Source organism: Homalodisca vitripennis, chromosome 4 (genome assembly GCF_021130785.1).
Source record: "Homalodisca vitripennis isolate AUS2020 chromosome 4, UT_GWSS_2.1, whole genome shotgun sequence".
Lineage (NCBI taxonomy): Eukaryota > Metazoa > Arthropoda > Insecta > Hemiptera > Cicadellidae > Homalodisca > Homalodisca vitripennis.
In genome coordinates, this window is record NC_060210.1 from 185,193,597 (window position 1) to 185,265,685 (window position 72,089).

A 72,089-nucleotide genomic window follows, 5' to 3' on the forward strand; every position below is an offset into this window, starting at 1 on the left:
ACATTTTTTCATGAAACAGACGGCTAGTAAATATAGAAACCATTACAAAGTTACCATCTTATTTTATCTACATCCTAGTACATATGAGATCATAATAGATTGTAATAATTGACTATATTTTTCCAAATAACATGTTTAAATCACTTGTCCTTTTATAAATATATATTTCCTTACTAATAGATAAAGAAGTAATTAGATTATTATCTGCTGTAAAGCGACTTTTATGCTAACTTAAGTGCTCGCGAATAACTGAAGGCACCACTAGATGCTTTCTTAGGTGTATGTTTAACTAGTAGTTACCCGCGGCTTTGAACGCAATTTCCAACTGAAAACAAGAACGCAATGGGTTTAGAACGTTCAATTTAAATGACGATCTAAACCCTCTAGAGATAATTTGTAGTCATTGAAGAATATTGCAATCTAATGATCCATTTTAGATTTAAGTTCAGGAGCTCTGAAATAAGAGAGTGACACTTTACTTCATTTAGGTATCTTCATTTTAAATGACATTCTAAACTATCCTGAAATAAGTTTTAGTAACTGTAAGACATTCCAATCTAATGATCCATTTTGAATTTAAGTTTAGAGAGCAGTGTTTTGGAACCCAGAGAGTGAAACATTTCTTATAAGAATTCCTACATAGATGTCCTTAGCTTTTTAGTTAACGCAATCAGGTAACAATTAATTTTGAAACTCAAGTTGACAAGTTAAGGTACTTATTATGTAACTGTTCATTGTAAAAAGCCACATTCTTGGGTTTGCGCGTATAATAGCTCCAACGACTCATATATGTACTGTATATGTATGTAAATATATGTATAACCTACTTAGGTCTGAGATGCCTACTTAGGTAAAAATAGTGTATACGTATTACTATCTTCTCTTTGGATTACATCAGTAGAGTTGCCTTGTTTCCTTGATCAAGAAATAATACACAAGCGCAGGTCTGAGAAGCATATTTCAGTAAAATATTAGGTGGGTTTTATAACAGTAATTAAATCTGTAGGAAAAGTTACTTTATATTTCATATCTGCATTACACATAGTGAAGGGGTCGTGATTCGCGTATCTTTTACTTTTTTATGTGATTCTTTACACAGTTTTCGCTGACTCTTACTGAGTGGAAGAAGGAGGTAAGAAATCGCGATGGCATAGGAGAAGGAATAGTTACACTCGCTGTCAGTAGGTGTCAGCAGCTACTGGACCGAGTAACATTCAGGAATTTTCCAGCTTAACTATACATCCTATTTATCATAATTCATTTAATAGGTGACATTATACAATTAATTTAAATTTAATATTAAACAAAAAAGATCTCTTTTGGTTACATCATATAATGAAACAGATAAAACTATCTTATCAGATTAAATTTGATGTCATGATATAATTTTTATGTAATCACGACTGCGATTTCATCGCTGTTAATCCCTAAACTAAAGTAGCAGGTAAGAAAAAAGTCACGAAAGCTGATAGGCTAGCAGTGATCGCGACCACGACTGCGACCTTTTCGCTATTACTAACTTAACGACTGAATCTAATACAATTTCTACAATAAGGTACGAAATTACAGTACTTGATGTACGAGTATTTTATCTGTAGAGTCAATAGGACATTTTAATAAAAGAAGATGTATTCATTTATATTAACAGTTGTAGTTAATTCAACTCTATAACTAATCTTGGTTGTAAACATTAATGCGTGTAAATGGAATGACTTTATACGGTTTTATGCACATTAAATGTGTTTATAGGCTTTCTAAGAATGAACTTCTTCGTAAATAATATACTTTGAAAATAGCAATATAGCTATGAAACGTATTGCTCAGAATAGTTTAATAGTGTGAATTATGATTTATAAAATAAAATCGTATTTTTAAAGTTATTAACATTAAAATAATCTTTATTCATTTTACATTTCGAAGTTCGATAGTAAATTTAACAAGTCAGGTCGCGAAATCGAGAATTAAATACGTTATCAAAAAGTATCGGTAGCACTTATACATCCTACAGAAGGTAGCTGGTAAGATTATATATGCCCTGAATATGAATATACAGGGTGATTCAAAACTAAACGGCAATCTCTCGGGAGCTTATTCTATAGCTAAAAACAAGTAAAATAGTTCATATAACCATATGCCCGGAAACGCTTCGTTAGCGAGTTACGCCTAGCGAAAGATTTCGCCCGGATTTCAGAACCCTTGGTGAAGTCAGGCCGTATAAAAATGGTAAAGGTAGTTACAAAGATACAAATACGATTGTTTTTTATGTTTTTATATCTGACAAATTTATTAAATTTCGTCCCAGAGCTGTAAATGCAATACTTTCAGAGATATCTTACGTAAAACACAAGAATTGGTGCAAAGAAATAACACATTTTTGTGTTTAACGTAAGATTACTTCCATAAATGTTAAATAAAGGTCATGTTTTTCTTAAACAGATTTGTAGAACATTTAATTCTGAAAAGATTCGTGTGAATTACTTAGGAAAAAAATTAATAATAGGTATTGAAATTTAGCTTTATTTAAAAATAAAACAGACGCACAAAAATGCATATTCTTATCTGCATAAAATATTAACTAATGTTTAGGTTGTGAGTAACAGCTGATCATTTATTCTAGACTGAACATTAACATAAAATGTATTTACCTTTATAAAACTGCAATAATCACCTATAATAGTTGCTCAAAGTGTCCTCCGTTGTTAGCAATGCACGTTTTCGCACGACGAATCCACTCTTTTCTAGCGCGTTTCATAACGTTTGGAGCATTCTTGATAGTTTCTGCCGCCTCTGTAATGCGATTACGTAACTCCTCTATGGTGTTAATCCGTTTTGAATAAACAATTGACTTCATCCGACCCCATAAGAAAAAATCTGCTGGCGTGAGGTCAGGAGAACGTGGTGGCCATTTTACTGGTCCATTTCGACCAATCCATTGTCTACCGTATGTATCATTTAAATAGTTTTTCACATCATTAGAAAAATGTGGAGGTGCTCCGTCGTGCATAAACCATGCATTTATTCTGTTTTGAACAGGAATATCTTCCAAGAGGGTAGGCAGGTTTGTTCTTAAAAAATTTAAGTACGCTACTCCATTAAGTCGATTAGGGAGGAAAAATGGACCAATCAAATTATCACCCAGAACACCAAGCCATACATTGACTGAAAATGTATGTTTAAAATGCCTCGTCGCAGTTTCATGTGGGTTGTCGTACGCCCAAGTATGGGTATTACGAAAATTTACAATTTCATTTCTAGTAAAACAGGATTCATCAGTAACGAGAATACGCCGAAGAAAATACTGATGTCGTAAACAATTTCTTCTTAACCAGCGGCAGAACATCTTCCGTTTATTAAGATCTTGCGGTAATACGTCTTGAACACGTGTTATATGGAATGGGTACAACTGTGCTTCATGAAGTGTCCGCCATACGCTTGACTGGCAAATATTTAACTGACGTGATAATCGTCTGGTGCTTGTGGTTGGTGATAATTCTACAGCATTTATTATTGCTTGTTCATTATTATAGTTCCTTGCGCTACGTTGACGACCAGTATCTATTCGCTTCGGTTTAAAGCTACCAGTTTCTCTAAGTCGTCTCTCCACAGCTTCAAATGTTTTGCGATCAGGTGTTCTTCGATGTGGAAAAGTATCACGATATTCCTGAACTGCAGCTAAACCATTCTTGTTAACTTTGCCGTAAATCAGTATCATGTCCGTATACTCTTCAAACGAATACATACCATTTACATTATCTGCCATTATTTACTAAGATAATTACATACACTTTTATAAAAATATTTAATAAAATATTTTAAAAATAAATATTTAATAAAATATTTTATACACTTGTATAAAATATTTCCAAATAATCACAGGATCTCACAAAATACAATCTTCACACGCCACAATACAAAAACCTCCATAAAGGTTATTCAAATATTACTTCATGAACTTAATTGTTGATCAGCTGATATTGCCAACCTTTGCAAAGAAAATATGACGATAAAAAGTGTTGAATAAATGATCAGCTGTTACTCACAACCTAAACATTAGTTAATATTTTATGCAGATAAGAATATGCATTTTTGTGCGTCTGTTTTATTTTTAAATAAAGCTAAATTTCAATACCTATTATTAATTTTTTTCCTAAGTAATTCACATGAATCTTTTCAGAATTAAATTTTCTACAAATCTGTTTAAGAAAAATTTTTGAAATTCAATATAAAGACATATAATTATATTTATCACAGTCCTTTATTTTTAGTTTGAATCAAAATAATCAATAAATTAATGAAAATAAAACAACAACAACCCTGCACCTAGCGGATTGTGTCAAAACTAACTTCACCTGCAACCTGGTGGCCTAGAACTGAACTATTAATACAGATCTCCTCTTATCTACAAGAGAAACTGTTACAAATTTATTAAAACTGAGATTAGATCCAAGAGTGCAATACATACATTTCTTATGAACTGAATCCAGTTTACTGGCTGAACCTTTAACCAAACATCAGTCGAATTATTATTAATATTAGTATGTTTAACTATATCAGGCTTATTAATAATATATATTACTTCATTATTTCTATAGAGTTTTATAACTATGGAACTTTATCGTGGACATATTCTAGACTGATTAAGAGGAACCTGATTGACCAAATTTTCCTTATTATAGTCTTGAATACATTTACTAAGTTGACAAGTAATAGAATTCCCTATTTCAACTTTTAAATCTTTGTTGAGCTCACAGGCTATCCAGGCAATAACATTGTAAGTTCTGGTACAATTACAATTTCACCAAACTAAAACGGAGATTGATTAGCGGTGAAATGGATATATGAAATACAAAGTAACTTTTACTATAGATTTAATGACTGTTATATAACCCACCTAATGTTTTTACAGAAATACACTTCTCAGACCTGCGCTTGTGTATTATTTCGTAATGAAGGAAATAAGGCAACCCAACTGATTTAGTGAATAAGAAAGGCTAGTAATAAGTATACACTGTTTTACCTAAATAGGCGTATCAGAACTATGTAGGCTGTATAACAATTTTTCTGACTAGGTGCAAAAAGCAAACTCAACCATTACGTCACAAATTTTATTTGTTTGAACTTCAGGTACTGGTCCTTGTGGAACCCACAGAATGAAGCTTTTAACAATGGACAGTTAAATTATAAATACCTACCCTTGTTAGCTTGTGTTTTAAAAATAAAAATTACTTCATAAGTGCGTTAACTGAAAAGCTAAGGACTTCGATATAGGAATTCTTTTACACTCGCCTGAAATAGTTCAATAACTGAAACCGTTGCAGCTATTCATTAAAATATCATGGAATATTGTTATGAGTTATTTCCCTTGTACTTATAAGCAATTTTTTACTCTCTGACTTCAGGGTTCCTAAAAACCGCTCTCTAAGCTTAAATAAAAAAAAAACGTTAGATTGAAGTGGCTTTCAATGACTATAACTAATCTTAAAAAGGTTTAGAAAGTGATTTAAAATGAGGATACCCATTGCATTCTTGATTTAAGATGGAAATTGTGTGTAAAGGGACGGGTAACTGCTAGTTAAAAATACACCTAAGAACACATCTAGTGGTGTCGTCCGTTATTTGCAAGCAGAATGAAGCGTTTAACTATGAACAGTTAAATAATAAGTACCTAAACTTGTCAACTTGTCTTTCAAAATTAATTATTACCTGATAATTGCGTTTACTGAAAAGCTAAGGACATCGATGAAGGAATTCGCCTGAAATAGTTCAATAACTAAAACCGTTGTATCTATTCATTCAAATTTTTAGAAATATTGTTAGCCTAGGAGTTATTTCACACGTACTTATAAGAAATGTTTCACTCTCTGGTTTCAGGGTTCAAAACACTGCTGTCTAAGCTTAAATCCAAAATAGATCATTAGATTGGAAGGTCTTTCAATTACTAAAACTTATCTCAGGATGGTTTAGAACCGTATTAAAAATGGAAATACCCATTGCGTTCTTGTTTTCAGCTGGAAATTGCGTTCAAAGCCGCGGATAACTGCTAGTTAAACATATAAGAAAACATATAGTGGTGCCTTCAGTTATTCGCGAGCAATTAAGTTAGCATAATTGTCCTGTTACGGCAGATGTAATTGTGAAGGCATCGGGCCTACGAAATTATTCTAATTAGTTCTTTATTTAATAATTTATAATGAAGCATATGTTTATAAAATGCAAGTGATTTAAACATGTTATTGGAACAAATATAATCCAATTATTACAATCTATTATGATATCATACGTACTATGATGTATACAAGGTAGGTTGATAACATTGTAATGGTTTCTGTATTTACTGACCGTCTATTTCGTGATACGGGAATGTCAATTTTCAAGAAATTAAAAAAATCGTACTTTATTTCCACTGTAAACCATGAGTTCATAATATTATTCACCAATGAAATGTACTGACCTGGACCGACTTTTTATAATTATGTTTTACTGGTACATACTTTTTTTCTTATTGTGGGTTTCGTCCGTGTCAACTTATCTTTTCTATGATTGTCTGTCAGTCTATTAATAAGAGAGCTGTGACAGTTTGAAAATGTTTGACCAAAACCAGTGCTTTGACCACATTAGTTTGTAGGTTTTGTTATTACACACAACTCTGTCCATTTAATCTATGCTTTAATATTAAAACAAAATGTATATTTGGAAATCCAGTATTCACCCAAGGACAACGTAGCCTTTACTAGAGTAAGAACACAAATATCCGAGTAGGAAACACAAGGAAAAATAAAATAAACAAATACGACACAAAATATACAGTGTTAACAGTAATATTTACAAAACATATTTTACATTTCTCATGAATTCAAATATCCCCATAATGTGCATAAAATTTGGAACAACTCTATACAAATATTTTTAAAGGTTCAAACTTAAGTTTTATTTATAGTTAATACAAAGAATACGACTAGTAAAGAAATTTAATTCCGACGAAGAAAACTTACATATTTTGTTTACGTTGATACTAATTTTATTCTTAGTAGTAACACTGTTTGGCATTTTGTTTTTGCCAGAAATTATTGCATTAAGTGTAAACTAATGACTTTTAAACAAAGCTTTCACAATAATTGTTAGTCTTAATCCATTTACTCGATTTATTAAACGATACGTTGTTGTATTTCTACTAAGATTTGCTAAACAAATTTATTTAAGTTTAACTATTCGTAAATTGCTTGTATTTATTAGTTATTTATTTTATATAACACTTTATAAATTCCCATCATACTGAAATGGGTGCAGTGGCGCACACAGAAGTGTTCTCTGGGGGCTGTCCGAAACACAGGAAAGTCGGAGATATGGTAAACAAGAGTTTCTCTTGTTGGATAACAGGTGATCCATAGTAATAGTTCAGTTCTTGGCCACCAGGTTGCAGGTAGAGTTAGTTACGACCTAATCCGCTAGATGCAGTGTTGTTGATGTCTTATTTTCATGAATTGATTGATTATTTTGATTTAAATTACAAAGAAAAAAAATATGATAAATACAATTATATTTGTGTGTATTGGATTTAAGATACTCATAAGGATATGTTGTGCGTTGTAAAATATAAATAGAAACACAAGTAAAGTCTTCAGCTTTTTTCAATACCCTCTCGCTTGCAAATTTAATCGTAGTTTCTTTAAGTATTAGTACTCGCGTTCTTTACTTGAATTAAATCTTATATTCAGAGAACATTTCACGTTAGAATGTGATGAGAGATAATATTCTCTCATCTATTATTTGGAGGCTGCACTCGGTTATGTCTTGCATGCTGAGTTGCAGCTCGTCTTGGACACATATACTATTATTCACATATATAATACATTACATATACACTTGTCACACTCGTGATGAGCTTATCAGCTAACTAGCTTCCAATAGCAGGTACAAGTGCAATTGATTCTTTTTAATACCTGGGATTTTATCCGCAATTTCGCGATTTGACTTGGATCTATTATAAACCATTTAAGTGTAAAATGAATAGAGGTTCTTGCTTCTGCATATATTATTTGTATATGTAAGTCGTATAAAGTTTGAAAAGTGATTCATAAAAAATGCGAACTTTTAAAATATTTGAAATAAATAGTAGTAGTAGAGAGAAAAATTGCAATTCTGTATGCAATGTTTCAAGAGGAAAACTTAGATAATTGTCGTCTGGATAGAATAAATAAGGAGTCTGTTCTTGGTATCAAATGTACATTTAAAAACCTCAAAGCAGTAAAGTCTCATCAATGTAGCTGAAAAGGTGTGGAAACAACGATCGTATAGTTTTAGAAAATCCTTGATTCTTTAGTGTGGCGATTTTACAGAATTATATTAATCGGTGAAACTTATTCTTACAAAGACTAACTGTAAAGGGTAAAAATAATTACTTTAACTCAGACAAAAAATTAATTTTACATTTACAACATAATATCCACTTATTCCTTATAAATATATTACCTTTCCATCAATAATCATGTTAGTGTCAGGGAGGCCCTCAAGCTCTTGGTTGATAAGGTCTGAAATTTGATTACTCAAACGGAGAAAAATACGCCAGTAAGCTTGTAAAAACTCCTAATGTACTCTAACACTACATATAAAAATAGAAACCAACATACAATTTTCAACGCAATGGGTATTGTATTATTTCTGCACAATTATCAATGCGAGTCAGTCAGGATTGTAGATTTTAAAATATGGTCTAATTTAAGTAATTATAAATATACGGTTACAACCCTTATATGATATGGTATTATAACGTTTTTTAGTACTCCTAATATTACTAGAAACAATCTGAGCCATGTGCATGTTGAGTCTTGATCCATTTTCATCTTCCACTTACTTCAGCGTCTTCAGACCTGACATTATAACAATCTTTACAACAAAACTGTGGAATCTACATAATTTATTCATAGAATTAAATTATTTTTAAATATAGTGGTGTCTATAAGTATAACCCAATTTAGTAGACTAGGTTGTCTCAGAGTATTGTGAATAAACACTAAAATTCCTGTGAATTCCCAGGCACACGACGTACACAACCCATTAAGTTCAGTGCAAGTTTATTTTAAAATCTTTTTTCTCAACCTACAATGTTTATAGTGTAAATGTTTTGTTTCTACGAAAAACGTTAATTTAATAGACAGATATTGCTGCTTTGTCTTATTTATCGTATGTGTTGATTTCATTATGCATTGATATTTTAATTTTGTGTTTATTTATTATTAGCCTATTTTCCATTATTCTTTTCAGAAGCAATAAATTCTCTAAAAGGTTTGGTTAGAAAGTTTGACTATTTAATAAAGTTAATGTACTTCATATCTAACCAAACAAAGCATGTTTTTCGAGACTGAGTTTTGCATATAATGTCTGACTAGATGTTACCCGCGGTTTCGCACGCAATTTTTAGAACCGAAGTCCTTATAAAAAGCAATTATTGTGTAATATGATGTGAGTCCTACAAACATTTTAAAACGTAAGTAGGCGTACATCAGATAGATATTATTAAGTTCATGGTAAATAGTATCAGAGTTTAACTTAATTATTATATCATGTTTGGCAAGTGTAGGAGCATTTCTGGTTCTTATTAATCATATACATAACGTCACAGCTGAATCTGCCTTGTAATCCCGATCAAGAAAACACAAATCTCGGATCACACAGGTCTAGGAAACTTACTTTGGTCAAAAGGCGTATATTTCCAGTCCTTGTCATATATTTCAGTCTATGACATTTCCAGTACCATAGTAGAGTTTGCCATTGGTGTTCTGACGAAGAAAAAATATATATACTTACATAGGACCGAGATACCTACTTCGGTTTAAAGGTGCCTACTTATGACCGTTTAAATTCACTTATGTCACAGGTTAGCTTGCCAAATTGCCTCGACTAAAATACTATATACGTTCGATTATTTAGTTCTCGGAAATCTATTTTGGTCCAATCGTGTTGGCATAGTTGAGTTTGCTGGGACTGAAAACCCTATTACGATCTAGGGGGAAGTCCTACCTACTTCTTATGTACTTCCGGTATAAGGGGAAAATCCTTATTAAGGTTATGCAGCATTCCAAAATAATCGTTATTAAAGTTTTGCGTTACACTTGTTTTTTTGGACTGTAGCCAGGGAAAGAATGAATCGTTAAGGTATGTTAAATTCATTTCTCTGTTTTTCCGTAAGCCATAGTTAAAATGTAATATTATAATGTCAAGGAAGCCCACCAGTTTAAAGTAACTTATGTGAAAACATTCATAACTTTTTTCATTAAGGTTAGTTTTATAACAATATTTAATGCATTAGATGATTTTAATTCGTCACTGGCGCAAGCTGGAGTAAAATTGATGTATTAATGTTTTATTTACTATCTGCATTACACTACCGATCAAGACTGTTTACTTATTATTGATCAAATTTAAATGTAAACAGATGTTTCAGAAATTTGTCGAATTATAGCTGTCAACAGCTGTTTAGTGCAAGTTTAATTTGAATTATGAAACGACATCACATTAAATACCTAAAAAAACAGTGTTCCTACACTATTTAATGGATGTTACAATACATTATAATCCTTCCTTTTGAATCACTCTATCTATAAAAAACCGCATCAAAATCCGTTGCGTAGTTTTAAAGATTTAAGCATACAAAGGACAGAGAAAGCGACTTTGTTTTATACTATGTAGTGATACCTCAGAAATGGGTGGTCTTACAGGCCTGGGACGTATTTTATTCAATATTTCAGTTAGTTTGACATAAAATACAATAAATTTAACAATTATCTTTAGGCCATCAAAACATGTTTCGTTTCATTTCTGTTCTTTCCTAGAAAATCGGGCGAAATCTTTCGTTAGCCGTATATCGCTAACAAACGATATTTTTTGTGTGAATATTACTATTTTGTGTTGGAATTGATTATTTTTCTTTTTGTTCTCTATTTCCATACTTACATTTTCTTGCTCTACTAAAAGCTACGTTGTTCATAGCTGAATACTGGTTTACCCAAATATACAGAGTGTTCCAAATTTTATTGACACTGGAGGGATCTTGGAACCTATAAGATATATGGCAAAGATTAAATGGACAAGGTTGCGCGTAATAACGAAACGAGAAACTTAATGTGGTCAAATTGATTATGTGTTGCGTCTTTCACTCGCTGCGCTCAAAAACAGCACAAGATCAGTCTAATATGACTATTACTGATATTTAGGTAATTTAAGAGCCAAGCAGCATGTTAGTTTAAAATTAATCATAATTTATAATGTTATAAAACACAAGAAAAAAATTATCATGTACAAATAATAAAAAAAACTAATGAAATTTTAACAGAGCTCATTTTACTCTAACTAAAAAAGTCCACTGGCCTCTACATCCACAAGACTTTGTATAATTATTTTTTAATAATGATTTTTATTTTTCATAAAATTATAAATTACGATACAATTTGAAAATAAAATGCTATTTTGCTAATACAAAAATATAAAGACTTCAGTAATAGCCATTTTTAGACTGATCTTTTTAGATAATTTTTGTATTTTACAGCTGGTTCTAACACTTTGTGCAGTGAAATATGAGTACTAATTTTACTACATATTCAAATAGTAAAATAAAAATTATCCTCACAAACCCATAAAAACAGATTTTTATGAATTATTTGATGAAAACCATGAGTAAACTACGGATAACTTATACGGTATTGTTCACACAGTTGGTACTACTGCTGACGGTGCAGAGTTATTACATTAATGAAAGTGTACAGCACTACCATTACACACTTCCCAGAGTGTAGTACCAGTTATTGGACTGACCAGGCTGTGGCACAATGTATTATGTACGGTATAGAGTGTTTATATTTTTGAAAACGTTCAGCATTACCGTTAAAGTCTTCTCAGGGTATAGTACCAGTCATTGGAGTAGTAATATGGCAGAAGACTTTAAAACTCTACACATATGTCACCCTATTATACAACGTTAGAATATAAGACAAATAACATACAATTTTATTGATGGAATCATTGATTATACGGAAAGCTTTATATTGTATAAAATTAAGGATGGAACCTAATTCACTACCTGTGATGTACTGTGTTCGCTACTAATCTGTGGCTGTTCTCTGTCTAATCACAGGTCAACTTGTGACCACGGTTCAGTTTGGGAACAACTCTTTACAATGATTCGTCTGGCGCCGCTCTTCGGCCGGCCGTGTTACTGGACCTGATTTCGTATATACGAAAACCAATCTATTAGTAAATTTGCGACATGAATTAATTCGAATTTTGTAGCTAAAAAAAGTTAACCCCCAAATGGTATTCTTTTGAAGTTTTCGAGAGCCCTTGTATTACCAGGAGCTATGATTCGGGTAAACTCATAATAAAGCACGGCGCCCATAGCGACTGGTACGGTCCAGCCCTTTTTGTAAAGTCGAAATACACGCAATTAAAAGGACACCCGCTCACTGCGACCGGCCCGGCCCGGAATTTTATACTCTGTCAAAATGCATACGATAAAATGGACATCCGCCCACTGCGGACTCGGCCAATACGGAACCGGCACAGTCACTCCTACAGCCGACCGAGGCCGGTCGCAGTGGGCGCCGTGCTTAATTACTAATTATTAGATGAACGGATATCATAAAGCAAACCCACAAGTATAAGCTGCATATCGTCATCTAGTAAAAATGACTAATTGCAGTTTCCAAGATAACGTCGAGGTATTGATATTAACACCAATATTAATATTATTCAACAACATTTATTATAAAGGTAATGTAAATAAATCTGGAGACGGGAGCGTTTTGAATTAATAAGGTTATAGTTTAATTGTATTTGTATTGATATTGACCAAAAATACAATATTCTTGTTCATTCTAGTTTGATTAAATATAGTAACGTCTTAAAAAGTTTATCAAACTTTTATATTTTTATTTAAAATACCATTAATTTTTAAATATTGAGAAGAGAGTACAATAAAAGCGCTTTCTAACGGCTTTATTCCAAACTAATTTAGCCAATAACCTGGTGGAAAAGAACTGAACTAGTAATACCGTTTGCCTTGTGACTATTGGCAGAGGATATTCTTTTATACATATATAATATTAGAATCAGGATCACAATGCTTTACTACAGCCTGACGATCATAAGAAGTATGTAACTTTTATCGTCGACATCCAACAAGTGTAACTTTTCTTAGTAAAGTAGTAACTGAAGCATTTTGGCTGCCAGTTTTTTTTTCGGATTGGATGGATTGGCATGAAATTTGGACTGTAGCTAGGTAGTTGCGTAAGAAACAAAAGTGATATAGTGCTGACGTGTGCTTTTACCCTACGGTTGGATGCCATCCTTTTTAAGCGTTGGAAATACTCGTATTTGTATAAAAAAACATCACCCTTCGACAGAATAATACATTCTAAACAAAAAAATGTTACATAAGAAGCCTTTGTACAGTCAAGAGATATTGTGATATTGGCGCCTAAAGGTGGTTGTTGTTAGCCCAAAAATGCATGCTTTTTAGCAATGTTTTACAAATATCTCAAAACCTACAACTTGTTTCTTGAAAACAAGAAATTGTGACTGTCTACCAAGTACTTCAATAACGCTCAGCTAATTTCCACGGTTCATCATGCACCATCATAAAACTCATTCCTGTCTATTTAGAAATGACGTTCCATGAAAAATTTAAAATCAGAAGAACTATTCCTCAAGATGTATCGCCTCATGATACGTGAACATGTTTGTCTGATAACTTAAGTTTCATAGCAATGTTCAGGCAGTTGAGTTATGGGGGTTCTGCTTATCACTGACTTTAACATTGTCTTTCCTCTCTAATAATTGTACTTAATATACTCTAGGATAAAAGATTTCATATAAAAAAATTCATATAATTACGCCCAGTTTGTTTCCAAACATAATTATGCTTCTACTTTCTCATTGACATAATGTTTACTCATAGAACGACATAAACGTGTTTGCTAACGCTCAGCCAAACCCCATAGAGTGCCATGCACCATCACTGATATCAGTGTAGCCTATAATTATAGCAATAAAGCTTCACGCAACATTTTAAAATTTATCACAGGATATCGTGCGGACAGACAGACAGAAATGAATCTATTACAGTCTTCCGAGTGATAGACATGGTCACCGCTCAGTCAATAATAGAGAATATTTCCTAACCACTAAAATGTCATAAACATATTAGTATTTGTAATTTGGAAGGATAAAACAATACTTTACATAGTTGGTAGTCGACTCTTTTTAATAACTGGAATTCTTCTGCTACTTCGTAAATTGACTTGTTGGATACGTTATGAACCATTGAAATGAAAAATGAATAGAGATTGTTGTTGCTGCATATAATATTTGTATATGTATATAAAATCTGAAAAAATATATAATATATAGATATAATATAAATTATAATATAATAATGTCTATATATATATATAATTTCAATAAACATTGAATCGCAAAAAGTACTTGCTCCGCCGGGAGCAATAGTAGGCACATAACATACTAAGGCGTATAACTGAGTGTGTTATGTGCCTACAATTTTTGTGTATTTACTTTACATTTTAATTACAACAATTTTACAAGTACGATTTTATTTTATTAATCGTAATTCACACTCTTAAAATAAACTGAGCAATTTCATACGTAGCTAGAATGCTATTTTTAGAGTATGTTACTAAAGACGAAGTTCAGTCTTAGAAAACCTATAAACACATTTTATGTGTACAAACACTATAAGTTCATTTCATTTACACGCATTAATTTTACAATCAGGATCACTTTCACAGTTTATTTAACCACGACTGTTAACATAAGTTAATACGTCTTCATTTATTAAAATGTCTTATCGACTCTAAGAACAGATAAAATAATGAAACATCAATTAATTTCTTACTTGATATGTCGTTCAGTTAGTAATAGCGTTATATCGGCGCAGTCGCGTTTCAGGATTGCTAGCCTAATAGATCTAGCAATATAGAATATTACCTAACCATACAGATTTTTAGAAAATATTTTTATTTGTAATTTGGATGGAAAGAAACCATACTTAACTTCGTTGGAAGTAGTAGAGGAAAGGTGCAACCTAAGTACAACATTGTAATACTGTAAACAGATATCGGAAAGTTACTACGATGTTCAGCCTGTAAATAACCACTGGAATTCGGTTTATAAGAAATGTATATATTAGGATCTTGTCCCAATCTCAGTGTTAATCAATTTGTACCAGAGTTTCTCTTGTTGGATAACAGGTGATCTATAGTAATAGCTCAGTTCTTGGCCACCAGAGTGCAGGTAGATTTAGTTTTTACTCAATCCGCTAGGTGCAGGGTTGTTGTTGTTTTATTTTCATGAAATGAAAGATTATTTTGAATCAAATTAAAAAACAAAGAACTATGATAAATACAATTATATTTGTGTGTATTGGATGTAAGTAACTCATAAGGATGTGTTGCGTATTGTACAACATAAATGGAAACATAAGAAAAGTATGGACCTTATTTCATTACCCTCCCGCTTGCAGATTTAACTCTAGTTTCTTTAAGTATTAGTACTCCTAAGCTTTACATGAATTAAATCTTAATATTTTTGTCATTTTTGATGAGAGATGAACTTCACTCATCTATTATTTGGAGGCTGCACTCGGTTATGTCTTGCATGTGAGTTGCAGCTCGTCTATGACACATATACTATTACATTTGTCACACTCGTGATGAGCTTACCAGCTAGCTACCTTCCAGTAGCAGGTACAAGTGCGACTGATTCTTTTTAAAATCTGGGATTTTGTCCGCAATTTACTTGGATCTATTATGAACCATTGCAATGTAAATTGAATAGAGATTCTTGCTTCTGCATGTATTATTTGTATATTTAAGTTGTATAAAGTTTGAAAATTGATTCATAAAAATGTCGTACTTGTAAAATTATTGAAATTGAAATAAATATTACATCATAAATATAAATATTCAAGTAATAAAAAGTGAAATCTATCAGAGTTATTTTTGAAGCCATAATGACTGTTCGATGGTGATACTAATTACCATCGGTGATCAATAGGTGCTTCACGTTTATAAAGAGGAAATAAGTAAACGCTAACGATATTGTTCACGTTAATTTCGTTTGTCATTTTCTATTCCCACTGTTAAGTTTAACGTACACGAATATTTTAAACTACGTTGAAAGCATTACAATAATGAATTTGATCTTTAACTAACAAGGTAGAAGTACGCCACACCACTGCTTACATCGTTACAAATAATTACCTCATTTCATTATCTACATGTCACACAGACATGTCATTCTAGATAGAGAATCACACATAAAAGAGGTTGACGTGAAAATGAGGCATCATAAACTCATTATTGTGGAGATTAATCTTTATGCTAAAGTTAAAGCCTCCATATGAAAATCGTTCGCTAAGTGTCTTGCCACATGATACATTCAAATATTAGATCAATAAATTGGGTTTCATATCAGTGTTTCAATCATTTACATTTACACCAAGTTACATTAAAATGACGTAAAATGTGTTGGGATAGGTATGCTATATGTTAATATGTCCCATGTTAGTATCTCTTATGGGTATGTTGAGTTTCTTAACAAATACATTTACTATGGTATTTTCTGGTTGCCATTAAGGTTACCCATAAGACCAATGTAGAAATATTTGCTAACGCTCACCCAAATCCCATGGAGTGATATGTATCATCTTTGAACTCTATGTTACTTATATATAAACGAAGCTCTATTCACAATTGAAGTCTATGAATCCGTTTGTTTTCGAAATATTGTGCGGACTGACAGATAGAACAAAAATTTCCAATCTCATAAGTGATAGGCTTTGCTAAATCTCAGCAAATAACTAAAGACTCGTAGCAGCATTCCTTTTTTAATGTAATAAAATTAACTTAAATGTAAACAAAACTGTTACTGTATACTTCAATTTAATTAACATTAATACATGCATTAGGTTAGAATCACAATAGTACTTCATGGTAAACATGTTTTTTTGTGTGAATATTGCTATTAACAATGTTTTTTCTGTGCCATCATTGTTACTTTTACCTTGTCTTTTCTATTCACACATTTGTGTTCTTGCTCTAGCAAAAGTCACGTTGGTCTTAGCTGAATACTGGACTTCAAAATAATCATATAAAATCAGCCCATGTCCGGTATTCCTCCGGTGATTGCGTCAAAATGTGCTGTTATAAACAGCTACGAGATCGATTTTTGTGAAATCTGCAATAAAATCAGTTTAAACTTATAGAAAACACATACAAATGAAATTCGATTTTTAGTCCAAAACTAATTTTATGGCTCCTCTCATCATGTCAGAAATAGATTCCTTATATAACAGGGATTCTTAGATAACAGGTAACAACAGTAATATATTATAGCTCGTAACAGTGTTACTTATAACGCGCATCTCATGTTACTTGAAAGGTGACGTACACACACGTGGCTATTAGGTTAATATGAACCTGAAGTTCTCACCCACACTGAACATGCAACAAGACAAGAGTTGTAATGTAGCAAAAAGATATAGAAGAAGGGTATGGTGGTACATGTTTTATTATACACAACACAATTTCATATTTGAAAATATTCCATTTTTAATATTAGAATCACTAAAAACAGCAGTAATTAACATAACGAAAACGAAAGTACTCAAGTATTACGTTAGATAATTTAAATATATTAATTAAGGTTCTCATTGAGATTATATATAACTTACCTTAGACTGTTAGCTTATTGTTTAAAATTATTGTATTTAGTTAGTAGCATTGTTTTAGCAATAGTAGGTACATTTCATTGGTGAATATTGTAAACTCAAGGTTTACCTACTCAAGGTTTACAGTGGAAATAAAGTACAATTTTTTTAAATTTGTTGAAAATAGACATTTTTTCATGAAACAGACGGCTAGTAAATATAGAAACCATTACAAAGTTACCATCTTATCTTATCTACATCCTAGTACATATGAGATCATAATAGATTGTAATAATTGACTATATTTTTCCAAATAACATGTTTAAATCACTTGTCCTTTTATAAATATATATTTCCTTACTAATAGATAAAGAAGTAATTAGATTATTATCTGCTGTAAAGCGACTTTTATGCTAACTTAAGTGCTCGCGAATAACTGAAGGCACCACTAGATGCTTTCTTAGGTGTATGTTTAACTAGTAGTTACCCGCGGCTTTGAACGCAATTTCCAACTGAAAACAAGAACGCAATGGGTTTAGAACGTTCAATTTAAATGACGATCTAAACCCTCCAGAGATAATTTGTAGTCATTGAAGAATATTGCAATCTAATGATCCATTTTAGATTTAATTTCAGGAGCTCTGAAATAAGAGAGTGACACTTTACTTCATTTAGGTATCTTCATTTTAAATGACATTCTAAACTATCCTGAAATAAGTTTTAGTAACTGTAAGGCATTCCAATCTAATGATCCATTTTGAATTTAAGTTTAGAGAGCAGTGTTTTGGAACCCAGAGAGTGAAACATTTCTTATAAGAATTCCTACATAGATGTCCTTAGCTTTTTAGTTAACGCAATCAGGTAACAATTAATTTTGAAACTCAAGTTGACAAGTTAAGGTACTTACTATGTAACTGTTCATTGTAAAAAGCCACATTCTTGGATTTTCACGTATAATAGCTCCAACGACTCATATGTATATGTATGTAAATATATGTATAACCTACTTAGGTCTGAGATGCCTACTTAGGTAGAAATAGTGTATACGTGTTACTATCTTCTCTTTGCATTACATCAGTAGAGTTGCCTTGTTTCCTTGATCAAGAAATAATACACAAGCGCAGGTCTGAGAAGCATATTTCAGTAAAATATTAGGTGGGTTTTATAACAGTAATTAAATCTGTAGGAAAAGTTACTTTATATTTCATATCTGCATTACACATAGTGAAGGGGTCGTGATTCGCGTATCTGCTACTTTGTTATGTGATTTTTTACACAGTTTTCGCTGACTTACTGAGCGGATAAAGGAGGTAAGAAATCGCGATGGCATAGGAAAAGGATAGTTACACTTGCTGTCAATAGGCGTCAGCAGCTACTGGACCGCGTAACACTCAGGGTATATCTAGCTTCACTAAACATCCTACTTACGCTTAAGTTCGATCAAACTTATAGAAAAGGTTGTTCGTCACATTAATAATTTATTTTTTATAATTAATATACGAAACTATGTATTCCTTTAGTTATAATATGTAATTACATTGATTTAAAAGGAATTTTATAATAATTCATTTAACAGGTGTCATTATATAAGTAATTTAAATTTAATGTTAAACGAAAAGTATCTCTTTTGGTTATATCATATAATAAAACAGAAAAAAATATTTTATCATATTTAATTTGATATTTATCATGATATAAATTTTATGTAATCACGACTGCGATTTCATCGCTGTTAATCCCTAAACTAAAGTAGCAGGTGAGAAATAAATCGCGAAAGCTGATAGGCTAGCAGTGATTGCGACCACGACTACGACCTTTTCGCTATTACTAACTTAACGACTGAATCTAATACAATTTCTATAATAAGGTACAAAATTACAGAACTTGATGTACGAGTATTTTATCTGTTGTCTGACTCAATAGGACATTTTAATAAAAGAAGATGTATTCATTTATATTAACAGTTGTGGTTAATTCAACTCTATAACTAATCTTGATTGTAAAATTAATGCGTGTAAATGGAATGACTTTATACGGTTTTATGCACATTAAATGTGTTTATAGGCTTTCTAAGAATGAACTTCTTCGTTTATAATATACTTTGAAAATAGCATTATAGCTACGAAACGAATTGTTCAGAATAGTTTAATAGTGTGAATTATGAGTTATAAAATAAAATCGTATTTTTAAAGTTATTAAAATTAAAATAATCTTTATTCATTTTACATTTCGAAGTTCGATAGTAAATTTAACAAGTCAAGTCGCGAAATCGAGAATTAAATACGTTATCAAAAAGTATCAGTAGCACTTATACATCCTACAGAAGGTAGCTGGTAAGATTATATATGCCCTGAATATGAATATATATTTATATGTCCAAGACGAGCTGCAACTCAGCACGCAAAACATAACTGGTGCAGCTTCCAAATAACAGATGAGAAAAATACATCTCTCACCAAACCTCCTCAAACACTAATACTTATATGTTGCTCATGATTATAATTGAATAATATGTATGAGTACTGATACTTAAGAAAGTACAGTTAAATCTGTAGGCGGGAGGGTCTTAAAACAATGTAAGTACTTTTCCTGCGTTTGTGTTTATATTGTACATTATACAACATTTTTTCTTATACATTTTTGAAATTCAATTTACACACATATAACTATATTTATCATATTCCTTTATTTTTAATTTTAATGAAAATAATCAACAAATTTATAAAAATAAGACAACAACCCTGCACCTAGCGGACTGTGTCATAACCAACTCTACCTGCAGCCTGGTGGCCAAGAACCGAACTATTAATATAGATCACCTGTTATTTAATGACAAGAGAAACTCTGTTACAATTCGTTTATCTTTACATAAACATTTAATAAAAGAAGATGTATTCATTTATATTAACAGTTGTGGTTGATTCAACTCTATAACTAATCTTGATTGTAAAAATTAATGCGTGTAAAAGAAATTAATTTATACGGTTTTATGCACATTAAATGTGTTTATAGACTTTCTAAGAATGAACTTTTCGTTAATAATATATTTTTAAAATAGCATTATAGCTACGAAACGTATTGCTCAGAATATTTTATTAGTGTAAATTATGATTTATAAAATAAAATCGTATTTGTAAAATTATTCAAATTAAAATAAAAAGTTTAATACGCAAAAATAGTAAGCTTACACAGATCGGCCTATACACACATACAGTATATATATGTTGTCTATCATTGACTTTTCACGTTTTATATCCATATATAAATAATATATGCAGAAGCAAGAATCTTTATTCATTTTACATTTCAATGTTTGATAATAAATTTAACAATTCGTAAAATCGAGAATTAAATACCAGTTATAAAAAAGTATCAGTAGCACTTATACCTCCTACTGAAAAGTAACTCATAAGATAATATACTCGTATTGTGTCCTGAATATGAATGTATAAGTACAAGACGAGCTGCAACTCAGCATGCAAAACATGACTGAGTGCAACTTTCAAATATTAGATGAGAGAATAATATCTCTCACTAAACTTATTCAATCATGAGTTAACATATGCCTAAAGAATAAAATTCAAATAGTTGTGAAGAGTACTGATTCTTAAAGAAAGTACAGTTAAATCTGCAGGCGGGAGGGTAATAAAACAATGTAAGTACTTTTCATGCGTTTGTGTTTATATTGTACAATATACAACATGTTCTTATAAATGTTTGAAATTCAATATAAAAACATATAATCATATTTATCACAGTCCTTTATTTTTAGTTTGAATCAAAATAATCAATAAATTAATAAAAATAAACCAACAACAACACTGCACCTAGCGGATTGTGTCAAAACTAACTTCACCTGCAACCTGGCGGCCAAGAACTGAACTATTAATACAGATAACGTCTTATCTACAAGAGAAACTGTTACAAATTTATTAAAACCGAGATTAGATCCAAGAGTGCAATACATACATTTCTTATGAACTGAATCCAGTTTACTGGCTGAACCTTTAACCAAACATCAGTCGAATTATTATTAATATTAGTATGTTTAACTATATCAGGCTTATTAATAATATATATTACTTCATTATTTCTATAGAGTTTTATAACTATGGAACTTTATCGTGGACATATTCTAGACTGATTAAGAGGAACCTGATTGACCAAATTTTCCTTATTATAGTCTTGAATACATTTACTAAGTTGACAAGTAATAGAATTCCCTATTTCAACTTTTAAATCTTTGTTGAGCTCACAGGCTATCCAGGCAATAACATTGTAAGTTCTGGTACAATTACAATTTCACCAAACTAAAACGGAGATTGATTAGCGGTGAAATGGATATATGAAATACAAAGTAACTTTTACTATAGATTTAATGACTGTTATATAACCCACCTAATGTTTTTACAGAAATACACTTCTCAGATCTGCGCTTGTGTATTATTTCTTAACGAAGGAAACAAGGCAACCCAACAGATTTAATGCCTAAGACAGGAAAGTAATAAATACACACCTTTTTACCTAAATATGCATATCAGAACTATGTAGGCTGTATACATATTTTTCTTAGAAGGTAAAGAAAGCACACTCTACCAATACGTCAGGAATTTGATTTGTTTGAACTACAGTTACTGGTCCTTGTGGATCCCCCAGAATGAAGCTTTTAACAATGGTCAGTTAAATTATAAATACCTACCCTTGTTAGCTTGTGTTTTAAAAATAATTATTGCTTCATAAGTGCGTTAACTGAAAAGCTAAGGACTTCGATATAGGAATTCTTTTACACTCGCCTGAAACATTTCAATAACTGAAACCGTTGCAACTATTCATTAAAATATCATGGAATATTGTTATGAGATATTTCCCTTGTACTTATAAGCAATTTTTTACTCTCTGACTTCAGGGTTCCTAAAAACCGCTATCTAACCTTAAATAAAAAAAAACCATTAGATTGAAGTGGCTTTCAATGACTATAACTAATCTTAAAAAGGTTTAGAAAGTGATTTAAAATGAGGATACCCATTGCATTCTTGATTTAAGATGGAAATTGTGTGTAAAGGGACGGGTAACTGCTAGTTAAAAATACACCTAAGAACACATCTAGTGGTGTCGTCCGTTATTTGCAAGCAGAATGAAGCGTTTAACTATGAACAGTTAAATAATAAGTACCTAAACTTGTCAACTTGTGTTTCAAAATTAATTATTACCTGATAATTGCGTTTACTGAAAAGCTAAGGACATCGATGAAGGAATTCTTTTACACTCGCCTGAAATAGTTCAATAACTAAAACCGTTGTATCTATTTATTCAAATTTTAAGAAATATTGTTAGCCTATGAGTTATTTCACACGTACTTATAAGAAATGTTTCACTCTCTGGTTTCAGGGCTCTAAAACACTGCTGTCTAAGCTTAAATCCAAAATGGATCATTAGATTGGAAGATCTTTCAATTACTAAAACTTATCTCAGGAGGGTTTAGAACCTCATTAAAAATGGAAATACCCATTGCGTTCTTGTTTTCAGCTGGAAATTGCGTTCAAAGCCGCGGGTAACTGCTAGTTAAACATACACATAAGAACACATCTAGTGGTGCCTTCAGTTATTCTTGAGCAATTTATTAAGCATAATTGTCCTGTTACGACAGATGTAGTTGTGAAGGCATCGGGCCTACGAAATTATTCTAATTAGTTCTTTATTTATTAATAAGGAAGCATATGTTTATAAAATACAAGTGATTTAAACATGTTATTTGGAAAAATATAATCCAGTTATTACAATCTATTATGATCTCATACGCACTAGGATGTATATAAGGTAGTTTGGTAACATTGTAATGGTTTCTGTATTTACTGACCGTCTATTTCGTGATACGGGAATGTCAATATTCAAGAAATTTAAAAAATCGTACTTTATTTCCACTGTAAACCATGAGTTCATAATATTATTCACCAATGAAATGTACTGACCTGGACCGACTTTTTATAATTATGTTTTACTCGTACATACTTTTTTTCTTATTGTGGGTTTCGTCCGTGTCAACTTATCTTTTCTATGATTGTCTGTCAGTCTATTAATAAGAGAGCTGTGACAGTTTGAAAATGTTTGACCAAAACCAGTGCTTTGACCACATTAGTTTGTAGGTTTTGTTATTACACACAACTCTGTCCATTTAATCTATGCTTTAATATCGAAACAAAATGTATATTTGGAAATCCAGTATTCACCCAAGGACAACGGAGCTTTTACTAGAGTAAGAACACAAATATCCGAGTAGGAAACACAAGGAAAAATAAAATAAACAAATACGACACAAAATATACAGTGTTAATAGTAATATTTACAAAACATATTTTACATTTCTCATGAATTCAAATATCCCCTTAATGTGCATAAAATTTGGAACAACTGTATACAATTATTTTTAAAGGTTCAAACTTAAGTTTTATTTATAGTTAATACAAAGAATACGTCTAGTAAAGAAATTGAATTGCGACGAAGAAAACTTGCACATTTTGCTTACGATGATGATAATTTTATTCTTAGTAGTAACACTGTTTGGCATTTTGTTTTTGCCAGAAATTATTGCATTAAGTGTAAACTGATGAATTTTAAACAAAGCTTTCACAATAATTGTTAGTCTTACTCCATTTACTCGATTTATTAAACGATACGTTGTTGTATTTCTACTAAGATTTGCTAAACAAATTTATTTAAGTTTAAGTATTCGTAAATTGCTTGTATTTATTAGTTATTTATTTTATATAACACTTTTTACATTTTATAATTCCCATCATACTGAATTGGGTGCAAGGGCGCACACAGAAGTGTTCTCTGGGGGCTGTCCGAAACACAGCAAAGTCGGAGATATGGAAAACAAGAGTTTCTCTTGTTGGATAACAGGTGATCTATAGTAATAGTTCAGTTCTTGGCCACCAGGTTGCAGGTAGAGTTAGTTGCGACAAAATCCGCTAGAAGCAGGGTTGTTGTTTTCTTATTTTCACGAAATGATTGATTACTTTGATTTAAATTAAAAAGAAAAAAATATGATAAATACAATTATATTTGTGTGTAATGGATGTAAGTTACTCATAAGGATATGTTGTGTGTTGTAAAATATAAATGGAAACACAAGTAAAGTCTTGTGCTTTTTTCATTACCCTCCCGCTTGCAAATTTAATCGTAGTTTCTTTAAGTATCAGTACTCGCATTTTTTACATGAATTAAATTTTAACCTTTTGTTAGCACTCCACGTTCGTTTATAATGAGAGATAATCTTCTCTCATCTATTATTTGGAGGCTGCACTCGGTTATGTTTTGCACTTTTGCATGCTGACTTGCAGCTCGAACTTGGAAACATATACTATTACACTAGTCACACTCGTGATGAGCTTAACAGCTAACTACCTTCCAGTAGCAGGTGCAAGTGCAATTGAATCTTTTTAATACCTGGGATTTTATCCGCAATTTGACTTGGATCTATTATAACCCATTGAAGTGTAAAATGAATAGAGATTCTTGCTTCTGCATATATTATTTGTATATGTAAGTCGTATAAAGTTTGAAAAGTGATTCATAAAAAATAATTGATAAAATAAAAATTCATAAAAAATAAAAAAAATTCATAAAAAATAAACTTGTAAAATAATTGAAATAAATAGTAGTAGTAGAGAGAAAAATTGCAATTCTGTATGCAATGTTTCAAGAGGAAAACTTAGATCTTTGTCGTCTGGATAGAATAAATAAGGAGTTTGTTCTTGGTATCAAATGGACATTTAAAAACCTCAAAGCAGTAAAGTCTCATCAATGTAGCTAAAAATGTGTGGAAACAACGATCGTATAGTTTTAGCAAGTCCTTGATTCTTTAGTGTGGCGATTTTACAGAATTATATTAATCGGTGAAACTTATTCTTACAAAGACTAACTGTATAGGGTAAAAATAATTACTTTAACTCTGAAAAAAAAAAAAAATTAATTTTACATTTACAACATAATATCCACTTATTCCTTATAAATATATTACCTTTCCATCAATAATCATGTTAGTGTCAGGGAGGCCCTCACGCTCTTGGTTGATAAGGTCTGAAATTTGATTACTCAAACGGAGAAAAATACGCCAGTAAGCTTGTAAAAACTCCTAATGTACTCTAACACTACATATAAAAATAGAAACCAACATACAATTTTCAACGCAATGGGTATTGTTATTTCTGCACAATTATCAATGCGAGTCAGTCAGGATTGTAGATTTTAAAATATGGTCTAATTGAAGTAATAAAATATACGGTTACAACCCTTATATGATATGGTATTATAACGTTTTTTAGTACTCCTAATATTACTAGAAACAATCTGAGCCATGTGCATGTTGAGTCTTGATCCATTTTCATTTTCCACTTACTTCAGCGTCTTCAGACCTGACATTATAACAATCTTTACAACAAAACTGTGGAATCTACATAATTTATTCAACCAATTAAAGTATTTTTAAATATAGTAGTGTCTATAAGTATAACCCAATTTAGTAGACTAGTTTATCTCAGAGTATTGTGAGTAAAAACTAAAATTCCTGTGATTTCCCAGGCACACGACGTACACAACCCATTAAGTTCAGTGCAAGTTTATTTTAAAATCTTTTTTCTCAACCTACAATGTTATAGTGTAAATGTTTTGTAACTACTTACTTGACTGAAAAAAAAATTAAATGTTTTGTTTCTACGAAAAACGTTAATTTAATAGACAGATATTGCTGCTCTGTCTTATTTATCGTATGTGTTGATTTCATTATGCATTGATATTTTAATTTTGTGTTTATTTATTATTAGCCTATTTTCCATTATTCTCTTCAGAAGGAATAAATTCTCTAAAAGGTTTGGTTAGAAAGTTTGCCTATTTAATAAAGTTAATGTACTTCATATCTAACCAAACAAAGCATGTTTTTCGAGACTGAGTTTTGCATATAATATCTGACTAGATGTTACCCGCGGTTTCGCACGCAATTTTTAGAACCGAAGTCCTTATAAAAAGCAATTATTGTGTAATATGACGTGAGTCCTACAAACATTTTAAAACGTAAGTAGGCATACATCAGGTAGATATTATTAAGTTCATGGTAAATAGTATCAGAATTTAACTTAATTATTATATCATGTTTGGCAAGTGTAGGAGCATTTCTGGTTCTTATTAATCATATACATAACGTCACAGCTGAATCTGCCTTGTAATCCCGATTAAGAAAACACAAATCTCGGATCACACAGGTCTAGGAAACTTACTTTGGTCAAAAGGCGTATATTTCCAGTCCTTGTCATATATTTCAGGTCTAAGACATTTCCAGTACCATAGTAGAGTTTGCCTTTGGTGTTCTGACGAAGAAAAAATGTATATACTTACATATTACCGAGATACCTACTTCGGTTTAAAGGTGCCTACTTATGACCGTTTAAATTCACTTATGTCACAGGTTAGCTTGCCAAATTGCCTCGATTAAAATACTATATACCTTCGATTATAAAGTTCTCGGAAATCTATTTTGATCCAATCGTGTTGGCATAGTTGAGTTTGCTGGGACTGAAAACCCTATTACGACCTAGGGGGAAGTCCTACCTACTTCTTATGTACTTCCGGTATAAGGGGAAAATCCTTATTAAGGTTATGCAGCATTCCAAAATAATCGTTATTAAAGTTTTGCGTTACACTTGTTTTTTGGACTGTAGCCAGGGAAAGAATGAATCGTTAAGGTATGTTAAATTAATTTCTCTGTTTTTCCGTAAGCCATAGTTAAAATGTAATATTATAATGTCAAGGAAGCCCACCAGTTTAAAGTAACTTATGTGAAAACTTTCATAACTTTTTTCATTAAGGTTAGTTTTATAACAGTATTTAATGCATTAGATGATTTTAATTCGTCACTGGCGCAATCTGGAGTAAAATTGATATATTAATGTTTTATTTACTATCTGCATTACACTACCGATCAAGCACTGTTTACTTATTATTGATACAATTTAAATGTAATCAGATGTTTCAGAAATTTGTCGAATTATAGCTGTCAACAGCGGTTTAGTGCCAGATTAATTTGAATTATGAAACGACATCACATTAAAAACCTAAAAAAAGTGTTCCTCCACTATTTAATGGATGTTATCATACATATAAACCTTCCTCTTAAATCACTCTATCTATAAACAAAACGCATCAAAATCCGTTGCTTAGTTTTAAAGATTTAAGCATACAAAAGGACAGAGAAAGCGACTTTGTTTTATACTACTATGTAGTGATACCTCAGAAATGGGTGGTCTTACAGGCCTGGGACGTATTTTGTTCAATATTTCAGTTAGTTTGACATAAAAAACAATAAATTTAACAATTATCTTTACGCCATCAAAACATGTTTCGTTTCATTTCCGTTCTTTCCTATCAGGCTAAATCTATCGTTATGATATATCGCTAACGAAGCGTTTCCAAGCACATGTTTGCATGCACATTTTTCATTATTGTGTTGAGAGGAAAGCACCTGAGAAGTATGTGGTGATACTCCTGGGACACCCTGAATACTTATTAATGCCAAAAAGGTTTTTTTTAGTGTCCTTTTTAAAATTACGTATTTATACATATATCGTCCACTAAGCCATTTTCTCTATCAGTGTCAACATCACGTAAATAAAGCTACTATAAACAACTCATCAAGGTAAAGTTCGCATGCCACAATACCAATAACGTAGTGTAAAACCTCGGAAGTATCTTCGTGACGCGCTATTGTCATAAAAATACCTATTGCGCAATATTACAGCAGAATACAGAAACAATATAACGATGCTTAGTATTACGTCAACAGCACACCTTTACGCAATCGCTATGAACGTAATATTACGTCATAAACCGTGAAGGGTTTAATACTTGACCACGTTAAATACGACACTAAATTAAAGGAAATTTAATGTAACTATTATATACAATATGTTCAGTACTTAAAATTTCTTTTATGGCACTGCCACGCAAAATTAATGATTCAAAAGTGATATTAGTGCAATTTTTTTCTCAGTTTTGATTTTTTTGTAACTATTACATAACATTTTTGAGATTCCACAACATTTCTAACACTTTCTACATAGACACTACCACTAACTTTTTGTGTTTGAGGTTTAGTAAATCCCATTGCCTTTAAGGTCATTTAGTAATCAGCAGATGAATACCTTGAACTTGTATTGTGCTTTCAGTAATCTAACACACGAAGAATATGTAGCTGTTATTCATCCTGCGCTGTCAAACGTGACTGTTCCAGTAGTAGTAAATCAGTTACGTGCCTCCACTCTGATTGGCACCAGGAGTTCATCTAGCTTTATAAGCGATTCATTAGTAAAAAATTAAATTAAAAACTTATTATTCTACTATTAGAGAAGTTACTATAATGTCTAACTCTCTCACTTCTCAGACACTAGGTACCTGTTTAGTTATTCTTTCAAGTTTATGTACAGATTTATAATTGGGCATGACTTACTTGCTCGGCACTCAAAACTAATGATGTACCTAGATGAATCTGATAATCCTCTTGTTGTTAGTTGTCTGGCTGCAGCCAAGGCTAAACCTGCTTCGCTGTTTGTACATATTACCTCAGATTGTAGGCCGTTATCCATTAAATCCAGTTCTTACTCTGAATTAGACAATAAATTCATCTCCACAGAAATATCTAATCTATGAAAGGAGGGAGTAATTGAACCTAGAATAACACCATGGCGAGCACAAGCTCTCATCACATCGTCCAATAATCATAAATGTCGAATGGTCTCTACTCTAACACAAACTTACATTTTAAAAGCTACTCGTTATGAATTACAAATATGCAAAGTTACCAGTTCTAATTTATTATTTCATATAATTTTGAATACCGTATTGTGTGAAACTACCAAATACTACAATAAATAGGTTATAAGTAACATGCACAAATAACTTGTATCACTTAATTTTTAATGTATTTATATTAAATTAACAAACGTTGCCATTCATAACATTCACATAAAACGTTTGATCTAGTAAAGCAAATACAAAGTACAAAGGGGTACAATTAAAAGATGTAGGTTGAATGGAATAATTCAGATTTAAATCAACTCAAGACTAATTATTCTACAAATCTTCTGAATATAATTATCACTTACATTAAGTTATCTCTGGAATATAAGTTGTGTCTGGAGCATCAACCCATTACAAAGGAGTTGTATTCAAGACCATCATTTCCAGTTTTTCAAAGCAAGCAATTTCTTTCTTAATATTTAAGAGGACAATTCTTAGATCGACCACGTCATGTTTAATTTTGTCTTGCTCCTTTATTAAATCATTCTTTTCAACTGTTAACTCTGATACCCTAGCAAACAATTCCTTTAATTCCATTTCAAATGTCTTCTCAGTTTCTTTCGCGCGTTCTTCATCTTGTATGTTTCTCTCAAGTAACTGTGATAAATTATCAATTTTAAGTTTGTAATATGGAGTCAACTGATCCAGTTTCATTTGTAGTTCTTTCTGCACAGACTGTAAGTAGTTCAACGTTGTCCTAGTTTGATTCAATTCGTTCTGAAGCATAAGGGCCATGTCTTTATCTCTGTCGGACCTCCCAAGCAGCAATGGTACGTGGTCTTGGAACTCAAAGCACTTCTCAGCAGAACCGTTGTGTATTCTTTCAATATTCAATTTTCTGTCTTGATTGATAAACATGATGCCCAGTGTTCTCACTTCTATCCAGTGTTGGAGCTCTGCAATTTCTCTCTCTAGAAGCATTTTCTTTTCTTCGATATTCGTCAGATTTATGTACAGTTCTTTGATTTTCGCTGTCTTCTTTAGAACTTCCTCTGAAACATTTGCATTTTGAGCCTCTAATTCTGCTACGTTTCTCTTGAATTCCAGTTCAATATTTGAAATTAGATGTTCAAGGTATATATTTTCCTGTTTAACCTCATCAATTGCTGCCTTAGTTTCATTAAGTTCCCTTTCTAATTCTTCAATAACTGGGCTTTTAGCAGACGCACAGTATGCATAAAAACCGCACAGTAAAAACATAGCGACAGTCTGAGAAAACATCATGGACCCTCTTCTAGAATCCATCCGCTCTATAAGAGAACTACCAGTAGGAGCTCTTTAATTACTGAACGGTATTTACGTAGCGATCATTTTACGATCTTTTCTAGTCACTAATCGCGTTAATTGGCATTTCTCAAGTCATAAAAAGTGAAATCTATCAGAGTTATCATTTTTGAAGCCATAATGACTGTTCGATGGTGATACTAATTACCATCGGTGATCAATAGGTGCTTCGCTTCACGTTTATAAAGTGGAAATAAGTAAACGCTAACAATGTTGTTCACGTTAATTTTCGTTTGTCATTTTCTATTCCCACTGTTAAGTTTACCGTACATGAATAAGTTAAACTACGTTGAAAGCATTACAGTAATGAATTTGGTTTTAACTAACAAGGTCGAAGCACGCCACATCACTGCGTACATCATTACAAATATATAGCTCATATCATTCTCTACATGTCCCGCGGCTAGACAGACAGTCACACATAAAAGAGGTTGACGTGAAAATGAGGCATCATAAACTCATTCTTGTAGATATTAAGTTTTATGCTAAATATAAAGCCTGTATATGAAAATCGGTCTCAAAGTGTCTTGCCACATGATACATTCAAATATTAGATCAATAAATTGGGTTTCATATCAGTGTTTCAATCATTTAAATTTACACCAAGTATTAAAATGACATAAAATGTGTTGGGATAGATATGCTATATGTTAATATGTCCCATGTTAGTATCTCTTATGGGTATGTTGAGTTTCTTAACAAAAATATTTACTATGGTATTTTCTGGTTGCCATTATGGTTATCCATAAGACCAATGTAGAAATATTTGCTAACACTCAGCCAAATCCAATGGAGTGATATGTATCATCTTTGAACTCTATGTTCCGTATATATAAACGAGGCTGTATTCAAAATTGAAGTCCATGAATCAGTTCGTTTTCGAAATATTGTGCGGACTGACAGATAGAACGAAAATTTCCAATCTCATAAGTGATAGGCTTTGCTAAATCTCAGCAAATAACTAAAGACTCGCAGCAGCATTGCTGTTTTTATTGTTATAAAATTAACTTAAATGTAAACACAACTGTTACTGTATAATTCTAGTTAATTAACATTAAAACATGCATTAGGTTAGAATCACAATAGTACTTCATGGTAAACTATGTTTTTTGTGTAAATATTGCTATTAACAATGTTTTTTTGTGCCATCATTGTTAATTTTACCTTGTATTTTCTATTCGCACATTTGTGTTCTTGCTCTAGCAAAAGTCACGTTGGTCTTAGCTGAATACTGGACTTCAAAATAATCATATAAAATCAGCCCATGTCCGGTATTCCTCCGGTGATTGCGTCAAAATGTGCTGTTATAAACAGCTACGAGATCGATTTTTGTGAAATCTGCAATAAAATCATTTTAAACTTATAGAAAACACATACAAATGAAATTTGATTTTTAGTCCAAAACTAATTTTATGGCTCCTCTCATCATGTCAGAAATAGATTCCTTATACAACAGGGATTCTTAGATAACAGGTAACAACAGTAATATATTATAGCTCGTAACAGTGTTACTTATAACGCGCATCTCATGTTACTTGAAAGGTGACGTACACACACGTGGCTATTAGGTTAATATGAACCTGGAGTTCTCACCCACACTGAACATGCAACAAGACAAGAGTTGTAATGTAGCAAAAAGATATAGAAGAAGGGTATGGTGGTATATGTTTTATTATACACAACACAATTTCATATTTGAAAATATTCCATTTTTATTATTAGAATCACTAAAAACAGCAGTAATTAACATAACGAAAAAGAAAGTGCTCAAGTATTACATTAGATAATTTAAATATATTAATTAATGTTCTCATTGAGATTACATATAACTTACCTTAGACTGTTAGCTTATTGTTTAAAATTATTGTATTTAGTTAGTAGCATTGTTTTAGCAATAAAAGTTTCCAACTTACGAATTAAATAATGGAGTTGGTGTGCTGAGAGCTTTGCTCCGATACTCATTTGTGGTGTTGGAAATTATGGGTGTTATTGCGTTGAAGTACAACTTGTATCAATGGTAAACAGGTTAGTTCATTTGCGATTTTGAAGTGACGGACAAATACCCACAGTAAGAAAAAAGGTATGTAAAATATAGCAATAAAAAGTCGGTCCAGGTTAGTAGGTACATTTCATTGGTGAATATTGTAAACTCAAGGTTTACAGTGGAAATAAAGTACAATTTTTTTAAATTTGTTGAAAATAGACATTTTTTTCATGAAACAGACGGCTAGTAAATATAGAAACCATTACAAAGTTACCATCTTATCTTATCTACATCCTAGTACATATGATATCATAATAGATTGTAATAATTGACTATATTTTTCCAATTAAATTTTTAATTTGCTTGTCCTTTTATAAATATATATTTCCTTACTAATAGATAAAGAAGTAATTAGATTATTATCTGCTGTAAAGCGACTTTTATGCTAACTTAAGTGCTCGCGAATAACTGAAGGCACCACTAGATGCTTTCTTAGGTGTACGTTTAACTAGTAGTTACCCGCGGCTTTGAACGCAATTTCCAACTGAAAACAAGAACGCAATGGGTTTAGAAAGTTCAATTTAAATGACGATCTAAACCCTCTAGAGATAATTTGTAGTCATTGAAGGATATTGCAATCTAATGATCCATTTTAGATTTAGGTTCAGGAGCTCTGAAATAAGAGAGTAACACTTTACTTCATTTAGGTATCTTCATTTTAAATGACATTCTAAACTATCCTGAAATAAGTTTTAGTAACTGTAAGACATTCCAATCTAATGATCCATTTTGAATTTAAATTTAGAGAGCAGTGTTTTGGAACCCAGAGAGTGAAACATTTCTTATAAGAATTCCTACATAGATGTCCTTAACTTTTTAGTTAACGCAATTATCAGGTAACAATTAATTTTGAAACTCAAATTGACAAGTTAACATACTTATTATGTAACTGTTCGTTGTAAAAAAGCCACATTCTAGGATTTGCACGTATAATAGCTCCAGCGACTCATGTGTATGTATGTAAATATATGTATAACCTACTTAGGTCTGAGATGCCTACTTAGGTAAAAATAGTGTATACGTATTACTATCTTCTCTTTGGATTACATCAGTAGAGTTGCCTTGTTTCCTTGATCAAGAAATAATACACAAGCGCAGGTCTGAGAAGCATATTTCAGTAAAATATTAGGTGGGTTTTATAACAGTAATTAAATCTGTAGGAAAAGTTACTTTATATTTCATATCTGCATTACACGTAGTGACGGGGTAGTGATTCGCGTATCTTTTACTTTTTTATGTGATTCTTTACACAGTTTTCGCTGACTCTTACTGAGTGGAAGAAGGAGGTAAGAAATCGCGATGGCATAGGAGAAGGAATAGTTACACTCGCTGTCAGTAGGTGTCAGCAGCTACTGGACCGAGTAACATTCAGGAATTTTCCAGCTTAACTATACATCCTACTTACGCTTAAGTTTGATCAAACTAATAGAAAAGGTTGTTCATCATATAAATAATTTATTGTTTACAATTAATATAAGAAACTATGTATTCCTTTAGTTACAATATGTAATTAGATTGATTTAAAAAGGAATTTTATCATAATTAATTTAATAGGTGTCATTATATAAGTAATTTAAATTTAATATTAAACAAAAAAGATCTTTTTTGGTTACATCATATAATGAAACAGAAAAAACTATCTTATCATATTTAATTTGATATTTATCATGATATAATTTTTATGTAATCACGACTGCGAATTCATCGCTGTTAATCCCTAAACTGAAGTAGCAGGTAAGAAAAAAATCGCGAAAGCTGATAAGCTAGCAGTGATTGCGACCACGACTGCGACTTTTTTGCTATTACTAACTTAACGACTGAATCTATATACAATTTCTATAATAAGGTACAAAATTACAGAACTTGATTTACGAGTATTTTATCTGTTCTCTTACTCAATAGGACATTTTAATAAAAGAAGATGTATTCATTTATATTAACAGTTGTGGTTAATTCAACTCTATAACTGATCTTGATTGTAAAAATTAATGCGTGTAAATGAAATGCATTTATACGGTTTTATGCACATTAAATATGTTTATAGGCTTTCTAAGAAAGAACTTCGTTAATAATATACTTTGAAAATAGCATTGTAGCTACGTAACGTATTGCTCAGAATAGTTTAATAGTGTGAATTATGATTTATAAAATAAAATCATAATTTGTCATAATCATAATAAAATGTTGTCTATCATTGACAAAAATAGTAATCATACACATATAGGCCTATACACACACACACAAACACACACATATATATATATATATATATATATATATATATATATATATGTATATATATGTTGTCTACCATTCACTTTTCACATTGTATATACATATATAAATAATATATGCAGAAGCAAGAATTTTTATTCATTTTACATTTCAATGTTTGATAATACATTTAACAAGTCAATTTGTAAAATCGAGAATTATATATGAGTTATCAAAAAGTATCAGTAGCACTTGTACCTGCTACTGAAAGGTAGCTGTTAATATTATGCATGGCCTGAATATAAATAATTATGTATGTCCAAGACGAGCTGCAACTCAGCATGCAAAACATACCTGAGTGCAGCTTCCAAATAATACATGAGAGAAAAATATCTTTCACCAAACTTCCTCAAACACCATACTTCGCGCAATTCAACGATTAAATTCGAATAAAAGTTATGACTACTAATACTTAAGGAAACTACAGTTAAATCTGCAGGCGGGAGGGTAATAAAAGTATGTAAGTACTTTTCCTGTGTTTGCATTTATATTGTACTATATAGAACATATTCTTATACATTTTTTAAATTTAATTCACACACATGAAATTATATTTATCTTAGTCTTTTATTTTTTATTTTAATCAAAATAATCAATCCATTCATGAAAATAAGACAACAACATCCCTGCACCTAGCGGATTGTGTCAAAACTAACTTTACGTGCAACCTGGTGGCCAAGAACTGAACTTATAATACAGACCATCTAATATCTACAAGAGAAACTTTTACAATTTAATTAACACTAATTAATTGAGATTGAAACTAAGATCCCAATACATACATTTCTTATGAACTGAATTCCAGATTACTGGCTGAACCTTTAACCAAACATCAGTCGAACTATTATTAATATTAGTATGTTTAACTATATAAGGCTTATTAATAATATATAACACTTCATTATTTCTATAGAGTTTTATAACTATAGATCTTTATCCTGAACATATTCTAGACCGATTGAGGAACCTGATTGACCAAATTTTCCTTATTATAGTCTTGAATGCATGTACTAAGTTTACAAGTAATAGAATTCCCTATATCAACTTTTTAATATTTGTTAAGGCTTACCAGACAATAAAATTGTAAGTTTTGGTACAATTACAATTTTACCAAAGTAAAAAGAATTGATTAGCGTTGAAATGGATATGAAATACAAAGTAAATTTTACTTCTGATTTAGTGACTGTTATAGAAGCCACCTAATTTCTTACAGAAATAAACTTCTCAGACCTGCTCTTGTGTATTATTTCTTAATGAAGGAAACAAGACAACCCAACTGATTTAATGCCTAAGAGAGGATAGTAATAAATATACACCTTTTTACCTAAATAGGCATATCAGAACTATGTAGTCTATATATATATATATATATATTTTTCTACGTAGGTAAAGAAAGCAAACTTAACCAATACGTCAGAAATTTGATTTGTTTGAACCACAGGTTCTTGTGGAACCCACAGAATGAAGATTTTAACTATGGACAGTTAAATTATAAATACCCACACTTGTTAGCTTGTGTTTTAAAAATATTTATTACCTGTTAATGCGTTAGCTGAAAAGCAAAGGACTTCGATATAGGAATTCTTTCACACTCGCCTGAAATAGTTTAATAACTGAAACCGTTGCAGCTATTCATTAAAATATAATGGAATATTGTTATAAGTTACTTCACACGTACTTATAAGAAGTGTTTTACTCTCTGGCTTCAGGGTTCCTAAAAACAGCTCTCTAAAATTAAATAATTAATGGATTATTAGATTGTAGTGGCTTTTAATGACTATAACTTATCTCAGGAGGGTTTAGAATGTCATTTAAAATAAAGATACCCATTTCGTTCTCGTTTTCAGCTGAACATTACGTGTAAAGCTGCGGGTAACTGCTAATTAAACGTACACCTAAGAAAACATTTAGTGGTGCCTTCAGTTATTCGCAAGCAATTAAGTTAGCACAACTGTCACGTTACAGCAGATGTAATTTTGAAGGCGTGAAGTAATACCTATTTATATTTTGGCTATATTTGAGATTAAAATATACTATTTTATCTTTGTGATCCAGAAAATTAATAAACTTGTCCACCAAAATCTAAAGAGACTACTCATAAAATTGCTTTAAATGATCCAAATTCAGAACCTAATAATAAATAAAAAGAATCTTGAAACCACACATCAGCTGATATAATGAAAACACAACTATTCAGACAATCAAATTATAAACTGAATAAACAATTCAGCTTTTTTAATATTATTTACTTTTTAACTTTATATTTTTAACCTTTTTTACTTTTATGAAGCCAATGTTAATCAGCAGGAAACTGAGTACCACACTGTGGATAAGCGACAGTTACATAAAAGTTTTAATAGTTTGAGCAGGCAAATTTTTTTTAAGATGTATTCAAGACCACTCATATGTTCTTTTACTACTTACTAATAGCAAGTCTCACACTATTCTACCATACTAATGTAGAAGTTCATAATAGATTCAACAAGTCAATTCTTGATTTCGCGGATAAAATCCCAGATATTAAAAAATATCAGTAACACTTGTATCAATTACTAGTAGGTAGTTGGTTAACTCACCAGTCACCACTGAGTGGGACAAATGTAATATTATGTTCCAATACGAGCCGCAACTCAGCATGCAAGACAAACCCGAGTGCAGCCTCCAAAGTAATAAATGAGAGCAGAATATCTCTCATCATGAGTAACTGTATCAGGTAAAGTAAATTAATTAAATTCCATATATAGACATGAGTACTGATATTTAAAGAAACTACTGTTAAATCTGTAAGCGGGAGTGTAATAAAATAAGGTCAATACTTTTCTGCGTTTGTATTTATATTGTACAATATACAACATATTCCTATAAACTATTTAAATTTAAATTACACACATATAATTATTTTTATCACAGTCCTTTATTTTTCATTTGAATCAAAATAATCAATCAATTCATGAAAATAAGACAACAATAACCCTGCATCTAGCGGATTATTCACCTGCAACCTGGTGGCCAAGAGCCGAACTATTAATACAGATCACCTGTTATCTAATGACAAGAGAAACCCTGTTACAATTCGTTTATCTCAGAGCTTTGCACTTGTGAAATTGTGCTTTTATCTCATAATAAAACATAAATATACTGTTTTAAGTTTAGTTAAGTTTATTTCAGTATGTGGTATTTCTGAAACGATTTTTGTTAGGCTCACCTGTGGATCCTCTGTCCTTAATACCTAAAATAATTTTTTTGTATTTAAAAGAGAAAAAATTGTACTTAATAAAACAAAAATTAGGCAGTACACGTTAGTTCTAAAGCCAAACACGCAGGCACTGGAAGCTTGCTCCAATGAAGTGATAAGAAAGTTGTTTTTGGTATTCATGTTTTAGAATTCCTATGACAATAAGTTGAGTTGAAATTGGTGTATTACAGATTTGACCCCTTCCTGACGCCTCAAAACAAATTATACACGAACGCTACCATTCTGAGGACACACTTATCAGAAAAGCACGTCCTCAGAATTGAATCCTTTATTGAAAAATACCATTGACTGACCGTTCATGTTTTCTTAAAATTACAAGGTATTCGTTTTTGTATAGGCACCATATGCATATAATAGAGAATTTTTGAAATCTCAGCCCATATGCAAATTAGATAAATATAAACATTTATTTGGTGATGAGTATGCCTACAGCAATTTGTTTAAGGGGCTCCCTGACTCCGAAGTGAGTTTTGAATACGGATTTATTCCCTTTACAATATCAATACTGACACTAGTCTACATTTGATAGTTAACATTATCGTAACTACAGAGCGCGTGTGCTACCTTCACTAAAGTTAAGACACATCGGTTATTGTTTACTCGATTTATTTAAACGATATGTCGTTGGATTTCTAATAAGATTTGCTAATCAAAATTATTGAAGTTAATTATTTGAAAATCGCCTGTGTTTATTAGTCGGATATATGAAAAAAGCTAGTAGGGGGTCTGGGCCCTCCAGTAGTAATAGTAGATAAAAATAATAATGGGTAAGTACGTAGATAATCATTAATATCAACGAACAATCGACTTACGTATCATTGATTACTAAAGTAGTAAAAACTGTTATAACTCTAACTACGTTGCTAAACCTGCAATATTTGACGTCACAAAAATAATCTTGCACAGTAAAAAATTATTCGCTTCAAGTTTTTGAAAAAAAATATTTTCATATTTAAATAAGATTACTTTTTATGAGATATGAGTTATATTTAATCATTATAATATGGCAACACAATCATATGTTTCATTAGTTATAGATTTTTAAGGACCCCAGATTATTATACGTGAAAACCCTAGAATAAAAACCTTTTGCGACTTCACCTACAACCTGAAGCTCTTAACTAAACTCACTGAAATAATGTATAACTAAAATTTATCTACTTACGTTTAAAATACGTTTCAATACTTTTAATTTAAATTGACAATCTAGTAAAGTAAATGCAAATTATAGAGGGGTACAACTACACATGTAGGTTGAATTGAATGATTCACATTTAATTCAAGATTAAAAACTTATTAGTCTACTAAAGTTCCAATTTTAATCGTCACTCACTATAATTTTTAACTGGAATAGAAGTTCTGACTCATGTACAGGTTGTGTCTGGAATGGAGGTTGTGACGGGAATAGAGATTGGGCCTGGAGTGGAGGTTGTGACTTGAGTATCATCTGAGACAAAGTAGTTGTATTCAAGACTGTCTGTTCCAGTTTTTGAAAGCAAGCAATTTCTTCCTTAATTTTTAAGAGAGTACCTCTTATATAATCTACTTTATTGTTAATTTCTTCTTGCTCCTTTATCAAATCATTCTTTTCCAATTCTAACTCTGATATCCGCGCATTCAATTCCATAATCTGCGTTTCAAATATGTTCACAGTTTCTCTCGCTTTATCTTCATCTCCTATGTTTCTCTCAAGTAACTTTAATAAATTATCAATTTTAAGTTTGTAATATAGAGTCAATTGATCCATTTTCTATTTCTGTTCTCTCTGTATAGACTGTAAATACGTCAACACTGACTTAGATTGATTCAATTCGGTTTGAAGCAAAAGGACAATGTATTTTTCGTCGTCCGACAGGCCTTTATCGTCCGACACGTCTTCATCGTCTGAGACGTCTTCATCTTCGTCTGGCGTCATACACTTCTAGGTCTTTATTGATAAAGATGATGCCTACATTTCTTACTTCTATCCAGTGTTGAAGTTCTTTAATTTCTGTATCAAGAACCTTTTTCTTTTCTCCGAGCTTCGTCAGAACTTTTGATTTTCACTATCTTCTTTAGAACTTCCTCTGAGACAACTGCATTTTGAATCTCCAATTCTGTCACGTTCTTCTTAAAGTACCATTCAAGGTTTAAAATTTATTGTTGAACATATGTGTTTTTCTTTATAATTACTTCAATTTCTGTATTAAGTCTATTGAGTTGCCATTCTAATTTGTCAATATCAAGGCCTTTAGCAGACGCACAGTTTACACAACAAGCGCACAGATAAAGCAGCACGACAGTCTGGGACATCATCGTGGATAAATTCTAGCAGTGGAGGGTTTATGAGCTTTTTTAAATACTGCACGGCAATCAAAATTTATGTAGCGATCATTCTTTAACCTTTCACAGTCACTACTAGTGTTCTATATGACATTAATATAAAATACGTCTGTAAAAATATGTGTAACACAATGAAACGTAATTGAGAAATTGTACTAAAATAATATATAAATGATGTTTGAAGCCAATATTATCGTTCGATGACGATACTAACTACCGTCATCAATAGGTACTTATCTTTACAGTTTTGTTTATAAGGTAGAAACAAATAAACGTTAATTATGTTGTTCACGTTAATTTACTTTTGAAATTATGCATTTACAATATTAAGATTACCGTAAATGAATAAGTTAAACAACGTTGGGACCATTACGGTCATTTTCGTCTCAAAATACATTTTCTATGATTGTCTGTCTGTCTATTAATAAGAGAACTGTGGCATTTTGAAAATGTTTGACCAAAAACAGTGCAGACCACATAACTTTTTAGGTCTTGTTATTACACACAACACTGTCCATTTAATCTATGATGTAATTTTGAAATTAAATGTATATTTGGAAATCCAGTATTTACCCAAGAACAACGTACCTTTTACTAGAGCTTTTGCAAGAATACAAATATGCGAAAAATACGTAGGAAACACAAGGAGAAATAAACATTGACGACACAAATCATACAGTATTAATAGTAATATTTACAAAACATTTTACATTTCTTATGGACTAAAATATTCCCTCAATGTCCATAAAATTTGGAACAAACTGTATACAATAATGTTTAAAGTTTTAAACTTAAGTTTTATTTATCGTTCATGCAAAGATTTTGTCGTAAAGAAATTGAATTCTGACAAAAAAAACTTGCACATTTTTCTATGTTGTTAATAATTTTATTCTTGGTAGGAACAACGTTTGGGATTTTGTTTTTGCCACGAATTATTACCAAGTGTAAACTAATGACTTTTAAACAAGGCTTTCACTATAATTGTTAGTCTTACTTCATTTACTCGATTTATTAAACGATACGTTGTTGGTTTTCTACTAAGATTTGCTAAACAAATTTATTTAAGTTTAAGTATTTGTAAATTGCTTGTATTTATGAGTTATTTATTTTATATCAAATTTTTAAATCCACATCATATTGAAATGATGCAGTGGCGCAGACAAAAATCTTCTCTGGGGGTGTCTAAAACACAGGAGAGTCGGAGATATGGAAAACAAGAGTTACTCTTGTTAGATAACGGGTGATCCATAGTAATAGTTCTGTTCTTGGCCACCAGGTTGCAGGTAGAGTTAGTTGCTACACAATCCGCTAGATGCAGGGTTGTTGATGTCTTATTTTCATGAATTGATTGATTATTTTGATAAAAATTTAAAAAAATAAATATGATAAATACAATTATATTTTTGTGTATTGGGTGTAAGATACTTATAGGGATATGTTGTGTATTGTACAACATAAATAGAAACACAAGAAAAGTATTGAGCTTATTTTTTTTACCCTCCCGCTTGCAAATTTAATCGTCGTTTCTTTAAGTATCAGTACTCGCCTCTATTACTTGAATTAAATCTTTAAATAAATAGTCACTTCTTGACTTCCGTTTGAGATGAGAGATAATCTTCTCTCATCTATTATTTGGAAGCTGCACTCGGTTATGTCTTGCATGCTGAGTTGCAGCTCGTCTTGGACACATATACTATTACATTAATTGGCACACTCATGATGAGCTTACCAGCTAGCTACCTTCCAGTAGCAGGTACAAGTGCGACTGATTCTTTTTAATACCTGGGATTTTATCCGCAATTTCACGATTTGACTTGGATCTATTATAAAGCATTGAAATGTAAAATGAATAGAGATTCTTGCTTCTGCATATATTATTTGTATGTGTAAGTTGTATAAAGTTTGAAAAGTGATTCATAAAAAATACGAACTTGTAAAATAATTGAAATAAATAGTAGTAGTAGAGAGAAAAATTGTAATTCTGTATGCAATGTTTCAAGAGGAAAACTTAGATAATTGTCGTCTGGATAGAAAAAATAAAGAGTCTATTCTTGGTATCAAGTGGACATTTAAACACCTCAAAGCAGTAAAGTCTCATCAATGTAGCTGAAAAGGTGTGGAAACAACGATCGTATAGTTTTAGAAAATCCTTGATTCTTTAGTGTGGCGATTTTACAGAATTATATTAATCGGTGAAACTTATTCTTACAAAGACTAACTGTATAGGGTAAAAATAATTACTTTAACTCTGACAAAAAATTAATTTTACATTTACAACACATATCCACTTAGTACTTATAAAGATATTACCTTTCCATCAATAAACATGTTGTTGTCAGGGAGCCCGTAGGCTCTTGGTTGATAAGGTCAGAAATTTGGTTACTCCCATGGAAAAATGTTCGCCAGTAAACTTGTAATAATACCTAATGTACTCTAACACTATATATACAAAATAGAAACCAACGTGCAATTTTCAACTTAATGGATATTGTTTATTATAGCTTACTGCACAATGATCAATGCGAGTGAGTCAGGATTGTAGTTTTTGGAATATGGTCTAGTTGAAGTATAAATCAATATTCGGTTACTACCCTTATGGTATGATATTAAAACGTGTTTTAGTACTCCTAATATTACTAGAAACAATCTGAGCCATGTGAATATTGGGTTTAGTTCCATTTTCATCTTCCACTTACTTCAGCGTCAAAGATCTGACAGTTTAACAACCTTCACAACGAAGCTGTAGAATCTAAATAATTTATTCAATCAATTAAAGTATATTTAAATATAGTGATGTCTATAAGTATAACCCAATTTAGTAGACTAGTTTGTCTCAGTGTGTTGTGAGTAAACACTAAAATTCCCGTGATTTCCCAGGCACACGACGTTTCTCTGGGTACACAACCCATTGAGTTCAGTGCAAGTTTATTTTAAAATCTTGTTTCTCAACCTAAAATTTTATGGTGTAAATGTTTTGTAACTACTTACTTGACTGAAAAAAATGTTTTGTTTCTACGAAAAACGTTAATTTAATAGACAGATATTGCTGCTCTGTCTTATTTATCATATGTGTTGATTTCATTATGCATTGATATTTTAATTTTGTGTTTATTTATTATTAGCCTATTTTCCATTATTCTCTTCAGAAGTAATAAATTCTCTAAAAGTTTTGGTGTGTGCAATTATGATGTAATATGATGGGAGTCCTACAAACATTTTAAAACGTAAGTAGGCATACATCAGGTAGATATTATTAAGTTCATGGTAAATAGTATCAGAGTTTAACTTAATTATTATATCATGTTTGGCACTTGTAGGAGCATTTCTGGTTCTAATCAATCATATGCATAACGTCAAAGCTGAATCTGCTTTGTAATCCCGATCAAGAAAACACAAATCTCGGATCACACAGGTCTCGGAAACTTACTTTGGTCAAAAAGCGTATATTTCCAGTCCTTGCCATATATTTAATGTATAAGATATTTCCAGTACCATAGTAGAGTTTGCCTTGTTGTTTTGACGTAGAAAAAATATATATATATATACTTACATAGTACCGAGATACCTACTTCGGTTAAAAAGTGCCTACTTAAGACCGTTTAAATTCACTTATGTCACAGGTTAGCTTGCCATATTGCCTCGATTAAAATACTATATATGTTCGATTATATAGTTCTCGGAAATCTATTTTGGTCAAAATCGTGTTGGCATAGTTGAGTTTGCTAGGACTGAAAAGCTTATTACGACCTAGGGGAAAGTTCTACTTTCTTCTTATGTACTTCCGGTATAAGGGGGAAATCCTTATTAAGGTTATGCAGCATTCCAAAATAATCGTTATTAAAGTTTTGCGTTACACTTGTTTTTTGGACTGTAGCCAGGGAAAGAATGAATCGTTAAGGTATGTTAAATTCATTTCTCTGTTTTTCCGTAAGCCATAGTTAAAATGTAATATTATAATGTCAAGGAAGCCCACCAGTTTAAAGTAACTTATATGAAAACATTCATAACTTTTTTCATTAAGGTTAGTTTTATAACAGTATTTAATGCATTAGATGATTTTAATTCGTCACTGGCGCAATCTGGAGTAAAATTGATATATTAATGGTTTATTTACTATCGGCATTACACTACCGATCAAGCACTGTTTACTTATTATTGATCAAATTTAAATGTAAACAGATGTTTCAGAAATTTGTCGAATTATAGCTGTCAACAGCTGTTTAGTGCAAGTTTAATTTTAATCATGAAACGACATCACATTAAAAACCTAAAAAAAAAAAAACAGTGTTCCTACACTATTTAATGGATGTTATCATACATTATAATCCTTCCTCTTGAATCACTCTATCTATTAAAAAAACCGCATCAAAATCCGTTACGTAGTTTTAAAGATTTAAGCATACAAAGGGACATAGGGACAGAGAAAGCGACTTTCTTTTATACTACGAGTAGTGTAGTGATACCTCAGAAATGGGTGGTCTTACAGGCCTGGGACGTATTTTATTCAATATTTCAGTTAGTTTGACATAAAATACAATAAATTTAACAATTATCTTTACGCCATCAAAACATGTTTCGTTTCATTTCTGTTCTTTCCTAGAAAATCGGGCGAAATCTTCCGTTAGCCGTGTATCGCTAACAAACGATATTTTTTGTGTGAATATTACTATTTTGTGTTGGAATTGATTATTTTTCTTTTTGTTCTTTATTTCCATACTTACATTTTCTTGCTCTACTAAAGGCTACGTTGTTCATAGCTGAATACTGGTTTTTCCAAATATACAGAGTGTTCCAAATTTTATCGACACTGGAGGGATCTTGGAACCTATAAGGTATATGGCAAAGATTAATTGGACAAGGTTGTGCGTAATAACAAAACCAGAAAATTGATGTTGGTCAAATTGATAATTGGTTGCGTCTTTCACTCGCTGCGCTCAAAAAACAGCACAAGATCAGTCTTAATATGACTATTACTGATATTTAGGTAATTGAAGAGCCAAGCAGCATGTTAGTTTAAAATTAATCATTTTATAATGTTATAAAACACAAGAAAAAAAATGATCATGTAAAAATAATAGAGAAAGAAATGAAATTTTAACAAAGCTCATTTTAGTCTAACTAAAAAAACGTCCACTGGCCTCTACATTCACAAGACTTTGTATAATTGGATATTTTTATTTTGGAATAAATAACCCATAATTACGTTGTATAATTATTTTTAAATAATGATTTTTATTTTTCATAAAATTAAAAATTACGATACAATTTGAAAATAACAATGCTATTTTGCTAATGCAAAATTATAAAGACTTCAGTAATAGCCATTTTTCAGACTGATCTTTTTAGATATAATTTTTGTATTTTACAGCTGGTTCTAACACTTTGTGCAGTGAAATATGAGTACTAATTTACTAAGTATTCAAAATAGTAAAATAAAAACTATCCTCACAAACCCATAAAAACATATTTTCATGAATTATTTGATGAAAGCCATGAGTAAACTACGGATAACTTATACGGTATTGTTCACACAGTTGGTACTACTGCTGACGGTGCAGAGATATTACATTAATGAAAGTGTACAGTACTACCATTACACACTTCCTAGAGTGAAGTACCAGTCATTGGAGTGACCAGGCTGTGGCACAATGTATTATGTACGGTATAGGGTGTTTATATTTTTGAAAACGTTCAGCATTACCGTTACAGACTTCTCAGGGTATAGTACCAGTCATTGGGCAAGTAATATGGTAGAAGACTTTAAAACCCTACACATGTCACCCTATTATACAACGTTAGAATATAAGACAAATAACATAAAATTTTATTGATGGAATCATTGATTATAAGGAAAACTTTATATTGTATAAAATTAAGGATGGAACCTAAATCACTACCTGTGGTTTTCTGTGTTAGCTACTAATCTGAGGCTGTTCTCTGTCTAATCACAGGTCAACCTGTGACCACGGTTCAGTTTGGGAACAACTCTTTACAATGATTCGTCTGACGCCGCTCATCGGCCGGCCGCGTTACAGGAACTGATTTTTTTTTACAAACGAAAATCAATCTATTAAATTAGCTAAAAAAATAAGTAAACCCCCCAAATAGTATCATTTTGAAGTTTTCTGTTTTCTAGGGCCCTTGTATTACCAGGAGCTACGATTCGGTTAAGCTCATCATAAAGTATGGTGCCAACTGCGACCGGCCCGGCCCGGCCTTTTATACTCTGTCAAAATGCATACCCTCAAATGGACACCCCCGCCCACTGCGGACTCAGCCAATACGGCACCGGCACAGTCACCACACAAGAGCCGACCGAGGCCAGGCCGGGGCCGGTCACAGTGGGCGCCGTGCTTTAATTACCAAACTAATCAGATGAACGGAACTGATAAAGCAAACCCACAAGTATAAGCTGCATATCGTCATCTAGTAAAAATGACTGATTGCAGCTTCCAAAATAACGTTGTGATATTGATATTAATACTAATATTGATAATATTCAACAACATTAAAAGGTACTGCAAATAAATCTGGAGACGGGAGCGTTAAAAAAATTCAAATTTTTTAAAAATATAGTAACGTCTTAAAAAGTGTATCACACTTTTATATTTTTATTTTAATTGCTAACCACTTTTAAATATTGAGAAAGAGAGTACAATAATAGCGCTTTCTAACGGCTTTATTTAAAACTAATTCAGCCAATAACCTGATGGAAAAGAACTGAAACTACCACTACAGTTCGCCTTGTGACTATTGGCAGAAGATATTCCTTTATACATAAATAATATTAGGATCAGGATCACAATGCTTTACAACAGCCTGATGAACATACGAGTATGTAACCTTTATCCTTAGTTTCTTTAAGTATCAGTAACACTCGTAAATGTTTTGTATTCGTTGATTTCATTATGCGTTGATAATTTAATTTTGTCTTTTTTATTATTACCCTATTTTACAATATTCTCATTGTAATTAAATTCTCTACAAGTTTTGGTTTAAAAAGCTTTCCAAGTGTTTATTGTCTATTTAAAGCTAGTGTACTTTAAATTTAACTAAGCAAAGCATGTTTTTGAGACCGAATTTTGCATATCTTACGTGATATCTCAGAAATGGGTGGTCCTTACAGGCCTAAAACGTATTTTATACAATTTTTCAGTTTGTTTGACATAAAATACAATACATTTAACAATGTCTGTACGCCATAAAACATCAGTTTCGTTTTATTTCCGTCCATTCTTAGAAAATCGGGGCGAAATCTTTCATTAGCCCTATCTCACTAAGAAGGCGCGTTTCCGGACACATGTTTAAATGAACTGTTGTGTTGAGAGGAAAACACCTGAGAGGTTTGCCGGGTTACTCGTGCGACACCCTGTATACTTATTTATGCCAAAAAGGTTATTTTAAGTGTATTTTAAAAATTAAGTTTTTTATATATCGTCCACTAAGACATTTTCACTATCAGTGTCAACACCACACAAATAAAGCCAATCATCTATTTGTGAGTCGGATATTTCTGTAGCACAATAAACACTAGCCAATAACAACTCACCAAGCTGCAATTTGCATGACACAGGATCAAGGACGTGCTGACATCTAGTGTAAAACCTCAGAAGTATCTTCACGACGCACTATTGTCATAAAAATGCCTATTGCACAATATAACGGCAGGATACAAAAACAATATAACGATGCGTAGTATTACGACAACAGCACACCTTTACGAAATCGCTATGAACGTAATATTACGTCACAAACCGTGAAGGGTTTAATACTTCACTACGTTTAATACGACACTAAATAAATAAAAGGAAATTTAATGTAACTATTATATTTATTATTCTCAGTATTTAAATTTCTTTTATGGCACTGCCACGCAAAATTGATGATTTAAAACTGATATTAGTGCAATTTTTTTCTCAGTTTTGATTTTTTTGTAACTGTTACATAAAATGTTTGAGATTCTACAACATTTCTAACACTTTCTACATAGACACTACCACTAACTGGTTGTGTTTGAGGTTAAGTAAATCCTATTGCCTTTAAGGTCATTTAGTACTCAGCAGATAAATACCTTGAACATGTATTTTGTTTCCAGTAATCAAACACACAAAGAATATTTAGCTGTTATTCATCCTGCGCTGTCAAAAGTGTCTGTTCCAGTAGTAGTAAATCAGTTACGTGCCTCCACTCTGATTGGCACCAGGAGTTCATCTAGCTTTATAAGCAATTCATTAGTAAAAAATTAAATTAAAAACTTATTATTCTACTATTAGAGAAGTTACTATAATGTCTAACTCTCTCACTTCTCAGACACTAGGTACCTGTTTAGTTATTCTTTCAAGTTTATGTACAAATTTATAATTGGACATGACTTACTTGCTCGGCACTCAAAACTAATAATGTACCTAGATGAATCTGATAATCCTCTTGTTGTTAGTTGTCTGGCTGCAGCCAAGGCTAAACCTGCTTCGCTGTTTGTACATATTACCTCAGATTGTAGGCCGTTATCTATTAAATCCAGTTCTTACTCTGAATTAGACAATAAATTCATCTCCACAGAAATATCTAATCTATGAAAGGAGGGAGTAATTGAACCTAGAATAACACCATGGCGAGCACAAGCTCTCATCACATCGTCCAATAATCATAAATGTCGAATGGTCTCTACTCTAACACAAACTTACATTTTAAAAGCTACTCGTTATGAATTATGAATATGCAAAGTAACCAGTTCTAATTTATTATTTCATATCAGTTTGAATACCCTATTGTGTGAAACTACCAAATACTACAATAAATAGGTTATAAGTAATATGCACAAATAACTAGTACCACTTAATTTTAACGTATTTCTATTAAATTAACAAACTTTGCCATTCATTACATTCACATAAAATGTTTGATCTAGTAAAGCAAATACAAAGTACAAAGGGGTACAATTAAAAGATGTAGGTTGAATGGAATAATTCAGATTTAAATCAACTCAAGACTAATTATTCTACAAAACTTCTGAATATAATAAATTATCACTTACATTAAGCTCTGACTGGAATAGAAGTTGTGTCTGGAGCATCAACCCATTACAAAGGAGTTGTATTCAAGACCATCATTTCCAGTTTTTCAAAGCAAGCAATTTCTTTCTTAATATTTAAGAGAACAATTCTTAGATCGACCACGTCATGTTTAATTTTGTCTTGCTCCTTTATTAAATCATTCTTTTCAACTGTTAACTCTGATACCCTAGCAAACAATTCCTTTAATTCCATTTCAAATGTCTTCACAGTTTCTTTCGCGCGTTCTTCATCTTGTATGTTTCTCTCAAGTAACTCTGATAAATTATCAATTTTAAGTTTGTAATATGGAGTCAACTGATCCAGTTTCATTTGTAGTTCTTTCTGCACAGACCGTAAGTAGTTCAACCTTGTCCTAGTTTGATTCAATTCGTTCTGAAGCATAAGGACCATGTCTTTATCTCTGTCGGACCTCCCAAGCAGCAATGGTACGGGCTCTTGGAACTCAAAGCACTTCTCAGCAGAACCGTTTTCTATTCTCTCTCTATACAATTTTATGTCTTGATTGATAAACATGATGCCCAGTGTTCTCACTTCTATCCAGTGTTGGAGTTCTGCAATTTCTCTCTCTAGAAGCATTTTCTTTTCTTCGAGATTCGTCAGATTTATGTACAGTTCTTTGACTTTCACTGTCTCCTTTAGAACTTCCTCCGAGACATTTGCATTTTGAGCCTCTAATTCTGTCACGTTTCTCTTGAATTCCAGTTCAATATTTGAAATTAGATGTTCAAGGTACATATTTTCCTGTTTAACCTCATCAATTGCTGCCTTAGTTTCATTAAGTTCCCTTTCTAATTCTTCAATAACTGGGCTTTTAGCAGACGCACAGTATGCATAAAAACCGCACAGAAAAAACAGCACGACAGTCTGAGAAAACATCATGGACCTTCTTCTAGTATCTATCTGCTCTATAAGAGAACTACCAGTAGGAGCTCTTTAATTACTGAACGGTATTTACGTAGCGATCATTTTACGACCTTTTCAAGTCACTAATCGCGTTAATTGGCATTTCTCAAGTCATAAAAAGTGAAATCTATCAGAGTTATCATTTTTGAAGCCATAATGACTGTTCGATGGTGATACTAATTACCATCGGTGATCAATAGGTACTTCACGTTTATAAAGAGGAAATAAGTAAACGCTAACGATGTTGTTCACGTTAATTTTCGTTTGTAATTTTCTATTCCCACTGTTAAGTTTACCGTACATGAATATTTTAAACTACGTTGAAAGCATTACAATAATGAATTTGAGTTTTAACTAACAAGGTCGAAGTACGCCACACCACTGCGTACATCATTACAAATATATAGCTCATTTCATTCTCTACATGTCCCGCGGCTAGACAGACAATCACACATAAAAGAGGTTGACGTGAAAATGAGGCATCATAAACTCATTCTTGTGGAAATTAATTTTTATGCTAAATTTAAAGCCTCCATATGAAAATCGTTCTCAAAGTGTCTTGCCACATGATACATTCATTCAGATATTAGATCAAGAAATAGGTTTTCATATCAGTGTTTCAATCATTTAAATTTACACCAAGTTACATTAAAATGACATATGTGTTGGGATAGATATGCTATATGTTAATATGTCCCATGTTAGTATCTCTTATGGGTATGTTGAGTTTCTTAACAAATATATTTACTATGGTATTTTCTGGTTGCCATTATGGTTACCCATAAGACCAATGTAGAAATATTTGCTAACGCTCACCCAAATCCCATGGAGTGATATGTATCATCTTTGAACTCTATGTTACTTATATATAAACGAAGCTCTATTCACAATTGAAGTCTATGAATCAGTTCATTTTCGAAATATTGTGCGGACTGACAGATAGAACAAAAATTTCCAATCTCATAAGTGATAGGCTTTGCTAAATCTCAGCAAATAACTAAAGACTCGTAGCAGCATTGCTGTTTTTATTGTCATAAAATTAACTTAAATGTAAACACAACTGTTACTGTATAATTCTAGTTAATTAACATTAATACATGCATTAGGTTAGAATTACAATAGTACTTCATGGTAAACTATGTTTTTTTGTGTAAATATTGCTATTAACAATGTTTTTTGTGCCATCATTGTTAATTTTACCTTGTCCTTTCTATTCGCACATTTGTGTTCTTGCTCTAGTGAAAGTCACGTTGTTCTTAGCTGAACACTGGACTTCAAAATAATCATATAAAATCAGCCCATGTCCGGTATTCCAGCGGTGATTGCGTCAAAATGTGCTGTTATAAACAGCTACGAGATCGATTTTTGTGAAATCTGCAATAAAATAATTTTAAACTTATAGAAAACACATACAAATGAAATTCGATTTTTAGTCCAAAACTAATTTTATGGCTCCTCTCATCATGTCAGAAATAGGTTCCTTATATAACAGGGATTCTTAGATAACTGGTAACAACAGTAACATATTATAGCTCGTAACAGTGTTACTTATAACGCCCATCTCATGTTACTTGAAAGGTGACGTACACGCACGTGGCCATTAGGTTAATATGAACCTAAATTTCTCACCCACACTGAACATGCAACAAGACAAGAGTTGTAATGTAGCAAAATGATATAGAAGAAGGGTATGGTGGTATATGTTTTATTATATACACAACACAATTTCATATTTGAAAATATTCAACTTTTAATATTAGAATCACTAAAAACAGCAGTAATTAACATAACTAATAGGAAAGTGCTCAAGTATTACGTTAGATAATTTAAATATATTTAATAATGTTCTCATTGAGATTTTATGTAACTTGGTTTAAACTGTTAGCTTATTGTTTAAAGTTATTGTATTTAGTTAGTAGCATTGTTTTTAGCAATAAAAGTTTCCAACGTACGAATTAAATAATGGAGTTGGTGTGCTGAGAGCTTTGCTCCGATACTCATTTGTGGTGTTGGAAATGATGGGTCTTATTGCGTTGAAGTACAACTTGTATCAATGGTAATCAGGTTAGTTTATTTGCGATTTTGATGTGACGGACAAATACCCACAGGAAGAAAAAAGGTATGTAAAACATAACAATAAAAAGTCGGTCCAGGTTAGTAGGACATTTCATTGGTGAATAATATTGTGAATTAATGGTTTACAGTGGAAATAAAGTACAATTTTTTAAATTTGTTGAAAATAGACATTTTTTCATGAAACAGACGGCCAGTAAATATAGAAACCATTACAAAGTTACCATCTTATCTTATCTACATCCTAGTACATATGAGATCATAATAGATTGTAATAATTGGATTATATTTGTTCCAGTAAAATGTTTAAATCGCTTGTATTTTATAAATATATACTTCCTTATTAACAAATAAAGAAGTAATTAGATTATTATCTGCTGTAAAGTGACCTTTATGATAAATTAATTCCTCGCGAATAACTGAAGGCACCACTAGATGTTTTCTTGGGTGTATATTTAACTAGCAGTTACCCGCGGCTTTGAACGCAATTTCCAACTGAAAACAAGAACGCAATGGGTTTAGAACGTTCAATTTAAATGACGTTCTAAACCCTCCTGAGATAATTTGTAGTCATTGAAGGATATTGCAATATAACGATCCATTTTAGATTTAAGTTCAGGAGCTCTGAAGTCAGAGAGTGACACTTTACTTCATTTAGGTATCTTCATTTGAAATGACATTCTAAACTCTCCTGAGATAAGTTTTAGTAGCTGAAAGACATTCCAATCTAATAATCCATTTTGGATTTAAGTTTAGCGAGCAGTGTTTTTGGAACCCAGAAGCCAGAGAGTGAAATATTTCTTATAAGTACGTGTGAAATAACTTATAACAATATTCCATGATATTTTAATGAATAGCTGCAACGGTTTCGGTTATTGAACTATTTCAGGCAAGTGTAAAAGAATTCCTATATCGATGTCCTTAGCTTTTTAGTTAACGCACTTATCAGGTAATAATTAATTTTGAAACACAAGTTGACAAGTTTAGGTATTTATTACTTAACTGTTCATTGTTAAATGCCTCATTCTTGGGTTTGCACGTATAATAGCTCCAACGACTCAATTTCTGACATCGTTGTTGTTTGTTTTCTTCGCCCGCACAGGAAAAAATATCTATAGCCTACTTAGGTCTGAGATGCCTACTTAGGTAAAAATAGTGCATACTTATTACTATCCTCTCTTAGGTAGTATGTCAGTAGAGTCGCCTTGTTTCCTTGATCAAGAAATAATACACAAGCGCAGGTCTGAGAAGCATATTTCAGTAAAATATTAGGTGGGTTTTATAACAGTAATTAAATCTGTAGGAAAAGTTACTTTATATTTCATATCTGCATTACACTTAGTGAAGGGGTCGTGATTCGCGTATCTGTTACTTTTTTATGTGATTTTTTACACAGTTTTTGCTGAATCTTACTGAGCGGAAAAAGGAGGTAAGAAATCGCGAGGCATAGGAGAAGGAATAGTTACATTCGCTGTCAGTAGGTGTCAGCAGCTACTGGACCGAGTAACATTCAGGAATTTTACAGCTTAAGTATACATCCTATTTACGCTTAAGTTTGATCAAACTAATAGAAAAGGTTGTTTATCATATAAATAATTTATTTTTTATAATTAATATACGAAACTATGTATTCCTTTAGTTATAATATGTAATTAGATTGATTTAAAAGGAATTTTATCATAATTCATTTAATAGGTGTCATTATATAAGTAATTTAAATTTAATGTTAAACAAAAAGGATATCTTTTGGTTATATCATATAATAAAACAGAAAAAAACTATCTTATCATATTTAATTTGATATTTATCATGATATAATTTTTATGTAATCACGACTGCGATTTCATCGCTGTTAATCCCTAAACTAAAGTAGCAGGTAAGAAAGAAATCGCGAAAGCTGATAGGCTAGCAGTGATTGCGACCACGACTGCGACCTTTTCGCTATTACTAACTTAACGACTGAATCTAATACAATTTCTATAATAAGGTACGAAATTACAGAACTTGATGTACGAGTATTTTATCTGTTCTCTTAGTCAATAGGACATTTTAATAAAAGAAGATGTATTCATTTATATTAACAGTTGTGGTTAATTCAACTCTATAACTGATCTTGATTGTAAAATTAATGCGTGTAAATGAAATGATTTATACGGTTTTATGCACATTAAATGTGTTTATAGGCTTTCTAAGAATGAACTTCTTCGTTAATAATATACTTTGAAAATAGCATCATAGCTATGTAACGTATTGCTCAGAATAGTTTTTAATAGTGTGAATTATGATTTATAAAATAAAATCGTATTTGTAAAGTTATTCAAATTAAAATAAAAAGTTTAATACACAGAATAGTAATCATACACAGATAGGCCTATACACACATATATGTTGTCTACCATGCACTTTTCACATTGTATATACATATATTAATAATGTATCAGTAGCACTTGTACCTGCTACTGAAAGGTAGCTGTTAAGATTATGCATGTCCTGAATATGAATGATTATGTATGTCCAAGAGGAGCTGCAACTCAGCATGCAAAACATAACTGAGTGCAGCTTCAAAATAATACGTGAGACAAAAATATGTTTCAACAATCTTCCTCAATCTCCGTTCATCTAGCCCAGATTATACAAGATGGAATTCAGATAATAATTATGAGTACTAATACTTAAAGAAACTACACTTAAATCTGCAGGTGGGAGGGTAATAAAAGAATGTAAAAACTTTTCCTGTGTTTGCATTTATATTGTACTATATACAATATATTCTTACAAATTTTTAAAATTCATTTTTCACACATATAATTATATTTACCACAGTCCTTTATTTTTAATTTGAATCAAAATAATCAATCAATTCATGAAAATAAGGCAACAACAACCCTGCACCTAGCGGATTGTGTCAAAACTAACTTCACCTGCAACCTGGTGGCCAAGAACTGAACTATTAATACAGATCTCCTTTTATCTACAAGAGAAACTGTTACAAATTTATTAACACTGAGATTGGATCCAAGATCACAATACATACATTTCTTATGAACTGAATTCCAGTTTACTGGCTGAACCTTTAACCAAACATCAGTCGAATTATTATTAATATTAGAATGTTTAACTATATTAGGCTTATTAATAATACATATTAATTCATTATTTTTATAGTTTCATAACTATGGACCTTTATCCTGGACATATTCTAGACTAATTAAGAGGAACCTGATTGACCAAATTTTCCTTATTTTAATCTTAAATACATTTACGAAGTTTAAAAGTAATAGAATTCCCTATATCGACTTTTTAATCTCTGTTGAGCCCACAGCTATCCGGACAATAACATTGTAAGTTTTGGTACAATTACAATTTCACCAAACTAAAAAGAGATTGATTAGCGATGAAATGGATATATGAAATACAAACGAACTTTTACTTCAGATTTATTGACTGTTATACAACTCACCTAATGTTTTAGAAAAATACACTTCTCAGACCTGCGCTTGTGTATTATTCCTTAATGAAGGAAACAAGGCAACCCAACAGATTTAACAGATTTAATGTCTAAGACAGGAAAGTAATAAATACACACCTTTTTACCTAAATAGGCACATCAGAACTATGTAGGCTGTATAAATATTTTTCTTAGAAGGTAAAGAAAGCACACTACCAATACGTCAGGAATTTTATTTGTTTGAACTACAGTTACTGGTACTTGTGGAACCCCCAGAATGAAGCTTTTAACAATGGACAGTTAAATTATAAATACCTACCCTTGTTAGCTTGTGTTTTAAAAATAATTATTACTTCATAAGTGCGTTAACTGAAAAGCTAAGGACTTCGATATAGGAATTCTTTTACACTCGCCTGAAATAGTTCAATAACTGAAACCGTTGCAGCTATTCATTAAAATATCATGGAATATTGTTATAAGTTATTTCCCTTGTACTTATAAGCAATTTTTTACTCTCTGACTTCAGGGTTCCTAAAAACCGCTATCTAAGCTTAAATAAAAAAAACATTACATTAAAGTGGCTTTCAATGACTATAACTAATCTTAAAAAGGTTTAGAAAGTGATTTAAAATGAGGATACCCATTGCATTCTTGATTTAAGATGGAAATTGTGTGTAAAGGGACGGGTAACTGCTAGTTAAACATACACCTAAGAACACATCTAGTGGTGTCGTCCGTTATTTGCAAGCAGAACGAAGCGTTTAACTATGAACAGTTAAATAATAAGTACCTAAACTTGTCAACTTGTGTTTCAAAATTAATTATTACCTGATAATTGCGTTTACTGAAAAGCTAAGGACACATCGATGAAGGAATTCTTTTACACTCGCCTGAAATAGTTCAATAACTAAAACCGTTGTATCTATTCATTCAAATTTTAAGAAATATTGTTAGCCTATGAGTTATTTCACACGTACTTATAAGAAATGTTTCACTCTCTGGTTTCAGGGTTCTAAAACACTGCTGTCTAAGCTTAAATCCAAAATGGATCATTAGATTGGAAGATCTTTCAATTACTAAAACTTATCTCAGGATGGTTTAGAACCGTCATTAAAAATGTAAATACCCATTGCGTTCTTGTTTTCAGCTGGAAATTGCGTTCAAAAGCCGCGGGTAACTGCTAGTTAAACATACACATAAGAAAACATCTAGTGGTGCTTCAGTTATTCGCGAGCAATTAAGTTAGCATAATTGTCCTGTTACGGCAGATGTAATTGTGAAGGCATTCGGGCCTACGAAATTATTCTAATTAGTTCTTTATTTATTAATAAGGAAGCATATGTTTATAAAATACAAGTGATTTAAACATGTTATTTGGAATAATATAATCCAGTTATAACAATCTATTTTGATCTCATACGCACTAGGATGTATATAAGGTAGTTTGGTAACATTGTAATGGTTTCTGTATTTACTGACCGTCTATTTCGTGATACGGGAATGTCAATTTTCAAGAAATTTAAAAAATCGTACTTTATTTCCACTGTAAACCATGAGTTCATAATATTATTCACCAATGAAATGTACTGACCTGGACCGACGTTTTATAATTATGTTTTACTCGTAGGTACATACTTTTTTTCTTATTGTGGGTTTCGTCCGTGTCAACTTATCTTTTCTATGATTGTCTGTCAGTCTATTAATAAGAGAGCTGTGACAGTTTGAAAATGTTTAACCAAAACCAGTGCTTTGACCACATTAGTTTGTAGGTTTTGTTATTACACACATCCTTGTCCATTTAATCTATGCTTTAATATTGAAACAAAATGTATATTTGGAAATCCAGTATTCACCCAAGAACAACGTAGCTTTTACTAGAGTAAGAACACAAATATCTGAGTAGGAAACACAAGGAAAAATAAAATAAACAAATACGACACAAAATATACAGTGTTAATAGTAATATTTACAAATATATTTTACATTTCTCATGAATTCAAATATCCCCTCAATGTGCATAAAATTTGGAACAACTGTATACAATTATTTTTAAAGGTTCAAACTTAAGTTTTATTTATAGTTAATACAAAGAATACGACTAGTAAAGAAATTTAATTCCGACGAAGAAAACTTGCACATTTTGTTTACGATGATGATAATTTTTATTCTTAGTAGTAACACTGTTTGGCATTTTGTTTTTGCCAGAAATTATTGCATTAAGTGTAAACTGATGAATTTTAAACAAAGCTTTCACAATAATTGTTAGTCTTACTCCATTTACTCGATTTATTAAACGATACGTTGTTGTATTTCTACTAAGATTTGCTAAACAAATTTATTTAAGTTTAAGTATTCGTAAATTGCTTGTATTTATTAGTTATTTATTTTATATAACACTTTTTACATTTTATAATTCCCATCATACTGAATTGGGTGCAAGGGCGCACACAGAAGTGTTCTCTGGGGGCTGTCCGAAACACAGCAAAGTCGGAGATATGGAAAACAAGAGTTTCTCTTGTTGGATAACAGGTGATCTATAGTAATAGTTCAGTTCTTGGCCACCAGGTTGCAGGTAGAGTTAGTTGCGAAAAAAACCGCTAGATGCAGGGTTGTTGTTTTCTTATTTTCACGAAATGATTGATTATTTTGATTTAAATTAAAAAGAAAAAAATATGATAAATACAATTATATTTGTGTGTATTGGATGTAAGTTACTCATAAGGATATGTTGTGTGTCGTAAAAATATAAATGGAAACACAAGTAAAGTCTTGTGCTTATTTCATTACCCTCCCGCTTGCAAATTTAATCGTAGTTTCTTTAAGTATCAGTACTCGCATTTTTTACATAAATTAAATTTTAACCTTTTGTGAACACTCCACGTTCGTTTATAATGAGAGATAATCTTCTCTCATCTATTAGTTGGAGGCTGCACACGGTCATGTCTTGCATGCTGACTTGCAGCTCGACTTGGAAACATATACTATTATTCACATATATAATACATTACATATACACTTGTCACACTCGTGATGAGCTTAACAGCTAACTACCTTCCAGTAGCAGGTGCAAGTGCAATTGAATCTTTTTAATACCTGGGATTTTATCCGCAATTTCGCGATTTGACTTGGATCTATTATAAACCATTGAAGTGTAAAATGAATAGAGATTCTTGCTTCTGCATATATTATTTGTATATGTAAGTCGTATAAAGTTTGAAAAGTGATTCATAAAAAATTAATTTATAAAATAAAAATTCATAAAAAATATAAAAAATTCATAAAAAATAAACTTGTAAAATAATTGAAATAAATAGTAGTAGTAGAGAGAAAAATTGCAATTCTGTATGCAATGTTTCAAGAGGAAAACTTAGATAATTGTCGTCTGGATAGAATAAATAAGGAGTCTGTTCTTGGTATCAAATGGACATTTAAAAACCTCAAAGCAGTAAAGTCTCATCAATGTAGCTAAAAATGTGTGGAAACAACGATCGTATAGTTTTAGCAAATCCTTGATTCTTTAGTGTGGCGATTTTACAGAATTATATTAATCGGTGAAACTTATTCTTACAAAGACTAACTGTATAGGGTAAAAATAATTACTTTAACTCTGACAAAAAATTAATTTTTACATTTACAACATAATATCCACTTATTCCTTATAAATATATTACCTTTCCATCAATAATCATGTTAGTGTCAGGGAGGCCCTCACGCTCTTGGTTGATAAGGTCTGAAATTTGATTACTCAAACGGAGAAAAATACGCCAGTAAGCTTGTAAAAACTCCTAATGTACTCTAACACTACATATAAAAATAGAAACCAACATACAATTTTCAACGCAATGGGTATTGTTATTTCTGCACAATTATCAATGCGAGTCAGTCAGGATTGTAGATTTTAAAATATGGTCTAATTGAAGTAATAAAATATACGGTTACAACCCTTATATGATATGGTAATTATAACGTTTTTTAGTACTCCTAATATTACTAGAAACAATCTGAGCCATGTGCATGTTGAGTCTTGATCCATTTTCATTTTCCACTTACTTCAGCGTCTTCAGACCTGACATTATAACAATGTTCACAACAAAACTGTGGAATCTACATAATTTATTTAACCAATTAAAGTATTTTTAAATATAGTGGTGTCTATAAGTATAACCCAATTTAGTAGACTAGTTTGTCTCAGAGTATTGTGAGTAAACACTAAAATTCCTGTGATTTCCTAGGCACAAGACGTACACAACCCATTAAGTTCAGTGCAAGTTTATTTTAAAATCTTTTTTCTCAACCTACAATTTTATAGTGTAAATGTTTTGTTTCTACGAAAAACGTTAATTTAATAGACAGATATTGCTGCTCTGTCTAATTTATCGTATGTGTTGATTTCATTATGCATTGATATTTTAATTTTGTGTTTATTTATTATTAGCCCGTTTTCCATTATTCTTTTCAGAAGCAATAAATTCTCTAAAAGGTTTGGTTAGAAAGTTTGCCTATTTAATAAAGTTAATGTACTTCATATCTAACCAAACAAAGCATGTTTTTCGAGACTGAGTTTTGCATATAATGTCTGACTAGATGTTACCCGCGGTTTCGCACGCAATTTTTAGAACCGAAGTCCTTATAAAAAGCAATTATTGTGTAATATGATGTGAGTCCTACAAACATTTTAAAACGTAAGTAGGCATAAATCAGGTAGATATTATTAAGTTCATGGTAAATAGTATCAGAGTTTAACTTAATTATTATATCATGTTTGGCACGTGTAGGAGCATTTCTGGTTCTTATTAATCATATACATAACGTCACAGCTGAATCTGCCTTGTAATCTCGATCAAGAAAACACAAATCTCGGATCACACAGGTCTAGGAAACTTACTTTGGTCAAAAGGCGTATATTTCCAGTCCTTGTCATATATTTCAGGTCTAAGACATTTCCAGTACCATAGTAGAGTTTGCCTTTGGTGTTCTGACGAAGAAAAAATATATATACTTACATAGGACCGAGATGCCTACTTCGGTTTAAAGGTGCCAACTTATGACCGTTTAAATTCACTTATGTCACAGGTTAGCTTGCCAAATTGCCTTGATTAAAATACTATATACGTTCGATTATATAGTTCTCGGAAATCTATTTTGGTCCAATCGTGTTGGCATAGTTGAGTTTGCTGGGACTGAAAACCCTATTACGACCTAGGGGGAAGTCCTACCTACTTCTTATGTACTTCCGGTAAAAGGGGAAAATCCTTATTAAGGTTATGCAGCATTCCAAAATATTCGTTATTAAAGTATTGCGTTACACTTGTTTTTTTTGGACTGTAGCTAGGGAAAGAATGAATCGTTAAGGTATGTTAAATTCATTTCTCTGTTTTTCCTAAGCCATAGTTAAAATGTAATATTATAATGTCAAGGAAGCCCACCAGTTTAAACTAACTTATGTGAAAACATTCATAACTTTTTTCATTAAGGTTAGTTTTATAACAATATTTAATGCATTAAATGATTTTAATTCGTCACTGGCGCAAGCTGGAGTAAAATTGATATATTAATGTTTTATTTACTATCTGCATTACACTACCGATCAAGCACTGTTTACTTATTATTGATCAAATTTAAATGTAAACAGATGTTTCAGAAATTTGTCGAATTATAGCTGTCAACAGCTGTTTAGTGCAAGTTTAATTTGAATTATGAAACGACATCACATTAATTACCTAAAAACAAACAGTGTTTCTACACTATTTAATGGATGTTACAATACATTATAATCCTTCCTCTTGAATCACTCTATCTATAAAAAAAAACCGCATCAAAATCCGTTGCGTAGTTTTAAAGATTTAAGCATACAAAAGGACAGAGAAAGCGACTTTGTTTTATACTATGTAGTGATACCTCAGAAATGGGTGGTCTTACAGGCCTGGGACGTATTTTATTCAATAATTCAGTTAGTTTGACATAAAATACAATACATTTAACAATTATCTTTACGCCATCAAAACATGTTTCGTTTTATTTCTGTTCTTTCCTAGAAAATCGGGCAAAATCTTTCGTTAGCCGTATATCGCTAAAAAACGATATTTTGTGTGTGAATATTACTATTTTGTGTTGGAATTGATTATTTTTCTTTTTGTTCTCTATTTCCATACTTACATTTTCTTGCTCTACTAAAAGCTACGTTGTTCATAGCTGAATACTGGTTTACCCCAAATATACAGAGTGTTCCAAATTTTATTGACACTGGAGGGATCTTGGAACCTATAAGATATATGGCAAAGATTAAATGGACAAGGTTGCGCGTAATAACGAAACGAGAAACTTAATGTGGTCAAATTGATTATGTGTTGCGTCTTTCACTCGCTGCGCTCAAAAACAGCACAAGATCAGTCTAATATAACTATTACTGATATTTAGGAATTTAAGAGCCAAGCAGCATGTTAGTTTAAAATTAATCGTAATTTATAATGTTATAAAAACACAAGAAAAAAAATAATCATGTAAAAATAATAAAAAAACTAATGAAATTTTAACAGAGCTCATTTTACTCTAACTAAAAAAAGTCCACTGGCCTCTACATTCACAAGACTTTGTATAATTATTTTTAAATAATGATTTTTATTTTTTATAAATATATAAATTACGATACAATTTAAAAATAACATGCTATTTTGCTAATACAAAATTACAAAGACTTCAGTAATAGCCATTTTTAGACTGATCTTTTTAGATAATTTTTGTATTTTACAGCTGGTGCTAACACTTTGTGCAGTGAAATATGAGTACTAATTTTACTAACTATTCAAATACTAAAATAAAAATTATCCTCACAAACCCATAAAAAACAGATTTTTATGAATTATTTTATGAAAACCATGAGTAAACTACGGATAACTTATACGGTATTGTTTCACACAGTTGGTACTACTACTGCTGACGGTGCAGAGTTATTACATTAATGAAAGTGTACAGCACTACCATTACACATTTCCCAGAGTGTAGTATGTACCAGTAATTGGACTGACCAGGCTGTGGCACAATGTATTATGTACGGTATAGAGTGTTTATATTTTTGAAAACGTTCAGCATTACCGTTACAGACTTCTCAGGGTATAGTACCAGTCATTGGGCAAGTAATATGGTGGAAGACTTTAAAACTCTACACTTATGCCACCCTATTATACAAAGTTAGAATATAAGACAAATAACATAAAATTTTATTGATGGAATCATTGATTATACGGAAAACTTTATATTGTATAAAATTAAGGATGGAACCTAAATCACTACCTGTGGGTTTCTGTGTTAGCTACTAATCTGAGGCTGTTCTCTGTCTAATCACAGGTCAACCTGTGACCACGGTTCAGTTTGGGAACAACTCTTTACAATGATTCGTCTGACGCCGCTCATCGGCCGGCCGCGTTACAGGAACTGATTTTTTTACAAACGAAAATCAATCTATTAAATTAGCTAAAAAAATAAGTAAACCCCCAAATAGTATCATTTTGAAGTTTTCTAGGGCCCTTGTATTACCAGGAGCTACGATTCGGTTAAGCTCATCATAAAGTATGGTGCCAACTGCGACCGGCCCGGCCCGGCCTTTTATACTCTGTCAAAATGCATACCCTCAAATGGACACCCGCCCACTGCGGACTCAGCCAATACGGCACGGGCACAGTCACCACAAGAGCCGACCGAGGCCGGGCCGGGGCCTGTCACAGTGGGCGCCGTGCTTTAATTACCAAACTAATTAGAGGAACGGAACTGATAAATCAAACCCACAAGTATAAGCTGCATATCGTCATCTAGTAAAAATGACTGATTACAGCTTCCAAAATAACGTTGTGATATTGATTTTAATATTAATATTGATAATATTCAAAAACATTAAAGGTACTACAAATAAATCTGGAGAGCGTTAAAAAAATTCAAATTTTTAAAATATAGTAACGTCTTAAAAAGTTTATCACACTTTTTATATTTTTATTTTAAATGCTAACAACTTTTAAATATTGAGAAAGAGAGTACAATAATAGCGCTTTCTAACGGCTTTATTTAAAACTAATTCAGCCAATAACCTGATGGAAAAGAACTTAACTATCAATACAGTTCGCCTTGTGACTATTGGCAGAAGATATTCCTTTATACATAAATAATATTAGGATCAGGATCACAATGCTTTACAACAGCCTGACGATCATACGAAGTATGTAACCTTTATCCTTAGTTTCTTTAAGTATCAGTAACACTCGTAAATGTTTTGTATGCGTTGATTTCATTATGCGTTGGTAATTTAATTTTGTCTTTTTTATTATTACCCTATTTTACATTATTCTCATCGTAATTAAATTCTCTATAAGTTTTGGTTAAAAAGCTTTCCAAGTGTTTATTGTCTATTTAAGCTAGTGTACTGTAAATTTAACTAAGCAAAGCATGTTTTTGAGACCGAATTTTGCATATCTTACGTGATATCTCAGAAATGGGTGGTCTTACAGGCCTAAAACGTATTTTATACAATTTTTCAGTTTGTTTGACATAAAATACAATACATTTAACAATGTCTGTACGCCATAAAACATCAGTTTCGTTTTATTTCCGTCCATTCTTAGAAAAATCGGGCGAAATCTTTCATTAGCCCTATCTCACTAAGAAGGCGTTTCCGGACACATGTTTAAATGAACTGTTGTGTTGAGAGGAAAACACCTGAGAGGTTTGCCGGGTTACTCGTGCGACACCCTGTATACTTATTTATGCCAAAAAGGTTATTTTAAGTGTATTTTAAAAATTAAGTTTTTTATATATCGTCCACTAAGACATTTTCACTATCAGTGTCAACACCACACAAATAAAGCCAATCATCTATTTGTGAGTCGGATATTTCTGTAGCACAATAAACACTAGCCTATAAACAACTCACCAAGGTACAATTTGCATGACACAGGATCAATGACGTGCTGACATCTAGTAAATAGAAAAAGAACATACGAGTGGTGGTATTAAGTACATCATAAAAAGAAACTTTTCTGCCAAACTATTAAAACGTTTATGTAACTAGCAATTATCCATCGTGTGGAACGCAGTTTCCTGTTGATTAACATGGGCGTTATAAAAGAAAAGGTTAAAAATAAAAATTAAAAAAAGTAAATATTATTAATAGTTCAGATTTGGCCATCAGGTTGCAGGTGGAGTTAGTTTAGACACGATCCGCTAGGTGCAGGGTTGTTGTTGTCTTATTTTCATGAATTGATTGATTATTTTGATTCAAATAATAAATAAAGAACTGTGATAAATATAATTATACGTGTATGAATTAAATTTAAAGAATTTGTAAGAATGTGTTGTATATTGTACAATATAAATACAAACACAGGAAAAGTACTTACATTCTTTTTTGCCCTCCCGCCTGCATATTTAACAGTAGTTTTTTTAAGTATCAGTACTCACAACCTTTATTTGAATTTGATTCGGGTGGTTCCTGGATTTGGTGTTTGAGGAAGTTTGGTGAGAGATATTTATCTCTCATCTAATATTTGGAAGCTGTACTCAATTGTCTTGCATGGTGAGTTGCAGCTCGTCTTGGACACATATACATATATACTCAAGACACATATAATCTGGTGTATGCCTACTGTTTGTGTGTATTTGCTTTTTATTTTAATTTAAATAATTTTACAAATACGATTTTATCTTATCCGGTGTTTCAGACACCCCCAGAGAAGATTTGTGTATGCGCCACTGCACCGATTTCAATATGATGGCAATTTAAAAAGTTTTATATAAAATAAATAACCAATAAATACAAGACATTTACGAATACTTAACATGAATAAATTTATTTAGCAAATCTTATTAGTAATCCAACAACATATTGTTTAATAAATCGAGTAAATGCAGTAAGACTTATTGTGAAAAGGTTTGTCATTAATGACAACGGATAAAAATATGCAATTTTCCTAAAATGAACCTTTGCATTAACAATAAATAAACCTCAAGGTTAAACCTTTAAAAAAAATGTATACAGTTTGTTCCAAATTTTATGCACATTGAGGGGATATTGGAATCCATAAGAAATACAGTATAGATTAAAAGAACAGAGTTTGTGTGTAATAAAAAGACCTACAAATTAAAATGGTCAAGTTGATTATTAGTTGCGTCGTTTACTACGCTGCTTTTGGTCAAACATTTTCAAACTGTAACAGCTCTCTTATTAATAGACAGACAGACAATCATAGAAAAGATAAGTAGACACGGAAATGAGAGTAATGTTTCCAACAAAGTTTAACTTATTCATTTACGGTAATCTTAATATGTGAATGCAAAATTGCAAACGTAAATTACCGTGAAACAACATAGTTAACGTTTATTCATTTCCACCTTATAAACAGAACTGTTAAGCTAAGTACCTATTGATGAGGTAGTTAGTATCGCCATCGAACAATCATTACGACTTCAAACATGATTTCTTTATTATTATAGTACAATACCTCGGTTAAGTTTCATTGTGTTACCTATATTGTTACAGAAGTATTTTATATTAATGTGATAGAGATCACTAGTGTAACTGTACAAGGTTGACGAATGATCGTTAGATAAATTTGGATTGCTGTTTAGTATTTCAAAAAAGCTCATAAGACCTCTACTGCTAGAAATTCATCCACAATGTTTTCCCAGACTGTCGTGCTGCTTTTTCTGTGCGCTTGTTGTGTAAACTGTGCTGTTGCAAAAAGCCTTGATATTGACAAATTAGAATGGCAACTCAATAGACTTAATAGAGAAATTGAAGTAACTATAAAAAAAAAAAAAACATATACGTTCAATAACACATTTTAAACCTTGAATTGTACTTCAAGAAGAACGTGACAGAATTAGAGGTTCAAAATGCAAATGTCTCAGAAGAAGTTCTAAAGAAGATAGTGAAAATCAAAGAATTGTAACATAGTTCTGACGAAACTCGGAGAAAAGAAAAAGGTTCTTGATACAGAAATTAAAGAACTTCGACACTGGATAGAAGTAAGAAAAGTAGGCATCAGGTTTATCAATAAAGACCTAGAAGTGTATAACGGGAGAGTAGGAAACGGTTTTTCTGAGAAATGTTTGCAGTTCCAAGAGCCCCCACTCTTGCTGGTTGAGCAGCCAGACGAAGATGAAGACGTGTCAGACGATGAAGACGTGTCAGACGATAAAGACCTGTCGGACAACGATCAATACATGGTCCTTTTGCTTCAAACCGAATTGAATCAATCTAAGTCAGTGTTGACGTATTTACAGTCTATACAGAGAGAACAAAAATTGAAAGTGAATCAATTGACTTTATATTACAAACTTAAAATTGATAATTTATTAAAGTTACTTGAGAGAAACATAGGAGATGAAGATAAAGCGAGAGAAACTGTGAACATATTTGAAACGCAGATTATGGAATTGAATGCGCGGATATCAGAGTTAGAATTGGAAAAGAATGATTTGATAAAGGAGCAAGAAAAAATTAACAATAAAGTAGATGATATAAGAGGTACTCTCTTAAACATTAAGGAAGAAATTGCTTGCTTTCAAAAATCTGGAACAGACAGTCTTGAATACAACTCCTGCCTCTCATTTTATACCTTAGCCACAACCTCTACTCCAGTCATGGCGTTTTATTCAAGTCCATGGCCTCTATTCCAGTCACAGCCTTTATTCCAGTCACGGCCTCTAATACAGTCACAACCTCCACTCCAGTCATGGCCTATATTCCAATCACAGCCTCTATTCCAGTCACAGCCTCTATTCCAGTCACGGCCTCTATTACAGTCATGGCCACTATTCCAGGCACGGCCTCTATTACAGTCACGGCCTCTATTCTAGTCACGGCCTCTATTCCAGTCACGGCCTCTATTCCAGTCACGGCCTCTATTCCAGTCACGGCCTCTATTCTGGTCACGGCCTCTATTCCAGTAAACGGCGTCTATTGCAGTCAAAACCTGCACTCCAGTCACAACCTCCGCTCCAGACACAACCTCCACTCCCGACACAAACTCCGCTCCAGACACAACCTCCACTCCAGACACAACCTCCACTCCAGTCACAACCTCTTCTTGAGTCAGAACTTCTATTTCAGTCACAAATTGCAGTGTGTATAATTATATTTGGAATTTTAGTGCACTAAAATTTTTGTAATCTTGAATTAAATCTGAATTATTCAATTCAACCTACATGTGTTAATTGTATTCCTCTATAATTTGAATTTACTAGATCGTAAATTTAAAGTAAAAGTATTGAATAACATCGTTTGTTAATTTCGTATATAAATATTTTTACATACTCGGAAAGTTAAACTATTTTATTAGTGTGTGTGAAATAATTTGAATTTTTCTCCAATTCTTCATAATATTTGATTGAATAACTGCAACGGTTCCAGTGACTACTAACTTTGTACATACTATATACTAGTTTAGGCGAGTGAGGAAAAATCCTAAAGTTGAAGGCCTTAGCTTTTTCAATTAATACATATATATTGTAATAAATAATTTTGAAACGGAAGTAGACACGTTTTAGTTATGTATTATTTGAGTGTTGTTTGTTAAGAGCTTCAGATTCTAGGTGAAGACGTAAATGGTTTTTATTTTGGTATTTGTAAATGTAATATTCTGGGGTTATAAAATCTGTAATTAATCTAACGTATGATTGCGATACCATATTATAATGTTTAAATAGAACACTTGATATAGAAAAAATCAGTTAACATACAATGCACAACATCATCCTTTTTATAATAAAAACTTTTGGTAACATGGTGTATGTCTTTAATACTATATTAAAGATACATTATTCTTTGTTTAAAGAAATCTTTTTAAGATAATTACTTATCCATTTGTATCTACATAATTATAAGTGATAAAACACACGAACACACAAAGACAAATACATACACACACTCGTACTAGTGAAATACTTTTTAGATTTTGATACAAATTTGATTAATAAGAACATTTGGAAAAAGCATTTTTCATTAAATTGTATAGAAAGAATAGTATAATGTTTTAAGTCTAATATAGTAAAAAATAATAAAAATAATATATAATAATTAGTCCGTTTGATCGGAGGCACATCTTTACATACTTACGAACTTGAACAAATTCACATTTGATAATTCAATAAATAAGTGGACAAAGTACAACAATTGTGAAGTTGAATTAACCAACATGTACTAAGCAAATTGTATACGAGTATCTCTCACAATGTCTACGAACTCACAATATACGCCAACAAAAACGTTAAATCTATTTCATCAATATTTCATATTTTTACATATCTAGTTTTCTTTGTCCAAGTACATCAATTTTAGCCATCATGTACTGCTGCAGGGTGAGAGGCGTTTATAATGAAATCCTCTGAATTTTTATCTGTTATCTTTTAGCCTTGATTATGAATCCTACTGAGGATTTGAGGATTCATAATCAAGGCTGTTAGGTACAAACTATTTCCAGAGATGTTTTGTTGTCGGTGAGTTAGTTTTTGTAAACTAACAATTTTTTTATTGTACAGTGAAAATTTTTAATATCTAGTTTATCATTAGTATATATCAAAGTAGTGTAATTTTTTTAATTTAGTGAAAAATCGCCCTTTCTTCAAAATAACTCAAAAACTTTCAGTGCTACGGGAAAGATGTGTAAAGCACAATGATGTAGGCGTTTCTCTTCTGCAAATGTTGGTGTTTTATTTTTTATAAGGTAAACATTGAGTAAGATATGGCCGTTTAAAGGTTGTGTGCGTTCACGCAAAGTACCTTTTTTAGCCCTTTTAGCATAAACCATTTTAAAAATAAGATCTGAGAAAAATATCATTTAGATGAGCTAATTCGTAGCTTTTAAAAAACCTACAAATGCTTTTTTGAAGGCCTTGAATGCTTAAAAAGTAAGCGAGTTATGGGGAAAAACCAAAATCACATTTTTTATAATTTAGAAACATGTATATTAATAATATTTGTATATTTATTGTCTACAGTAAATTAATTTTATCGTAAACATTACAATACAATAATACTATAATGACCTATCCTATAATTGGCATTTTCGACTGTAATTCTAAAAATCTAATATACCAAATTAATTGCAAGTTTTGCTCCAAACAATATATTGGCCAAACATCTAACCATTTAAGAATCCGTATGACAGTGCATAGGTTTGATATGTTCTATAAAGATAAAGAAACCCCATTGGCAAGGCATTGTCTAGAACATAAACAAGACAAAATTGAGGAGTGTTTTACATTAAAAGGAATACACCTACCACCACCATGCCCTAATGAAAATTACAACACATTAAAATTAAAGCACATGGAGCAAGCTCGTCAAACCATGGTGAAGACAAAAATCCATTTGGTCTAAATTTGGTCTTGAACCGCGACTGCGATCTTTTCGCTACTACTAACTGAACGACATATCAGGTAAGAAATTAAATTGTTTTGATGTACGAGTATTTTATCTGTTCTCTTAGAGTCAATAAGTCATTTTAATAATTAAATGAAATATGCCTTTATTTAAGAGGCGGAGTTAGGGCTATTTAGATAACATAACAACCTCACATAATATACAGATATATTTATGTATATTTAACTTTGACCTTAACAAATAACAAATTTAATTTTAAATTTTAAAAAATGCTTAAAAATCAACCAAAATATATACATACTATGTAACAATTAAATGTCAAATTTATCAGCTTAATATGTAAGTAACATTTCTTACAAAGTTAAATTAAAACTTAAATTAACAGTTTACTTTTTAAAGAATTTATCGTTATTTCTACATTTATTTTCTCAAGCACACAGCCTGACCACAAACAAGCACGCCACGAGCACCGCCACCCGTCACCCCTACAGACCGCCCAGCAACCTAATAAATGAAAACGTCTTCATTTATGTTAACAGTTGTGGTTAAATAAACTGTGTAACTGATCCTGATTGTAAAATAAATGCATGTAAATGAAATGAACTTATAAGTGGTTTTTTGCAACATAAAATGTGTTTATAGGTATTCTAAGACCAAACTTCATCTTCTCGTTAATAATATACTCTGAAAAATAGCATTATAGCTTAGAAACATATTGCTCAATGTAGTTTGAAAGTGTGAATTATGATTTATAAAATAAAAAAGCACTTGTAAGATTATTCAAATTCGAATGAAAAGTCAATACACAAAAATAGTAGGCATACGCCTATACATACACAGATAGGCCTATATAAATATATATATATATATATATATATATATATATATATATATATACATATATATATATATACATATATATATATATACATATATATATATATATATATATATATATATATATATATATATATATATACATATATGTTGTCTACCATTCTGTGAGTTTAGTATTTATTTTAATTTTAATAATTTTACAAGTACGACATTTTTTGATAAATCGCTTTTTAAAATTGTATTTACATATAAAAATAATATATGAAGAAACAAGAACAAGAACCTCTATTAAAACTCATCACTGAGTGTAACTTCTGTAACATTATTTGTCTGAAACGACAACTCAGCATTTAGAATGCAGCTTCCAAATAATGAGTGAAGAAATTCACTTACCCTCAATTAACAGTTGTTTCCAGAACATCAAATCCCTTCAAATACAATCTAAATTACGCATTAGGGTACTGGTAGTTAAAGAAACTAAACTTAAATCTGCAAGCGAAAAAAAGGTCAGTACTTTTACTGAGTTGTTATCCATATTATACAGTATAAAACATATTCTTGTAAACTATTTAAATTTAATTTACATACACATATAATTACGTTTATCATAGTTATTTATTTTCAATTTAAATCAAAATAA

At 31.5% G+C, this 72,089-nt stretch overlaps 2 protein-coding genes across 2 annotated transcripts; both read right to left on the minus strand.

Moving 5' to 3' along the window:
• Positions 1-29,917: 29,917 nt before the first annotated feature.
• Positions 29,918-30,811, minus strand: LOC124361325. Its single transcript, XM_046815374.1, has one exon. It carries the CDS (start codon positions 30,809-30,811, stop codon positions 29,918-29,920), a length of 894 nt encoding a protein of 297 aa, XP_046671330.1.
• A 14,466-nt stretch (positions 30,812-45,277) lies between these two features.
• LOC124361530 (intermediate filament protein ifa-1-like) lies at positions 45,278-50,755 on the minus strand. The gene is made up of 2 exons (XM_046815587.1): positions 49,781-50,755; positions 45,278-45,571 (listed from the first exon to the last, which is right to left on the minus strand). Exon 1 carries the CDS (start codon positions 50,697-50,699, stop codon positions 49,827-49,829), a length of 873 nt encoding a protein of 290 aa, XP_046671543.1. The 5' UTR covers positions 50,700-50,755; the 3' UTR covers positions 45,278-45,571; positions 49,781-49,826.
• Between the last annotated feature and the right edge of the window lie 21,334 nt (positions 50,756-72,089).

Bases quoted from the DNA above. Each gene is read 5' to 3' on its own strand.
- LOC124361325 (XM_046815374.1), bottom strand. From the start codon at position 30,811: ATGGATTCTAGAAGAGGGTCCATGATGTTTTCTCAGACTGTCGCTATG.
- LOC124361530 (XM_046815587.1), bottom strand. From the start codon at position 50,699: ATGATGTTTTCTCAGACTGTCGTGCTGTTTTTTCTGTGCGGTTTTTAT.